Source organism: Akebia trifoliata, chromosome 3 (genome assembly GCF_017979445.1).
Source record: "Akebia trifoliata isolate Shusen 1 chromosome 3, ASM1797944v1, whole genome shotgun sequence".
Taxonomy (NCBI): domain Eukaryota; kingdom Viridiplantae; phylum Streptophyta; class Magnoliopsida; order Ranunculales; family Lardizabalaceae; genus Akebia; species Akebia trifoliata.
In genome coordinates this window covers 52,024,085-52,095,476 of record NC_141377.1, presented here as the reverse complement: position 1 = coordinate 52,095,476, position 71,392 = coordinate 52,024,085, and the positions used below count along the sequence as shown (strand labels likewise).

General features: G+C 35.3%; 6 protein-coding genes across 14 annotated transcripts in view; 4 read left to right on the top strand and 2 right to left on the bottom strand.

Moving 5' to 3' along the window:
• Positions 1-15,313: 15,313 nt before the first annotated feature.
• Positions 15,314-16,901, top strand: LOC147407855 (transcription factor MYC2-like). The gene has a single exon (XM_086436621.1). The coding sequence runs from the start codon at positions 15,404-15,406 to the stop codon at positions 16,775-16,777; it is 1,374 nt and encodes a 457-aa protein (XP_086292747.1). The 5' UTR covers positions 15,314-15,403; the 3' UTR covers positions 16,778-16,901.
• Positions 16,902-24,704: 7,803 nt separating this feature from the next.
• LOC147407854 (uncharacterized) lies at positions 24,705-36,409 on the top strand. Of its 6 annotated transcripts, none has more exons than XM_086436615.1 (17): positions 24,705-24,838; positions 25,004-25,204; positions 25,292-25,342; positions 25,432-25,668; positions 26,678-26,776; positions 26,866-26,921; positions 27,234-27,345; positions 28,107-28,265; positions 28,465-28,731; positions 32,832-33,032; positions 33,117-33,323; positions 33,419-33,544; positions 33,633-33,932; positions 34,036-34,134; positions 34,225-34,682; positions 34,776-34,808; positions 36,159-36,409. In XM_086436615.1, coding segments are annotated over exons 2-17 (2,526 nt in total). In that variant the 5' UTR covers positions 24,705-24,838; positions 25,004-25,084; the 3' UTR covers positions 36,160-36,409. The 6 variants fall into 6 exon arrangements, 4 of the variants coding, with proteins under 4 accessions (XP_086292741.1, XP_086292743.1, XP_086292742.1 ...); XR_015176919.1 differs by adding an exon at positions 35,015-35,094 and having other exon boundaries at positions 24,754-25,204; XR_015176920.1 differs by adding an exon at positions 35,015-35,094 and having other exon boundaries at positions 24,754-25,204; positions 36,135-36,409.
• A 964-nt stretch (positions 36,410-37,373) lies between these two features.
• On the bottom strand, positions 37,374-38,516 carry LOC147407853 (S-adenosyl-L-methionine-dependent methyltransferases superfamily protein). Its single transcript, XM_086436620.1, has one exon. It carries the CDS (start codon positions 38,479-38,481, stop codon positions 37,525-37,527), a length of 957 nt encoding a protein of 318 aa, XP_086292746.1. The 5' UTR covers positions 38,482-38,516; the 3' UTR covers positions 37,374-37,524.
• Positions 38,517-42,574: 4,058 nt separating this feature from the next.
• Positions 42,575-52,292, bottom strand: LOC147407852 (GRF1-interacting factor 3-like). 2 transcript variants are annotated; one of them, XR_015176918.1, is made up of 5 exons: positions 51,902-52,160; positions 49,753-49,829; positions 44,115-44,199; positions 43,478-44,040; positions 42,575-42,794 (listed from the first exon to the last, which is right to left on the bottom strand). XR_015176918.1 is itself a non-coding variant. In XM_086436614.1 (5 exons), exons 2-5 carry the CDS (start codon positions 51,980-51,982, stop codon positions 43,588-43,590), a joined length of 696 nt encoding a protein of 231 aa, XP_086292740.1. In that variant the 5' UTR covers positions 51,983-52,030; positions 52,177-52,292; the 3' UTR covers positions 43,358-43,587. The 2 variants fall into 2 exon arrangements, 1 of the variants encoding a protein (XP_086292740.1); XM_086436614.1 differs by lacking the exon at positions 42,575-42,794 and adding an exon at positions 52,177-52,292 and having other exon boundaries at positions 43,358-44,040; positions 51,902-52,030.
• Positions 52,293-55,403: 3,111 nt separating this feature from the next.
• On the top strand, positions 55,404-62,354 carry LOC147407851 (DHHC-type zinc finger family protein). Of its 2 annotated transcripts, XR_015176917.1 has the most exons (9): positions 55,404-55,552; positions 55,669-56,021; positions 57,952-58,189; positions 58,545-58,636; positions 60,536-60,662; positions 60,764-60,849; positions 61,563-61,628; positions 61,748-61,943; positions 62,058-62,354. XR_015176917.1 is itself a non-coding variant. In XM_086436611.1 (8 exons), exons 2-8 carry the CDS (start codon positions 55,833-55,835, stop codon positions 61,877-61,879), a joined length of 930 nt encoding a protein of 309 aa, XP_086292737.1. In that variant the 5' UTR covers positions 55,404-55,552; positions 55,669-55,832; the 3' UTR covers positions 61,880-62,025. The 2 variants fall into 2 exon arrangements, 1 of the variants encoding a protein (XP_086292737.1); XM_086436611.1 differs by lacking the exon at positions 62,058-62,354 and having other exon boundaries at positions 61,748-62,025.
• Positions 62,355-64,915: 2,561 nt separating this feature from the next.
• LOC147407850 (ABC transporter A family protein) overlaps positions 64,916-71,392 on the top strand; it is a 7,049-nt gene continuing 572 nt past the window's right edge. Inside the window, exons 1-2 of one of the 2 annotated variants that reach the window (XM_086436613.1) lie at positions 64,916-65,079; positions 65,167-65,304. In XM_086436613.1, coding sequence (XP_086292739.1) covers positions 64,996-65,079; positions 65,167-65,304 — 222 coding nt within the window. In that variant the 5' untranslated portion in view covers positions 64,916-64,995. The other variant, XM_086436612.1, reaches the window with a different exon arrangement.

Genomic DNA, 71,392 nt, shown 5'->3' with positions numbered 1-71,392 from the left:
GGAACAAAAATATATAGAATAAAATACATTCTAGCAGTAACATTGAAGTTATTTTAGTACATGGCCATGTAGTTTACGAAGAACGAACGACATCATATAATACGATGATGAAAGGAAGCAATACATGCATCTATGTAACCAAACCACATTTCTCGCCAACGGGTATTGAAGTAGAGAAGTGCAAAGTATCCCAGCAACCCAACAATATATGATATTGCAAAACTCATATAGAAATTGCTGCTTGTGTCATTTTCTCCTGCTTTTGAAGGTGTTGGCACCAATGATTGTGTTCCAGTAGAGTTGCAACTTTTTTGTAATGGAGGTCCACAAAGAAGAGAGTTTCCTTCGTAGCTAGTTTCGTTAAATGTCCCAAACTGATTCTTTGTCCCTGGTGTCATACCAGATAAATTGTTGTGAGCCACTGTGAAGACTGACAAAAAAGTTAGATCTGTCAACTGTGGAGGGATTGTCCCACTCAATCTGTTGTGAGAAAGATCTAGGCTCTCTACTTGCTTCAGGTTGGAAAATGATTCTGGAATTGACCCTGTTAAATAATTGTGGGATAGATTCAACGAATGAATCTCACTTAAATTTCCAATTTCTGATGGAATATGACCTGTTAGTCTATTCCATGATAGGTCCATGCCTGACATGAAGTAAAGAATGTTACCATGGTAAGATTCAGGCCTACTTTTTGTTATAAACTCCACATCTTCTTGTACGCCAGAATATGAAACTTCATTAGTGAGTCGTATAATAGTGTCAAGTATGTGAAACGTCAGTTGTGCTGAATATAATGTTTCTATATAGTTATCCGGACTAAAAACATCATCTATACTCCGTGCTTTACCGAATGATACGTTGCTCAAGCAAGAAGGTATTGATCCAGAAAGTTTGTTTTGAGAAAGGTCCATAATACCTAACTTGACTAGTTGACATAACTCAACTGGAATGGGACCTTGAAGAAGATTTCCTCTCAAGAGAAGAATTCTCAAATTTGAAAGAGTATTGATCCAATTTGGAATGCTACCAAACAAATTGTTCTCTCTCATATCTATTGACAACATGGAGGAATTTAGGGTCCAAACATTTGATAGTGGTCCGGTAAAACCGTTCTTTTGCAAATGTAAGTATTTCAAAGATGATAAATTGGTGAAAGAAGGTATGGTCCCATCAAGATTATTTTGAGAAAGGTCAAGGAAGTGAAGTTTGTTCAGTTTGCAAAAACCAATTGGAATATGACCTTCAAAATAATTTTTAGGCATGACAAGTGACCTCAAGTTCGACAAATTTCCAATCCAATTTGGAACTTTACCTGACAATTTATTTTTCGATAGATCCAATGCTAACAAGCATCTCATGTCACCAAGTGACTGAGGTAGACTACCTTGCAAAGAATTTTCAGCCAGGTTTAAGAAATGCAAATTTGGAAGGATTTCACCAATGTTCAAAGGAAGTTTTGTGTGAATTTGGTTGGAGGAAATGTCGAGTACACGCAAGTTAGTGTTGTTGGAATTGGATGGCAAATCAAGAGGACCTATGAAGGAGTTATAGCTGAGATCTAAAGCTTCCAACCTTGTATTGTTCTCCAATATCCATGATGGGAACTTTCCTTTCAAGTTATTCCAGGATAGAGTAACTTGTCTCAAATCGTATTGGTTGTACAAAAAGCTGCGACTGGAACCAATTGGATTTCTTAGGTTACAATTTGATAACACAAGAAGTTTAAGTTGAAATTGAGGGATCCAAGGTGGATTGTCAGTTTCCACCTCAAGTTGGTTATTTCTATTACCAAGACTGAAGAACTCGAGCTTAGAGTTGTTGGCAAATAAACTAAATGATAGTAGACCCTCAAATCGATTTTGAGAAAGATCAAGATACTGAAGCGATGTGAGACTAGGGATCAGAGATGAAGGAATCTCTCCTTCCAATTGGTTATGAGAGACATCCATGTAACGAAGGGATGTCAAGTTGCTGAGACAAGTTGGAAGATTTCCCTCGAGTCCATTGTGACCGAGTTTTAACACTTGGAAGGCTTTTCAATTTGCACAAACCTAGAGCAATAAATGAAGAAAGTGTTAGTTGAATATATATATATATAAACAGTAAACACTAGTGAAGGGGGCTAGTGTGATGCACACACTGTATGATAAAGATGCAGTTAAAGTAATTGAGAAACCCTGATCTCATATCTAATATCATGGATAGCACGACACATAATAAATCTCCTTCTCGATTTTGTGGTCATTGGTGGACTTAGGTTAAACTAGGACCTCCTTGTCCTTGATCTACCATTTTTTGATCTTCCTAATGGTCCATAAACTTGATCCCATTATATACGTAATTCATTCAAGATCAGGTAAATCATGAAAAATGACTCAATGGGTTCAACCCATTTTCGAAGTAGCATGTTACAAGGTCCTATTGATTTTCTATTGTAAAAATGGTTTAACAACAATTCCAACCTCATAATAAGGTTTGTGAAGGCTGTTATACAAAAATTTAGTACATTTCTACGTTCTTAAACTATTATAAGTTGACTTAAATTTGAAATATTAGAGTCATCCTAATGAATTATAAGTTTAATTCAACATTCTTCAATTTGTGATTTGATTATACAGCTAGCATGATCTTCTTGTGAATCCCAGCATTGGGTGTAATTTGTAAGAAATTAAGTTCGCAACTCATATAAGGCCCACATGTTTCACTATTCTAGTGTAATATCATAGTTTAATTCATTTTTTTGTATTTTTTTTTTTTTTGAGTTTTCATGATATTAGAAAAGAGTCGTGCTAGATTGACCACCTATCGCATTTCTTGACGTGAAAGTGTATATGAACCATCGATGTTTTTTCACTCTTATCTCGATGAAAGGTATCTATGGTTCTCATACACTTCCAAGTCAAGAAGTGCGATGTGAGGTTCTAGCATGAGGTCACTTCAGCATTATTCGTTAGAAAAATATTATTGCAGAATGACAATAAAGTATCTGTTTTATACCATAAGATAAAATAGAAATATACTTTTAGCTATATTTATAATATAAAAAAGTAGTCTAGAGATCACTAACATAACATTATGGAATGTATATAAGGTCCCATTCGAAAGAGAGCCAGCATGTTTGTCCTATATTGGTTAGAAGTTTTGGAATGAGCTGATTTTTTGTGAGGACGATTTCTGTGGTGAAGAGATCATCCTCATAAAAAATCAACCGAATATGAAACTTCTAATCCCATCAAATGTGGATTAGAATTGTAGACTATCAATTTCTACTATTAATTTATAAATCACTTTTGATGGGGTTAGAAGTTTTAGATTGGGCTGAAACATTAAAAAAATGTTTGGCTCTCTTTAGGACCTCCTAACGCCACCCTTACATATATATTTGGGAAGCGTTTGGAGGCCCTAAAGAGAGTCAAACATTTTTCAAAATAAGGGTTAGAAGTTCTAGAATGAGCTAATTTTTGGTGAAGATGATCTCTAAAAGTCAGCCCATTTCAAAATTTCTAACGCTAATTACAAGTTGAAGAATCGTGGGCCATCCGATTTTTGTAAATTACTTTTGATGGGATTAGAAGTTTTGGAATGAGTTGATTTTAGGTGAGGCTGATCTCCTTATTATAAAGATCATTCGAATGTTTGACTCTCTTTAGGGCCTCCGAACATCACCCTATTTATATATATATGTGGCGGTTTAGCAATCCTAAAGTTTGCCAAGTTTGGTGCCAAACATTTTTTCAAAATATGGGTTAGAAGCTTTGGAATGAGCTTATTTTTTGTGTGGATGATCTCTATGATGAGGAGATCATCCTCACCAAAAATCAGCATATTCCAAAACTTCTAATCCCATCAAAAGTAATTTACAAAAATTGGACGGTCCACGATTCTTCAACTTGTAAACTAGGGTTAGAAGTTTCAAAATGAGCTGATTTTTTGTGAGGATGATCTCTACGGTCTTTTTTGTGAGGATGATCTCTTCACCGTAGAGATCATCCTCACAAAAAATCAGCCTATTCCAAAACTTCTAATCCCATCAAAAGTGATTTACAAAAAATGTTTGGCATCAAACTTGGTAAACTTTAGGGCTGTCGAACCGCTCCCTATATATATGTGGGTGTTGTACAACATTCTAGACAAAGCATTTTGTCTTATATGGGCTAATTTTTTATACTGGGCTGATTTTTTGTGAGGATGATCTCTATGGTGAGAAAATCCAAAAAATCAGTAAATTCTAAAATTTCTAACCTTAGTTTATAAGATAAAGAATCGTGAATCGTCAATTTGTACCGTTAGTTTCTAAGCACTTTTCATGGGTTAGAAGTTTTAGAATTTGCTAATTTTTCGTGAGGATGATCTTCTGACTATAGAGATCATCATCATAAAAAATCAGTCCATTCCGAGAGAGAGAGAGAGAGAGAGATATACCTTGGGTTGGTAGGAAGCCATTGAGTTTGTTGTGTGACAAATATAATGTCTGAAGAGAAGTCAGATTCCCAATAAATGAAGGAACACTCCCACTGAAATTATTATGACTTAGCTCCAAGATTCCCAATTTGTTCAAAGTAGTGAACTCTACAAAAAGGAAGGAAAAATAGATAAATTAATTGTTTAGAAAAAAATACATAAATAAAAGCTCACGTCATCTTAGGAAACCTTCTTTACCTTTCATTGGTAGGGAGCCATTGAAATTATTATATTTCAGATCCAAAACCTCCAATTTCCTCAATGAATTGAACTCTACAAAAGAAAATTAAAATGGTACTATCTAATCCAAATTGAGAGATAAAACTACAAACAAATGTTTTTAGGGCATCAAGACCTAAACATACCTTGAATTGGAATTGCCCCTCCTAATTCATTATTCTTGAGACTCAGAGACTTAAGAGATGAAAGTTCACCCAAAGATGTTAGACTCGTAAAGAAGTTACCACTCAGCCCAAGGACTTGTAATTTGTTGACTTTCGATAATTTACCGAAACCTTAGTATACAAACAGGAGAGAATGGACAAAGATCAGATACATGTTTTTGTCAATGTTAATGTACTATTCCAATGTATATATCATAGACTTTAATCCATATTCCATTGGTTATATAATTTTTGCAAACTTAAAAATCACATGTCTTTCAATTATAGTAGTAGTATTATTTGTCATTTTCTAATGATATTCTTTTAAAAGAAAAAAGAAAAAAGAGAGAGATTCTATTTCCACACCAAATTTTGCTAATGCCACCCCAATTCACAAGTAAATTAATCATGAAAGATTTAGTACATATCTTGGGGGTGGCGTTAGTAAAAGTTGGTGTGGAAATATAATCTCTCTTCTTCAAAATATCGTCAAATCTTGATAATCTATCTAAAATTCTTTATAAAAATAGAGTGCTGATAATGTAACACCTTATTTAGTGCACGCCCCCTGACGTGTTTGCTCGCAGTCCAACAGACGTTTGACATGTGGCATGAATAACATTAGCAATAGAGAGAATTCTTCTTTCTCTTGCTCGCACGTACTCTGCCCACATATTTATTTTTTTAGATTTCAAATCTTAAAAAACGTCATTGAGCCTACATTGACAATCCAACAACACAACCTTTTAGATTTAATGAAAATATTCATATTCATATTCATAAAAAATTATTTTAAAAAAATTATTTTTCTAGCACAATCCAAGGAGTTGAAAATGGATGGTTACCGAGCACTCAAATTTAAAAATAAAATTCAACGATGTAAATAACTGTTTTTTTTAATTATTATTTTTAAAGTTTATATAATTTTGTCCTCTACAACTCCATTGCATTGAATAATTATTTTTAATGTTTTTGAATAATGATCATAATTTTTTTTTAAGTTCATGTAAATAACTGTTTCTTTTACTCAATATGAGCAGGAGAGAGAGAAAGGGGTGTGCATGAAAAAGGGTGTCATATTATCAAAATCCATAAAAATATCATTACACACGAATTGCAAAACCTCAAGGTTTAAACCATGTTCAAGAATTTAAAAGTAGATAATGGTAAAAACATTTTTTTTTAAATAAAAAAATTAGTGATAGAATGACATTATTATTTTTTAAATAATAGTCTTTTTGAATTGTAAAACAACCCAATAATACGGTTATTTTTAAAACACTAGAAAAATGAGGGAAAGATAGAGAGAGAGACAGTGCCTTCGTTTTCAATCCAACCAAGTAGCGAATTGTTTGATAAGTCGAGTCTAATGAGTTCTTCAAAGGGAAGAAATAAGGAGGCATTCAGATACCAGCCTGGTAACTGATAGCCCCTAATATTCCTAAGAGAAAGACTGATGACTCTCCTCATGCTGTTGTTGTTACACTCAACTCTGTCCCACACACAACAATCACTCTCTTTCTCCCATGAAGTAAAATAAGAACCATTTGGGTTATTGAATGCGGCTTTGATATTTAGTAAAGCGATCCTCTCTTTTTCTAAGCATCCAAAACCCTCAAACTGAGCCAATGCCCCCAAAACCCACAAACAACACAATATGAGAGAAGACCTCCTCCTCCACTCCATGATGATAGATAGATGCTAAAATTTAACTTGAAATCTAACTAAACCCAACTTCCCTTTTTATAGTGTTTTTGAGGAGGAAACTTGCCTGTGTTTTAGAAGATGGATATTGCTATAGAATCGTGATAAAATGACTCTCCCACCTGGCATACTCAATTGATGCTCCTTGACATGACGTGCTAGAATAGTAGATATGTACTCTTTGGGATGCACAACTACACTTTTTATGGGGTAGTGCAGTTTTGTATCCCAAAGAGTACTATCTACGATTCTAGTACATGTCACATTAGGGGAGTTGATTGAATATGCCACATGAGGGAATCATTTTATCCTTACTCAAAAGGGGTAATGATTTTCTGACTCCCCCACGTGGCGTGTGCTAGAACCATACATTTTAAGTCTCGAGATACACATTTGCACATCCCCATAAAATCTATGCAGATGTGTATCTTAAGGTGTAAATTCTAGAAAAACATTTGCTCGCAGAGGTCACACAAATCTAGAATCCACCAATCACATGTACCCACGTGTATTGAATGGCATTCATAATTTTTCAAAGTACCCTTGTTGGTTACAAAACTACCCTTGCATTCTTGACGTGGCAAGCACTAAAGAGTTTGTGAGCAAAAAACGATTCTAAAATTTATGGTTCTAGAACATGCCACGTCAGGAGAGTGTTTTGAGTGTGTAACGTGGGGGTGTTAGATTATCATGACTCAAAGAAAAGTCGTGAGACACGACTAACTAAATAGAGTCATGATAATGTGAGCCCCCCACGTGGCATACTCAAAATATTCTCATGACGTGGCATGTGTCAAAACCATTGACTTTATGCCTCGGGATATACACAATCGCACATCCCCATAGATATGTGCAGTTATGTATCCCGATGAAAGAAAATCTATGGTTCTGGCACATGTCATGTCAGGAGAGTATTTTTAGTATGCCACGTGGAGCTTTTAGATTATCGATACTCAATTAAATAACAAGGTTTGCAAGTTGACTAAACAAAGTAGAATCTTACTGGAGTGACCTCAATACACACTTTGTTGATGTAGATGTGCCCACAAAACCATAGATCCTTTTCAGTCTTGCATCTCGATGAAAAGGAAATTACCGAATAAAAAACTCTCAAGTCATCGTCATCCGTGAGTCACGATACCTTTCAAAAGAAAAGTTGTGAGAAACAACTAACTAAATAACAAGTTGTGTGACTTTACTAAACAAAGTAGACTTGATGGAACGACCTCAATACACACTTTGTTGACGTGGAGGTGCACACAGAATCATAGATGCTTTTCAGTCGTGTATCTCAATGAAAAGCAAATTGTTGAAACTCTCAAGTCATCGTCACCCGTGAGTCATGGTGCCTTTCAAAAGAAAAATTGTGAGACACGACTAATTAAATAACAAGTTGTGTGACTTGACTAACAAAATAACAAATTGCGTGACTTGACTAAACAAAGTAGAGACTTTCTAGAATGACCTCAACACGCACTTTGCTAATGTGGAGGTACACACAGAACCATAGATGCTTTTCAGTCATGTATCTCGATGAAAAGGAAATTGCTGTATCAGAAACTCTCAAGTCATCGTTACTCGTGAGTCATGATGCCTTTCAAAAGAAGAGTCTTGAGACATGACTAACAAAACAACAAGTTGTGTGAGTTGACTAAATAAAGTAGAGACTTGCTGGATTGACCTCAATACACACTTCTACAAGAGAGTCTGACTTTGAAACGGGCAGCCTGCTTCAAAATTTGATGGAACCCTAGTGTTAGAAGACCTGTTGCGTTTTGAATTTATTTCACACACCTATATTTCCACCAAAAATTGAAATACTTCCTTAGGAATATCACGTGTAATCTAATAAAGAGGATTCCTTCAGAATTTTGAAGCGGGCTGCCCACTTCAAAGTTTTTTCCTCTACGAGTGTAGCGAGTAAGAGTAAATTATTGCACAATGATCACAAATATAATCTTAAAGATTTGAACTGAATATTAGATCAGCAATGTTTATGTTTCTTTTAAAGTGCATTTTTAATTTTGAGCATACCCATGTACATGGAGAAAACTTTGAAGCGGGCAGCGCACTTCAAAATTTTGAAGAAACCCACTCCATTGCTTTACATGATTTTATCTCCTCTCTTCTATTGCATAACCTTGGTGCCTATAGGAACAAACTCCTCTCTGTTGCACAACCTCCCTATTTGTTTAGTAAGTGTACTCTGACTGATCGCCATCGCTTCCATTAGGTGAGGAGAAAGGGTTGGTCGAGCTAGCTCTATTTCACATCCTCTGATTGAGCAAGCAATGGGGCAACGTCAAAGCCTACTACGGTCATTCCGTGTCTATCCCTCTTCGTTAGGTGGTGTTGGGCATTTCCAAGGATATATTTCAAATTTTTGCAAAAATGTACGGTGTGAAATAAATTTAATTTGCCATGTGTCTAATAACGACGAGGGTTCCTTCAAATTTTGAAGCTGGCTGCCCGCTTCAAAGTTGGAATTCCACAAACATACTGCAGTGTAGTAAAGGTATTTTTGTAAAAAAAAAAACTTTTAAGGGCACTTTTGGTACAAAATCCAATTGCCATAGTATATTTATTGCACTTTAATATACCTTTTACATAATAATTGGATGATGGGTTTCGTTATCTGAGGGTATTTTGATAAATAAATAAATAAATAAGAAGTAATTTTTAAGAACATTTTCGATACAAAATTCAATTTCCAAAGTATATAGCACTCATTAAAAATAGGCTTACTCATCTAATAATAATAATTGGACAGATTCTCAAAATTAAGGAGCTATAAGTTTCTCTAATGTTATCTAGTAAGTATTATTATAATTAGGGACCACGACCACCTTATTGAAAATTTATATGAGCCAAAATACTAATAAATTATATCACAAAAATCATCTTTGTTGTGAACATAGCTAAGCTTAGCACTAGCCTAATCGTTGAAAGAGGCCCATAAATTGAAAGCGGAAGGCCCAAGTCCATGATGACAGAAAAAAAAGGAGCTAGAAACGTATGGTTAGCAATCACTCATCAAACTTGAATTTCATAAGGGACCAAAACTTTGGGGTAGAGTTTACATAGAATGTACCGTGTTAGAAGAGACACTACTAACTAAAGCAAAAGCAAGTCTTGTAGAGATGTATAATCTATCTATATATAAAATAAAGAAAAGCCCTTTCCTTACCAAGATAGTGAGGAAAAAAGACTTTACTAAGCCTCATCCACCATCAAAGAGACCTTGAGACATGTAAAACAAGACCTTCAAAAGTGATTCAACTTGACTTATTAAAAGTAACTAGAGTTCGCTTGTGCATATGGACATCCTCTCTCGGGTTAAGAAAGTAAAAGCGTAAAAGTTGAAGGGGTATTATTGAAATTTTGTAAGATTAAAATGGTAAAAGATGAAAAATAATAAAATAAGTTAAAGAGGTAAAAGAAATTATATATAAAAAAATTTATTGAGGATGAAGTGTAAAGAAAATCAAGTGGATCCCACAAAATTATAGTTTGATAGGAAGGTTAAAGAGATAAAAGTGAAAAATAAATAAATTAAAAGGATATTATTAAAAAATTTAGAGGTTAATAGGGTAAAAGATAAATAACAATAAACTAGGTTAAAAGGGGGTAAAAGAGGAAATATCTAACAATCGAAGATGATGTAGAATATATTAAAAGTAATTTACTTTAGAGGTTAATAATTTGAAGATGATGGATATCTAAGTTAAATCCGTCTTCAATCTTTGGATTTCATCTTTTTCAACCTTCAAAGATCAAGAATAAGATATGACTTTTAGAAAAGTAAAATAATGGATAATAGCATGCCAATTTATATGATACCACCAAACAATTATCACACGTATTGGGGTGCTCATAAATATTGATTTGCCAATAGAAACTCTCCTTTTATTAGATATTGGATTGACTATGATTAATTGAAGACAAGATTGAATGGGTTAAAAAAAGGGTTTAGCCCAGAGGTGGAAGATGAGGGCATTTAGGTTATTTTTTATTAGTTTATTTTATAAAACTTAGGTCAAGGGAGACACATCATAAGTGAGGAATACTCTAATATTGATCAAAATGTGGAGTGTAGAGGGATATCATGTCTAAATCACCTTAAAATAAAGAGTGTGGCTAGCCTTACTAAGTAAGGATTTCACGTTAACTAAGGGTCCTTAGACTGACCTTGTGGCATCCAAAAACATAATCAGATGCTTCAAGATTGTAGAGGATAACATTCTATTGACTTTGAACTTTTTTATGAATAAAATTATTTTTCACCATTGAATTTTAATTTTAAGTTTGGGACTTCAGTGACCGTCCATTTAAAAAAATTTAGATCAATTTTTTTTTTTTTTTTTTGAGAAACCGTTTCCTTACTAACTTAGTGAAATTTTCAGCCTTACTAAAGGGTGTTTTGCTCAAATAAATTACTACATTAGCAATCCAACACCATAACCTTCTAAGTTTCTTAGAAAAATTTAGATAAAAAAAACAATTTTTTTTCTTCTTTTGAGGTTGATACAAGGTTTTGAAAATGGACTACTACTGAACTTTCATATAACTCCTAAACTTAAAATTGAAATTCAATCGTAAAAAATAACTTTCCTTTTTAAAGTTTATAAAATTTTTTCCCCTAATCTTGAAGCATCAGATTGTGTTTTTGGATACCACAAGGTGAGCCCAAGGACCCTTAGTGAGGGTGAAATCCTAACTAACATGGTAAGGTTGGACTCTGTTTTTATTTTGTGTTTGACTTTTTCAATGAATTTAGATGGTTTTGGTGTTGGATTGTTGACGTGGTAATCCATCTAAGGAAAATGACCCTTAGTAAGGCCGGAGTAGATCCGTTGTGTAGTTCTGTGTAGTAATCTCTCAATAATGAAGAGGCTATATAATTAGAAATAAAATTTAATACATCATTCATGTGATGATCATGATTTAGATCATATTTGACAAAAACAATCATTTTAACCCTGATCAATGACTTCAAAAATTAACAATCACTGAAACCCTAAAGTTTCAAAAGGTTTTTTAAGTCTGTAACATGTGCCAGTTGTTTTGTTGAGTTCAATCCCAGGTCGACACAAATTGCCTTGTCACTCTTCTTCTAAGCTATCAATTGATTTTGAGTTGGACCCCCAAATTCATCACTTTTCAACTGTCTGATTGCATTACAAGGAGTAGATGATCCGCTCTCCCGTAAGGCCCAAAAAAAAAAAATGAAAAAAATGAAAAAAAAAAAAAAAAAACAATGTTGTTGAGGTACTGAGTATGGGTGTTAATTGTCTGGCCAATATCAAAATGTTAAAAATGGAATCTTTTACGTACAACAGTTTCCATCTCCATTAGTTGTCGTTTGTGATTTCAAAGAAAAAAAAAAAAAAGAATCCTGAATTTGGACGAATAGGGTTTGCTTTCTGTCACCTATTAGGTACCTAACATTAAAGAGTCACAGATTGACTAGGTTCTTGGGCAAATAGAAATTTGGTTAAAAGACTATTATAGCCTTATCGTTTTGGCCACTACAAGAGTTCTTGTTTTTGTACTCAAATATGTGGATCCTTAGTTAAGAAAACCTATTCTAAATATTTATTTATTGAGAGCTTCTATTGCCACAAAAACTTTTACTTAAACAACCCCTAGATATATCTGTTAATTCTTGATTGGTGTCAAGTGAATTGGAGTGCTATAAGTTAAAGTTGCTGTGGAAATAGAAAGTCCTATTTTTCTCATTCTTCTTAAAATTATGATTGGCACTTATTTGCGTTGTTATTTTACTAGTAAAACTTGTTTTTTTTTTTTTGTTTTTCTTTTCTTCGTTGATTTATTCTTTGTATAGGTGAGTAAATCATTTCCAAACCTCCATGAAATTAAAAAATTCATCCTGTAATGGATGACAAACTAAACCTTCCATGATAAGAAATGAATTTCTAAGAATCTGTGCTATTGCCATTTTGCATTTTTTCTGACTTTTCAACTCGTCACCCCATTGTGTCAAGTCTCAGTAATGGGTAGTGTTGCAGAACTTCCATTAAAATGATTAAATCTTCTTTTGAGCTCTTAGAAGCTGTTCTACAATTAGGAAAATACATTCCAAACCAGAAATCTTCCCTTTTAGGTTCAAAACACACATCTCTCAAAAATAGTTAACTTTTCAAAATGATCAAAATACCCTAACCAATTATGGCCCCATTTCATGTAAATACATCCTCAAAAAGACTAGGAATTATATATTTCTTTGAAACTCAAGTCGGGGAACATACTCGACACCCCCAAAATAGGTATGTGATCTTCTCTTTTAATATTTTTATCTATAAATGTTTAATTCTTTATATTTATTAACTTGCAACCACCACATTGGAATGAAGAAAGTCCAAAAAATAGAGGTTTGCTCTCCAAGTAAAGAAATTTACTAGGATTTGTAGGGTCTCCTCCATGACCCATAATAGATAGGATTTGATATGTGGTCACACTCGTGACCTTGTGGTCACCGTGATGGTTACCTCAATGAACAAGGTCCGATTATTAAGACCACAAACGTCCAAAGTACATGTCGAGAAACCTGAAATTTCATTGTTTTGAGTCTTTTCTTCAACAAAACCCCTTTTTTTCTCTCTCCAGAAATCATGATTTTGTGGTGAATGTTTCACTGACTCAAGTTTGTTTATCCATTTATGGTCATTCTAGGATTTTTAAGATTATAAATCCATGCATGCATTTGTTAACTCAATTCACATTTCCCAATGAATTACCACTTCGTGAGCTGAAAATGAGTTATTTAAAATTTTGGCTATCTATTCATTTTAATTACCAAAACACATGAATGATCGCGTTTTGATCTTAAAATATATATATATATATATATATAATAGTAACGAATTTAGTGGTTTTAAAAGTGATTATTTTCAATTAGTCACTTCAAACCTGCAAAATTGTCACATTAAACATGCTAAATAGTCACTTAAAAAACCCCTGAATTCATCATCATTCACATTTTAGTAATTAAAATGAACAATGAGCCAGAATCATAAATTTGTCAAAAGTTGATCACTTTTTTGTAAATATCCTTTTCCCTTATTTTATGATACTAAAATTTGACTAGTAGAAGAGAAAGGCAATAAAGTTGGAAGCGTGTCCTTGGTAATAGAGCTAAAAGAGTAAAGAAACTAAAATTAGAATAACATTTTTTGAACGGAAAAGAAGAGGAAAGACAATAAAATTAAAAGTTATCTTTAATGATTCTTAGCGAGATTAAATCCCAAGCCTTATTTATGTCCGGGGGCAAAGAGAGTGAGGTCCACAATTGTGTTTTATTATATAAACACGTTTTACTTTAAAATCACGTGATCATGCTGGTCTTGAATTGTCCTAAATCTCCTGCAATCAAGCCCTATACCAAAAATATCCAATTCTCAAGTAACCCAATCAAGGGACCATATGCAAGGATAAAAATAGGATCTTTCACAACATGGTCACTTTAGTGACCAAGCATTCAATTCGGGTGATCCCATAAATTTCAACATGATTTAAGAAACCCAAGATTCAGCTTTTTTTTTAATGTTTTAGGCCATGCGTTAGTATGTTATTGTTGTTTTTGTTTATTAGGTTAAATCCATGAATTAATATAATGTATCATCCATCATATTTTGCCATGCTTTTGCATCATCATGTATCATCATCAAGCATGCATTATATCCTAATATGGAGGTGGGAACCATGTTCCAATTTCGCTAATGGCATACTAGAAACTAGTTGATTTCTGGCCTGTATTACTAATAGCACACCAAAATCTGATACTAATTATTTTTGCTATTAGTAACAAATCAGAAACTGTTGGAAATATATCTAGTAGGACGGCAATGATTTTTGGAACATTCAAATCAATCCGACCATCGGGCCTAAGCTCACTAACATAAGCTCAACCCAAGCTATATCTTCTAAAATTGGGTTGAGTTCGGATTAGCCCGAGTTAAGTAATTTTGGACAATTTATCCCAATCCAATCATCTTGACAGTGTTTTGTGGCTCTAAGCACAAGTAGTATTGATGGTACTTTGAAAGAGAAAAAACACTAAAATGATTCCAAAGTGAAATACTTCAATTTTGGAGTTATTTATCCAAACACTCTTGGAAGTGCTTATGACTCCCTACAGGAGTGTCAGAAGCACTTAAAAAAATCAATTTAAATAAAACGTAAATCACCTAATTCATTTTTCGAGTTATAAAATTGACTCCAATCAATTGACATTCATGAGAAGGAGATTACTTACTTGAGTTCTTGTTCTTTGTTTTTATGAGAAATGGGAAATAGCTCATCTCGTCCAAGATGTACCAAGAAGATGATTGATGGGGGAACAAAAAATATAAAATATAAAAAAATTGAAAACTATGATTTGAGATCATTTGTCTCAAATAGTTTTGACTCAAGATAGAACAAGAATTATTGAATGGGGTTGGTTTCGTTTTCCTTAAGGTACAGTGAGACAAAAACTATTCCAGAATCTATATGTACGGTAAAGCCTGTTCTTCATTTTTTGGGCCACGTGAAACAGCCCCTAATCACACTCAAATATATACTTTTAGCAACTTAAGTCCGGTAAAACCTCACTTTCAATCACGTGGTATTGGTGTCCAATACTGCTAAATGTGGGGACTCACGTGGGCCTGAAATTTAATGTTGGTTCTCATCAAATATCTTTCCTCTTATTCTACCAACCACACCCACCCGTACATTCTATGGTCTCTTTTTTTTTCTCCAAACTCTCTCTGTTCTTCTTTGCTTCAAATATATTGTGTTCACTTATATAATACCAGTTTGCTAGCTAGACCTACTAATTAACAAAAGCCATGGAACAACATTTGATCTCATCTTCATCTTCACCATCTCCATTCTTCTCAATTTGTCAAGAAACATCACCAACAATCCAACAAAGACTCCAATTTCTCCTCCAAAGCCAATCCGAATGGTGGGCTTACGCCATTTTTTGGCAAAAATCAAAGGATGACAATGGTGGTCCAATTCTAGCTTGGGGTGATGGTCATCTCCGGGGCACAAAACAACCCAATAACAAACACCAACAAAAATTTGGGTTTGGATCTGATGCAAAGAAGACAATGAAGGGAATTCAAGTATTAGTTAATGAGAATACGGATAATGGAGATGTCACTGATGCCGAATGGTTTTATATGGTGTCGCTAACGCGATCTTTCGCTGCAAATGATGGGGTACCCGGCCAGGCTTATAGTACAGGAAATTACATTTGGTTAATTGGAAGTCAAGAGCTTTTGAAGTACAATTGTGAGAGAGCAAAAGAAGCTCAAATTCATGGAATTGAGACATTGGTTTGTATGCCTACTTCAAGTGGTGTTATTGAATTCGGTTCTTCTGATTTGATCAAAGAAAATTGGGGCCTAATTCAACAAACTCAATCTTTATTTGGGTTCGATGTCGATGGGTTAGTCTCTAAACAGGTTAATCATAATCAATGTGATTTTGATCAAAATATTTCTTTCTCGGATATTGGTATAATCTTCGAAGAAAAACAACAACAATCAATGAAGGAAGGGGGAACAATGGAACAAACATCTTCGGTAGACTCAGAGCACTCTGACTCAGAATTCCTACACATAGATAAGAGAATGCCAAAGAAGAGAGGAAGGAAGCTGAGGAATGGGCGCGATATGCCATTGAACCGTGTCGAAGCGGAGAGGCAGCGGCGCGAGAACCTTAACCATCGGTTCTACACATTACGAGCCGTGGTCCCTAATGTGTCAAGGATGGACAAGGCGTCTCTACTAGCCGATGCTGTGTCTTACATCAATGAACTCAAGGCCAAAATTGAGGAATTAGAGGCACAAGGCGAAGTCGAGATTGCATCGAAGAATCGAAAAATTGAGAAAAATAGTACTAGTAGTGATCATCAAAATGCCACCATTGTTGATCACATTCAAAGGGTTGATTCTAGTCCTAATGGGGTTGTGGGGATGGAAGTAGAGGTGAAGATTCATGGGGAGGATGCAATGATTAGAGTTCAATCAGAGAATCTGAACCATCCATCAGCAAGACTGATGGATGCATTACGAGATCTTGAATTTCAAGTCCATCATGCAAGTGTGTCAAGTGTGAAGGAGTTGATGCTGCAAGATGTTGTGGTTAGGATTCCTGATGGATTTAAGAATGAGGAGAGCTTGAAAACTGCTATTGTTGGAAGATTAGAGTAGTTTTTAGTTCTCTTGGAATTTTAATTTTGTAATAAAGATTAAAGACCAGTTGTGTGTGTGTGCGTGTGAACTTTTGTGTATTTTGCTTGAGATGCATAGAGTAAAAGGGTCAAACACTTGGATGAATTATTTGCTCTGGTCCTCCAATTTAAAGGTAATCTGCTTAGATTATTCTTAAAATAGTTAGAACCATAATTTTAAAATTTATCCAGACGGCTCGTCTCAATTGGATTTTTGGGTGATTCGGACCGAAAATACGATAGAACCAACTTATTGAGTCAACTCGGTAATGCACCAAGTTGATCAGAAACTTAATTAGAGTTGTTCATATTTTTTGTGAAGGACAAGAGTCACCAAGACTGGTTCGATACAAGTTGAGACTTAAGACGAAAATTCTAAATGTGATTTTTTGTAATATTTAGTATATTAATATAAATAAAAATCATTAAATTTTGTTTGATCAAAACTTTTTTAAAAATTTAACTCTAGAACCTACTTGGACTTGTACAAAGGCTTTTTCTTAATTGGGTTTGCCTTAAGGTGGAGTGAGTAAGGTCATGTTCATCATTAAGTTTTGGAATTGAATCCAAACATATGGTATCATCATTCATGGATTTAACAATCAAATCTCAGTTATATTTTTTAAATTTAACATATCAAATTAATCCTTCCTTCACGCCTACATCAGGTAATTTCTTGGATACATTGTTGAGGGTGGCGTCGCGATTCGAACTCAAAACCTCTACTCCCTGAAGCATGATCCTGGTCAACTCACTGTTGAAAATATGTAAGAGACTCAGGGCAACTCGTCCTCGACGTTATTTAGTTAGGTTTGAAATGGACCCAAGCCTCGATAAAGGAAGATTAGGATTGTGGTACGGGAGACAGCCACCATAAAGCTTGTGTCAAATCTTTACACATGGGCTGTAATCATAGTTTTTAATGGGTTATCTTGTCTTGTCTGGACAATCATTTGGCTTCAAAACTTTTGAATTTAAATATATGTTTAAAATAGAGTTTAAAAGTATATACTTGAATTTAAATAAAGGGAACCGTTCGGGTGCCAAACTATTTGTTTTGACGTTCATGAATAAATAATTTTGGAATGAACTGATTTTTGGTAAAGATGAATGTTATGATGAGAAAACTATCTTCATAAAAAATTAGCTCTTTTTGAAATTTCTATTCCCATATTTATGAGTTGAAGAATCGTAAATCATCCATTTTTTATAAAAATCAGTTCAGTCAAAAACTTCTAACTCATGTAAGACAAAAAATATTGGCCAGATAATTGGCACATGAGCAGAACCCTTAAATAAAATGTTTACTTTTTTAGAGTATAAATTAGGACTGGTAACGGATCGGTTCTGTATCGAATCAGTGCTACTCCAATACCGATTTGAAATTTTTTAAAGGTATACCCGATATGATCCTATTCAAACGGATAAATGCAAATGTGAACTGAATCCAATCCGTTTCATTTCATTCTTAATTTGAAACTGATCTAGTTTGATCCGAACACACACCTTATTTTCAAATTATCAATATTCAAAATTGAAAAAAATATATATAAAAATAAAAAAAATTTACTTTCCTACAACAAATATAGAGGGAAATTAAAAAGATTAAAACATTTTATTTATATGTATTTATATAATATTAAGAATAATAAAAAAAATTTTGAAATATGTTCGAATCAGATTGGGGCACATCCAATTTTTCTATTTTTTTTTTTCAGATCGAATCAAACTGGTTTAGACATCGGATATATTTCAAATTATCGTCAATCCTAGGTGGATTAGTGTCTTGATTCGTATAAGAGTCACTACAATGTCAAAACGATATATATATATATATTTTTTATTTTTTATTTTTTTTTTTTTTGAAAAATACTTTTTGGGTAATCATTCACATCATTTTACAAAAAAAAAATGGTGACGACTCTAAATCTTCGTAGTAATGATCTTCGAATTCGAAAATCACGTATCTACACTATTTGTATAAGATATCAAACTCACAACCTACGAACTCTCACCACTTATTGGATTCAAAATTGCCATTGAGCCACACCTTAAGGGTTAATGGTCTTAATATTTGAATTGACTGACGATTACAAAGTTAACTGCTCAATAATGTGAGTGATTTTTTGCTCACAGTGCCCATTAACTCCCTGGTGTGCCGGGTCAAGCAAAGCAAAGGTAATTTTGTAACTAACAAGGGAAATTTTCTAACTAGGGGACGCCATTCAATACACAGATACTCATGTGATTGGTAGATCTTGGATTCTGAGAGCAATATGAGTAAATATTTCCCCGAACAAATTATAATAAATATGAATGATAATTGTAAAGTAATATTGAGAAAGCGGAAAGCTGCCATGAAAGTTCCACTTATAGAAAATATCACGTTTCTTTTCAAAAAGTATGATTAGCTTTTCCTTTCAAGATAAAAAGTAAAAGTTTCATTATCATTTCTCAATAGTATTTGGGTAAATATCTTTTTTATTGGAGCTAGTGATATAGGCCAAATTACCATTTAGCATTGTATTAAAATATGAATCCTTACTTCAGGTTAAATGGTAAAATAAAAACACTTTTTAAGATACCCCCACCTATTAAAATTGGCACGTGTCTCCTCGAGATATGAGTGGACTCTGAATGATGTTGCTAGGGAATCCAACTCATAAATCTCGAGGAAGATTGCAAGATATTAATACCTATATTATTCATGGCAGAAACATAGTTGTGGAGGATGCCAAGGTCCTAATTCTCGATGAAAGTTTCAACGTTAACATTCCCCTATTTTAAAATTTAGACTTATATTTATTTTATTTTCCAAAAATGTTTTGTTTTCAAAACTAGTCCTCATTTCCACAATGCCTTGGTCGAGTTTCCCAGTTGACTTGGCAAGCTGATTGCAATGAATATTAAAAACGAGTCAACTCGAAATTCAATCAAGTTGAATGGACTTGATAAGTAGAAATGAACTAAAGAATAAAAAAAATAACATAAACACGATTGATATTGGGCAGAAATAGTAAAAGACAATTGAATTTGCACATTTTCTATGAGACTAAGAGCCCGTTTAGATACACATGAAAAGGTAACTTTCTCACTTTTGAAAGTTAAAAAGTTAAAAAGTCTGTTTGGATTTATTTTAGAAAAATTACTTTAAAAAAATAGAAAAACCCAACTTTTTAAAAAGCAAAAGAAAATTACTTTTTACTTTCTAAAAATTACTTTTTCTGCAAGCTACTTTCTTTCCAAACGGCAAACAAGATTTACAAAACAATTTTTTGGAGATTTATGTTGCTCTCATACTCAACTTACATTCATTGAAAGTTCTCAGAAAACACCACATTTTCTTTGTCGCTGATGGCAAGCATCAGTTGCTTCGGTGCATCGACCTGACACATCTTTCCATTCATCCCTCTTTCATAGAATAGCGGTGTTGAAATTAACTCAATTGATTAATTTATTATTCTATAGCCATTAATAATCGTGACGATCCCTCTTTAAGTCTTTATACCATTTTTATTTACACTGCTGGTCATGTTTCTTCCATTTTATTTTTAAAGAAAAATGCCGTCAGTTCAAATTCTATAATTTTCTAACTTTTAATTTTTTTGTGATCAAATTAGAAATCATCAATAATTAAGTTTGGTGGCACCGAGTTTTCAAATTTTCTAATGAGATTATACTATCTTAAGAGTTATTTTCCTATACATGTTGATCTTGACTCACTTACGTTGTCAAATCAAGCTATCTTGACTATTAGAGACAATCATCCAAGTTTTATTTCATTCAAACATCGAATTGGGATAGTGAGATCATGTTCCTTTCACTCGTTAATCAGTTCTAGTTAAAATCTCTCCATGCATTTTTCAAGTTCACTATCCTTTAACACTAAGACTACTTACGAAAGCAAAAGGAAACCTCACCTTCCCCAAAGTCCCATGTTTCTTTACTATTATAATGAGAGAACGTAGAGTAGAAGTGGTTCGACATCAAATTTTGAATTTAACAAATGCCTGCACTTTTACATTTAAACTTAAATATAATGAAAGTCATTTTGATAAAAAATAAATAAAGAAAATTGCAGCCGACGACCCTAGAATCCATGGGTTAGTTTTCAAAATACAAAAATGTGCAAAGAACTCTTTATTCAACATTTAGAATACAGATAAGCCCTTCTGATTAGGACTGTTGATGTGCCGGATTTTGGCCTGATCCGGCCCGCCCAGCAATGGACCAGATTTGGATTAGTAATTTAATTCATTTTGTTACCGGGCCTAGCTAAGCCCGTTTTATTATAGGGTCCGGTTTGGGTTTTGAATCTAAGCCCATTTTCCATCTCGCTATACTATATTAAAATATATTACATAATATTTTTTTTTTAAATTAATAATGGTACCCATAAAATATTATCGTATAGAATGCAATTACCTTTGTCAAATCTAAGAATAAAATATTATTTTGATCAATTTATTGTTATTTGGTATGCTTTTGATACAATAAAATAGTTAAAAACGAGTTTAGCCCCGGCCCACAAAAGACCCGAACATAGGTGGACTGGGATTGTACTAATATTTTATTTCTTAAGTCCGACCCAAACCCAGTCCATTATTGACAGCCCTACATGTGTGTTTCCACATGCCACCTAGTTTTAGTTTATAAAAAGTTTTGATGTGTTATAGCTCTTTATCTTAAATGAATTGAACTAAAAGAAAAACCTAATATTTTTGACTTGTTTTTGAGGTTGGGAAGATTTCACTAAGGGTATGTTTGATTGCACATGGAAAATAAGGTGGAAAATCAATTTCCATGGAAAATGACATTTTTCAAGTGTTTGATTGCACATGGAAATGGAATTCATTTTCCACCCCATTCAAAAAGTCCACTAAATCATGGATTTCACTTTCCCACCCATATGGGTGGGAAAATGAAATCCACCCATGTTTTCCATCATCAATTATTCCCTACCACCACCACTACCACCACCACCACCACCATTACACTAACCTTGCCGTCGTCGTCATCGCCGTCGTCACCATTGTCGTCGCCGCCAGCTCCGTCTCCGACCACCTTCTCTCTCTCTCTTCTTATTTTTCTTCTTCTCCATCCCTCACCTCCTCCGTCACCACCACCACCAAGTTCTCCCCCCATTTTCCTCACTTACCTTCATCGTCGCCGCCGCCACCGTCGTCATCGCCGTCGTCGTCGCCACCGCCTCCAACATCGTCGTCGTAGCAGCCACCACCATCGTCGCCGTCGTCGTCGCCACATCCTCCTTCTCCTCTTCTTATTTTTTCTCATATTTTTTCCATGATTTTATCCAAGTGAAATCAAACAATGGAATTTGATTTTCCAACCCTACCTATTTTCCACAACTAATTTTTCATGGATTTCGAATTCCATGGAAAGTGACTTTCCATGCAATCAAACATACCCTAAAGGTGCCTTTGCGTAAAGAACACTACATGAACGAATATTTTACTTGGGCTCTATATTGGAATGAGGACTACACCATTGATTGTTCCTTTCCCTTTCGATTCTTTTGATGTTTCCTCCGGAAAAATATTCCAAAAATCAAGTTATTGACAAAATCTTCTAACCAAAACTTTGCCGATTTTTTACTGATTTGATTGTCGGAGTATTTTTATGAGTAGGCAACAAAAGAATCCACAATTTAATAGTGGTGGGGGCAAAAAGTAAATTAGAATTTTAGAAACTTCAATATGATAAATAATTACTCTGATTTACATGTGGATCAAACCTTGTCCCTGACCTTCTACAGCCTAAGCTTAGTCTTGGAAAATGTCCAAAGGCCCAAGTACAATATACACAATCACTTGATTTATGAATAAAACCAATTAAAATTGAGTTTGGGTATTGGTGTCAACAGGCCCGCCCACAGGCCTACATTGAAATGTATGATTGGGCTGGGTTTCGAATGATAAACCCAGTCCAGGCCCTTTGAATATTTTGATCAATCCAGATCTAATCAGACAAATATTGGATTGGGTCGTTATCGGATCTCAAACTACAGCAATTGGATCGGATCTGGATTGAGTCAAAATAATTTTATTTATTTTTTAAATATAAATATTGATTATATATAGAATTGAAATATATAATATAGCTATATGTTTTCTATAAGATAAGTCCATATTGGGTCATGGTTGATCCAAAACCAAATCAATAAGTTATCAAATTAGATTTTTATTGGACCAGGTTCTTATTGAAACCGAAATCCTCAATTTTAGACCCACAGATATTAGATTGCATAAAGATCTGATTCGTTCCAATTACAGTTCTTATCCACTTTGAAGTACTATTTTAAATGTAAACTAGAACAGGTTACCTTATTCATTTCACGAGTAATTAAAATTCATTTACCAAACATCCATCAACATCATCATCACCAAATTAATGGCTTGCTCTAATCATTTAAGACCTGCAAATAAGGTTATATATTCATCCTTCCTCAAAACTAACAAAATATATCCATTCTATATTTGGGTAATTTTGAGATACTCTCCACTGTTTTGGGAAAAAGTAAAGATACTCATACGAGTTTTCAAATTGATGGCATGCCTCCCTTGATTCAGTCTTTCATGAGAGATTAATACACAATGACCAAAATGCCCTTATTTTCAACTTCTAAGGTAAATTTTTTTTTTTTTTTTTTTTTAAAATCTTGGTGGAGGATTATTTGAGGGGGAAAATCAACATTTTTTTTGGCAAAAAGTTGAAAAGATTGTGAAAATTATATTATATGTTGCAGATGAGAGGGTATTTCAGTCATTTTACATTAATCTATATTGGAAGATCAAAGTCAAGCAGCATATATCAATTTGAAAACCCATTTTCAACAAAATAGGGAGATATCTCAAAATTACCCTTAAATCTTTGCCTCGGAAGTACAATTTATGAGCCAGAGATGCCAAGAAAATAAAAAGTCCTGATTTTTTATTTTTTTAAAAAAAGAAAAGAAAAGAAAATTATCAAAACATAGCATGAAAATTTAAATTTTCTCATTTTTATAAATATTTTTTTTACCAAAACTGTTAAGAATAAAATAAACAGTAATTTCTATATTTTTATCATCAAGATTGTAACATCAATTCCTAAAATCGAGTTATGAAAAATAATTGAACTATAAGAATTGAGGGAAACAATACCTACTCTTAGAACAACTCCAATAGATCTCTAAAACTCTAAATGTAGAGATACAGACATTTATACTTAATTTCAACCGGTCTTTATTATAAGGAAACCCCCTCCAAATTAATGTTCACATTGCTTAATCACCATTCACCTTTTTTGAATACTTGTTTTATCTCTCTTTTTCATAAATGTTATTTTTAATTTTTTTTATCATGAAATATGTTTGAAACACCATTTTTGTCTCCTTCACTTTTCAACTCTTTAATCAAAAGATGCCTCCACCTTAATATTTAAACTTAATATAATCATAATTACTTTTTAATAATAATAATAAAAAAAATGCAATTGCACCTTCTTAAAATCATGTTAGTTTTAAAATTATAAAAATATCTCTTTTATTATCTAATCTTCAAAATCATCCTATATTTAATATTTTAAAGAATAAAAAGTCTACACTCAGCTGATGTGTTATGATACCATAAATTATTTTATCGGGACACACATATACAAATTGTCATAAAAGTGCATATGTGTATCACGAGGAAACAGATCCATGATTCCGTGTCCGTAACAAGTCAGCCGAGTATTGACCAAGTGAAGACTTTCTACGTCGGTACTCTACTGTAAATGACAAATAAGCTTTAACCAGGAAGATGACATAGGTCTTAACCAGGGTCATATTCCCTAACTCCAGTACATGCATGATATAAATGGCGGGAACCGTCAATTTTCACCTCTTTCTCTCTCTATATCCCTATCGCTTTTTCTCCTTTTTACTATCTGATCCTCTGAAAATGCCATAATCATAAACATATCCTTTATAAGTCCCAAGTCCCAACCTGAAGAAATAATCCAAAAAGGGAATCTTCTTCCTAAGCCAGCCAATATTAGGTTCTTCGCTCTTTAATCTCAAAATCTGCATTTGGTATCATTCGAATCATTTTAATATCGTAGTCGTCTTAGTAATAGTAGTAAATTTTACAGTTCTCTTCGTTGGTTTTCTAGGGCTTATCATTTTTTTTTTCTGAAAAAAAAATTTAGGGTTTCGATTTACGGGAAGAAATCCAACATTGATTCTATATTGATCTTAAATTCAAGATTCATCTGAGAAATCTGGAAAGTAGGATCTTTTGATTCCATGGAGGCTGGTCGCGGCGGATTGCTGCCTCTGCCTTCTTCATCTTCATCTTCTTTTCAACCTGCAAGGAAGGAATGGCGAGCAGTTGCAGAGCAATCAGTTCGAAACAGACCTAATGAGGTATAATCTCGAAGAGATTTACTTTGATGAATTGAAATAGGGTTTAATTGTCCGGATTGTTGATGGAATGGTATTCTTGTTGGACAGGAGTTGGAGCGATCGAAGTTGGTGCAGTCGGATGAGAGAACGATATATGAGGTAAAAATTCTTTCAGAGAATTAGGTCTTTTTTAGTTTATAAAAAAGAAACTTTTGTTGGGGCCTGAGGTTGATTGTGTGCTATGGAAGGTGCAGCAAGAATCTGGGCCTTTCGATGTTGACTTCTGTTCGATTACGATTGGTCAGAGCGTGGATGATGACTTGTTGCAGCAGCGGCTGCGCAGTGTGTCTGGGCAGAGAGAGGAGTTGCAACAGATGGAGGTTGAACTTAGAGCTCAGATTATGGCTAGGTCAGAAATAATGGAAATGCGGAACAACATTGATGCCCAGGTCAAAGAGCATGGCAATGCTGTTGCCGAGCTAGAGGTTTGGTTTTTTCTCTGTGTTTTCTTCATTAAGTTCAAGAATTAGTAAAACCCTTTTATTAGTAGAGTAGGAATTAGCTGCATTACTCTCTTGTTCTAACTGGATTATTGATTTTGGATTTAGATAACAGTTGCAACCCATCAAAACATTGTTTAAACAATATATATTGATATATACAAACATTTATACAAAGGAGTGCTCGCACTAGCCCCTTTTTGTCATTCATGCAGATCATTAACTATCTCCTATCCTCACAAACCTCTAATCGGGTAAGATTAAGAATCTCCTAGATCGACATTGTCTATTTTTGTTGAGTGGAATCACACTATTTTCTCTAGTAGGAAGAGATATCTCTGGGTTATCATTCCCTTTTCCATTGCTTGGGGTATTTGGAAGAAAAAAAACAAGCAGATCTTTCAAGGAAAAGAGCAGTCGACAAGAGAAGTGATTTTGGAGATTCTGGGGCTTATCTTCTATTGGTGCAAATTGAGTAAAGATTTTGAAGGGGTGTTCTTTGAGGACTTCGTTTTTGGATGGCCTGAGCTTTGCACCTTGTAGTCACCTTTTGTGTTGTGTTGTGTTTTGTTTTGTTTTGGTCTTGTTTTTGTTTTCCTTTTTGGTTCTTCTCATTGTATCTGGGAGGACCTCTCATCCTTCTATTATTTTTATTAATAAAATTTATACTTGTAAAAAAAAAAAGAGGAATTTCTTGAATGAATGTTTGAACCTGCAACTTAGATGCTATTATGGCATTGCTTTTACAGGCAATTCCAACGCTGTTTCCATTGTTCGAACAACTTAGTTGCATTTTCTCTTTGTAACCTCACGAATGACTGATGCTCTCTACATCATTGGTTGTGATCCTTTCGATATTTCATATTTTTTGGCATGGTATCAAAGCATTTAGAATGACAGAGTAACATAATTGTGATGCACTGGTATAATGATAAAACCCAAAGACTTTCATTTCTTATTCCTTTGCTCTAAGATGAATTATTTGGTTGAACAGGAGAAATTACAAGAAAGGGAACAGACCATACATGAGTTAGAATTAAAACTGGAAGAGAAGGATAGAGAGCTCCGTGCAATTAAAATTGACAATGAAGCGGTTTGTTGAGCATTCTTCATATGGAACTCCCTTCTGTTATGTATTATTGAATAATAATTTATACCCACCTTTTTTTTCCATTGTGGCAGGCTTGGGCTAAGGATGACCTTCTTAGGGAACAAAACAAGGAGTTGGTGACATTCCGGTGTGTGCTAGTGCCTTTAAGGAACCCTGTTTATGCATAGTTATATTATTGGTATTGTTATAGTTATCTAATTTTAAAGTTGGTTTACTTACATAGATATTTCAATTTTCAATTATCCATAATTTTAAATTATAAGGAACTTGTTTTCAGTATATATATGATGTACCCAATAAAGTTTTATCAGTACATCAAGGTCTCAGTACGAAGTAGATTTTTTTCTTTCAACGAATAGTTATTATTAACATGCAGTTTCAGTATTATGGTGGTCGGGGTTATTTTATGATTGAAAGGGAGGTATACCTTTTTTTGCAGAAGAGAGCGTGATAACTCTGAAGCTGAAAGAGCACAATATCTTAAACAAATACATGACCTTGATGAACATATTCAAGAAAAAGAAAGGCAGTTTCTTGATTTGGAGGAACAGGTTTGTTTATTACATTATTATGAACATTGCTCTTTTTCTTTCAAGTGGAAGTTGTCAAATCAATTGCTTAAAAGTGCATTTAACTAAGATCTCAGTTATAAAGCCATCCTGTTTAGGCTTTCTTTGCATTACCAGCTTTGTGTCAAGTTTTTTTTTCGATAACCCAAGAAATTTATTAGAGGGAGGACAAGGAGTCCTCAAAAGGGAAACAAAACAAGGGCAAAAAAACAACAAAAGAGAAAAAAGACAGAAGGGGAAAAACACAAAAAATAACAGGACAGCCCATGAAAAAGGATCACCCGCTGCAAACAATCTCTCACCTAACCAAGAAATCCTCAAACTGGAACCCCTTAAGGTCAAGAAATTGCTTACACCAACAAAACAACAAACCCACAATACTAAAAATGATCTCCTGCAAAGAAATCTCTTTCCCTTCGAAGATTCGCCCATTCCTTTCTTTCCACAATCTCCAATATATTGTGGTTGGTATAGACTTATTTTCAGTTTTTACCACCTCAAGTACTTGTTTGTAAGCAAAGTAATCATGCCTCTGTTCTTTAAGACATTTTTATATGCTCAGAATTTGGAATAATTCAGTTTTTTTGCTTATTGCTCAGCTTGCTTTACCTCTCTTCTAATAAAAATATAAAATTTTGCAATCATTTTGCATTTCATGGTTTTTGGCATACTAATTTGTGGACCTCAGAACTATTTGGTTTTAGCTCATGAGGTACATTGCCTAACGATGACATGCCTTTCAGCATAGGGTTGCTCAAGAAACTATTCTATTTAAGGATGAACAATTAAGAGATGCCCATACTTGGGTTGCACGTGTTCAGGAAATGGACCATTCAATACAAGCAGAGTTTCGAGAGCGTACAGAACATTTTAACCAGTTTTATCTTGTCTGGCAAAGACAGGTTAGGTTACTTTTTTCTTCTTCTCATTTCTGCATTTTTTAATTACCTTTTGTAGTATTGTGTTATTTGGTCAAGTGTTCTATTGTTATATTCGTCTATATTTCTGTCAGGTCTGTTATGTTGTGCTAAGCCTTGATCAGTTCTAGTTGAATGTTAGTTTAACTTGTAGGTATTGACTTGTTTGTATTAGTAATTTTAGTTTGCAGATGTGGAGAGGCATCATTTACAAGTCATACAACAGCTTCAAGTAGAGTTGGCCGAGACAAGGGAAAGGAGTGGAATGTATACTGACGAGTCACACATGGTGCATGCAGATTCAAAGGTCGCATCTTCATTTGAACACAATAAGGGAGGGCAATTTAATGTAAATGAAGGTGGCACATTGAGTGGTATCTCCGAAATCCTGCCAAATGGGAATATGGAAAATGTTTCATCTTATGTTTCAGCTGGCAATTCATCATCCAAGGTAGGATTCAGGTCTATTTTGGTCAGTAAATTTCATAAATTGTGTTCTATCCTGTCTTTAATTTCAGTTAGCTATAAACATATGCTTATGTTGGCAATTCCTTTAATCCTGAAACCCATCTTCTTTACATTTATGGTGGAAAAACAAATTGAACACCCTCTAGTGTATTAGTAAGGTTGTCGGGGATTAAACCCTCCCCTAATGTTTTGAATAAACCATTACATTTTATAGAAATACAGTACAAACAACTACAGGAGTGCAACCAGTAGTTGATCCCTCTGACGAGCAAGAGCCCTACCTAAAGTGAGGTATCCACTACTGTTTGCTTGTTGAGGAACACCTTATGGAACACATTCAAATGTTTGTAGCTTCTTATGCCGGTCAACACTTGGTCAGTCAGACTCACGGCCGTATGAGCCCCTTGTTTCCTCCCCTTCCTTTTAGGAGTCCGGGGAGGCGAGGCTCTATGGCCGTGAGCAGACCTCCATCTAAAGAGCTACTTCAAGCTTACACTTTTATTCCTATTTCTTTTCCTACTACAATTTCCCTTAGTTGTGTTGCGGGTGCACCTCCTCACATCACGACACGCTCTCGTTGAAACTCTCCTAAGGGCATAAACTCAAGTTCTTACTTTAACTTTTAATCTAAATTTCAATTAACTAGTTTTATGATTCTAATGATCAAACACTGTAATTCCTTTCATTTGAGTACTTGAAACACCACCAAACCTCTATTGCTTATGTTTGGAAGGCTTATACTGGGTCTTGTTTGATGTATTGATTATGTCTACTGTGATTTTTTATTTTGCTCAATTGATTATATAGTCCTTGGGTCAAGTGTTCAAAAACGAAGAAATGAATTCCTTAGGGCCACCCTCCAGGGTTCGGTTGACCCTCAACTCAAGCAATTGGTTGTAGGACTTTCTGAGGGGGCGGTGCATGTGACCGTGGGATTAGTCTCACCCGGAGGGTGGGGATACCCACGATAAGCCAAAAAAATATTCCCATAGCCATAATAAAGGTTCAAATTTGAAAAAAATCACATCTTATAAGCTCCTTCATTATGGCTCTTTTTCTCCAATTTGTTAGTGTAGCCTCTCCTATGATTTGTTGTTTCCTTTATGATGCAGGACAATTTTATTTTCAAGTGGATGCTTTTTTTTTTTTTTTTTTGTAATTCTAACTTTAGTGTAGAGATTTTATTCACCATCCATAACATCATAAGTTGATAGCTGAGAGGCTTTTATGAAAAAACCTTAACCATTTTCGTTTTCTCATTATCCAAGACATTTTCATCATCCTTCCCATCATATCCCTAACCATAGCCAACATTTAATTTAAGTTCCAATCCTCTTCCAAACTTTCCTTACCAAATACAAGTCTAAAGAGGAGCAAATGTAATGTTAGCAAGATTAGAAACAAAATCAACTATTGGCCCTGAGATAGGAGAATCAGAGACTCATCTAGGCTGGAAGGTTTTGTATCAGTACAATCCATTGACGCTTCTGATGTTCCTCCTTGCCTATGAAAAAATGCCCCTTTTTATCAATTTGATCCGTGTGAAAGAGAATCATTCATAGGAACTATCCCAAACAATGAAAGAGTTGGCAAGGAACTCAATACCATGATGACTTTTGGTGAAGAAGGTTGACAAAGCAGCTCGTCCACCTAGGGGTTAGACACTTGGAAGATTCTCCTTTTAATGCAGTTATCATGTTGAAATGTCGAGAAAGTATGCTAAATTGAACTTGTACAATGAAACGTCTAACCCAATGGAGCACCTATACCACATAGGCAGGCAATGACTCTAGAGAAAGGAAGATATGCGGTCCTCTGCCGATTTTTTTGCGTCAGTCTCTATGAAGCAACACTCATCTGGTTCCATTGACCCCTATCAGAATTGAATGATGAATTTTTCGGTCTCTATGCATGGCATTTTTAACACAATTCATGTGTAGTCGAATTTAGTAGGGCATCGATTCCCTATAATAATTCCTTTTTTTCCAACGAGATTGATAATTTTTGTTTGTCTTCTCTACTGGGATTGGTTATTTCTAGTTGTCTTCTTCAACAAGGTTGGTAATCTTTTATTGTCTTCTTCAACGTAATATGTTGAATGTATATTTTTCTCCACTCTCGGGTGTGTCATATCCTAGTTAAGCCTCATGGCCCTCTTATATTCATAGTTCTCCCCCCCTCCAATAGATCGGTCTTTTGGAGTAGTTGGTTGGCTAACATGGTATCAGAGCACTAGGTTCATATTAGTCACGGGTTCGATTCCTTCCATCCTTATGAGTTAGGGGGAGTGTGGAGTGTATATTTTCCTCCACTCTCGAGTGTGTTATACGCCAGTTAAGCCCTGTGACCCTCTTATATTCATAGCCCCCCCCCCCCTAACAGATCGGTCTTTTGGAGTAGTTGGTTGGTTAACATAATAGACTAGACTATCTTCAATGGGATACAAGTGTAATGCTTGCCAATGAGGCTTCGACAATCAAATTGGAGTAGAAAAAGTTGCAGGAAAAAATATGTGGAGAGAAGGAGAATGAGAGAATTTGGGTCCTTTGAAGATGAGAGGTCTGTGCTCTTTTATATGATAGGGCGGGTAATTAGGGATCTGGGCTTCTAGTTCTTGATTTGTAACTCCCTCCAACTTCCCATTAGCCTATCAATGTTCTAACTCCTCATTAATTTTATTAATGTTAATTATTTTTACTTTGTAACTACTACTTGTAGTGGTCTTGATGATATGATCAGCGTGTTAGGCGGCGATTCAATTATCCGATTTGACTTAGTCAAGTCATGCTTTTGCAAATTGATCAGCGAGTAAGTACTCTTTGTATTCATCAGAATCTCAAACTACCGAATTTCATAACTCATTCCTAAGCCTTAGACTAGTCTTTTTTTTACTGGTCTCCTTTTCTATCGGTCTAAACACCTAACTCAACCAGAGGAACGAGAACAAGTTCCCCTAAGCTACTTGTTTTCTTTGAACAACATTCATTTTCAATCGATTGTCAATACCAAAGAAAGTAGCCTAGTCAGAGCAAGTAGTCCAACCAGAAGAACTGGCCTTGACGGAATGGAATTCAACTTAAGAGGATAATAGGGGTATTTTTGTCATTTTAATGTCCAAATGAATAGCTTAAAGTAAATTGACTAATTATGTAAGAGCATTTTAATTGATCAGTCAATAGATTATCTTAATTTAACTAATAAGAAATTAATTTATTAAATCAGAATAAGATTAAACCATCCACAACCAAGTTTGGACTCATATTGATGCTAGTGGTTTTGATACTTCATGTTTGATCCAATTTGGGATCCACATCCTCAATGTTCACATGGATGTTGAGGATTAAATAACGGTTGGACCTCGAAGGAAGCTTTTACCACCTGCAATATCCATTGCAGTTATTTTCTTAATTTTATTGTCTTGGAATAGAATTAGTGTATCTGAGGTGAAGATGTTGTGATAGATGAGTGTTAATAAAGAAGATTTGTGTGAGATGATTTGGTCATGTGCAGTGGAGGCCACCAGTGAAAATGGAACTCACTTTTTAGGTTGAAGGGTTTTATAAAACGCGGCCGGGGGGAGGGGGGGATGATAGTTGGTGTATGCTTTGCATGGGCGAGGGGGAGGTATGATTACGGATAAAATGAGATCGCAAAAAAGGATTCATCTTACCAATCTTAGACAGTTTTTGAAGGCTCTAACGAAGAAGATCTTGTGTTCTCGAAGCAAAAGTTCACCTTTGTCAAGGAGGATTAATCCACACAGGAAAAACCCTGCAAGCCAAAAATGAGAAGCTCTTGTGGTGCTCTAATAGTGTTATTATTACAATCTAGTAGCAGTGATCTGTGGTTCCTGTTGTTTGTAATTTCTTATCTTTCCAAATGGTTCAATATTTCTGTTTGCCTGTTAATGCTTGTGTATTTCTCATGAAAGTAATTGTGGAATTGTCATTATTTAGTGAAAATTTTAAAATTATTTTGCCAATTACTGAGATATTTAGTATGTTTGAATCATTTGTGTCATGTGGTTGATATTCAATTAGAATTCATATTCTGAGTTTTCAAGTTTTTTCTCTCTTTCATTAGACCGAACATACCCCTGTAGTTCCAGTTGTTCCATCGCCCCTACTTGGGATGGGTGCCTACCTTCCACCTGGGCAGGTGACCACACTGCATCCTTTCGTTATGCATCAACAAGGTGTTCCACATTCTGTTTCTCAGTCTCAAGTGGGCCACTTTCAGCCCATCCCTGCAATTTCATCCCACGAACTTTGGCAGAACCAACAGGTAATATTAAGAAACCTTCCAGGTGGAATCCATTCCTTTAGCCATGATTTTTGAATAGTAGTTTTACGTTTTTCTTTCCTTTAGGCTCTATCGGAGAGTTTGCAGATACCAAATCAGAACCAATATCTACCTTCCCAAACTGAGCAGAACCTTCTGAACTCAAGGACTCAGTATGACTACGAGCTTTCAGAAAATGTACAAGTTATCCGTTCCGACTATGTGGATGTTCATATCAACCCAAATCAGGAACAACCCGGTCCAGTAATCACCACATCTAGTGAGGAAGCAAAGGTTATACAATTGAAAATGTTATTGCTTGTAAATCTATTTCTGCTTTTCACTATGTTTGGAAATTGCCTCCCAATCACTGATCTCTTTGGCATCAGATTCTTGAGACAAATGATAAAAGGTACTTGGTCACACAGCAACTACAGCCACATTTACAAGAAAGTTCTTCCAAGTTTCATGAAGCTTTGAAAATGGATTCTCTTGAACGTATCAGTGAGAGCAAGGTTTGTTTATTATACTTGAATGAAACAACTCCTTGTCTTTAACAATTAATATGTCTGGAAGAGTTATACCTAACTCGGATTCTTGCAGGGACAAGATGGGAACATAGTCAACGTGACTAATCATTTACAAGAGGGGCAGGGTTTGACAATGGAACAATCATCACTATCTGCTACTCTTACAAATCAAGTTGATTTCAGTGAACCCACTGATGTCATTGCTAGTGGCATGCTTTTGCCTGAATTGTCCGTCTCAACTAGACGGATATCAAATTCACCAACACCCGGAAAGATTCTGGAACCTACTCTTCTGGATGAAAGATCTCTGTTGTCCTGCATTGTTCGTGCCATTCCAGCTGGATCTGGTGGTCGAATTAGAATTAGTTCAACCGTGAGTCCGTAAACAGACATGATAAACAATTTTCACTACTACTGCATTTTATTTCTGTCAAAAACTGATCTGATTGATGGTTTGCTATCCCTGTCAAATACAGCTTTCAAATAGACTTGGAAAAATGCTCTCACCCCTTCATTGGCATGATTACAAGAAAACATATGGAAAGCTTGATGACTTTGTGGCTGGTCATCCTGAAGTAAGTTCATGTAACCCATTTTTGTACATTTTGATATGAATAAATCTTTTCATGTAAGGTTACCTCACTTATGTCTCACTTTGCAATCAGTTGTTCATAATTGAGGGGGACTTAATTCAGCTTCGTGAAGGAGCACAAGAAATCATTTCAGCTAGTTCAGCTATGGCAAAAGTTGTGGCTGCAGCTGCAGTTTCTGCTCCTTATTCATCGTTGTTGCCCTCCGTAGCTGTCACTCCCATGGCACAGAATCATCGGCTGAAGAAGGTTCCATCCATCGATTCCAAATCTATGAAGATTGGTGTCACAGAACCCAATGGTGTCTGTTATAACATTGTTGAGGGCCTTTCAAATGTAAAAATTCTGAGCAAACCTAAAGATTCACTGGAACCCAATGGCTTGCAGTCAGACATCAGATCTAGCCGTTCTTCTTTAGATATGGCTGTTGGAAATGGAGCAAATCCTGATAGAACTGGGTTGGCCGCTTTCCAAAACAAAGGATCAAGTAACGGAAGACATGGTGCTAGTTTTGGAGGGAAACAGCAGGGAAGGTATATGGATTCTTACATTTTGAACGGTTGCATTTTTTTACTTTTTGTCTTACTTTTATCTAATTATTTACTCCTTATGTATTCCTTTGACAGGGCTACTGGGGCTGTGTTAACGTCTAGAAGATAGTAAGTATGCTTCTTTTTGTACTAGAGTATTTACCTTATATTCTTTTTGCATTTGCCTTTTCAAACTTGCAATAATTATGACCTTTGTTGGTAAGCGTGCATCTATGATGTCCTTAATGTTTCACTCCTATAATTAGATGGTTCCCCGTTATTGTTGAATAACTGAGTGTAATGCATGTCCTCTGTTTTCTACTTTAATGTTTCAGAGACATAATTGAGTTTCAAATTATCTTTAAACCATATAAGGACTTACATGAGAAAAAGAGTTCGACAACCTATGTACAAGGTGAGAATACTCCTGGGAGATTTCTAATCCTCCACTATTCAAATATATGTTTTAAACCCCAAGTCCTCCTGGCTTAGTAGGTTTAGGACAAAAATATTTACATGATATGCGTTCACCACGATGTGTTCCTTGTAACCAAGGCCAAGATACATTGAAACTGTTCAAAGAGAAGCTTGCCTTTATACAATTATTTCCATTGTTATAAACTTCATGCAGCCGTAGGAGCCACCTTAGCTAAGTTGGTAAAGGCTTGAGGAATGTTGATCCTATGAAATAGGTTTAATTCCCATTGAACCCACCTATACCTCTCCATTGACCACTAACTAAACCCCTTGCTTTCAGGTTTAATTCCCATTAAACCCACCTATACCTCTCCATTGACCACTAACTAAACCCCTTGCTTTCCTAGCAAAAAAAAAAAAACTTCTTGCAACTGGTCCCATTTTTTTATTTAAAGTAACTGGGTCCAATTTTTGTTTTTTGTTTTTTTGGTATAAGGTTTTGATTTGGAAGCAATCATCATGCCAAATCATCATTTACCTGATCATTTTAACTGTTACGATGCATGCTTCTTTATTTTTTAAAACATTTTTTTACATCGTGTAGTTGTTTGATATCCAGTAATTCTTTTGACTTGATAAAGGATATGCATGTCCCCGAGCATTGACACTACTGAAAATCTTTCTATTCTTTTTTTTTTATATATATAAGGTTTGTGCATAAAGATCTAATATTTATTTTTACTATTATATATCATTTATACAACATAGCCACGAGTTTCTGGGTTATAAGAGATTTCCTTTAATTGCTTGATATTGTCAGGCTTAATTTCACATGGTCAGCATTTATGTTTGGTTAATTGACCATCTATATTTCATTCTTATTCATATTTTAGAGTTATTGATAAAATTCCATATCCACTTCTGCAATATTCTTGTGCCCTTAGATTACATGCTTTTAAGTTCCAAAAATGATTCCTTGTGAAAAAAATACACCCTTTTATGCAACCCGATTCTGATTTGTGTTTTTTAATTTCTCAGATGGGGTTTGTTTTGGTTCCACAGGGACTTGGCTTGGGAATCAAAGATCATTTTTTCTGAAAATGAATTTTGCTTTGACAGCAGCTGCTTTTATGGATGACAAAGTGATTGTGTTTGGGGAGGAGAGATTATCTCAGGTCTTAATCTCCCATAACCTTTCCCATTATAGAATTATTCTATCAGAATATCTTTTCTTCCGAAGATGCTTTTGTTTCATTTGCATACTTGAACTTCGATTGAATGCTCAATTTCAAAAAGAGTGACATTTTGATGCACTTACTTGGCACCTGTGCATGTGATTGCTTATATGTTTAGTGTTTTTTTTATGATGTCTCGCTAAAACAGACCCAAAATTTTCTTGGATTTCTTTTGTTCTATTTTGGTGGATGATTGTTATGTGCAGATGAGAAAATTGTTCTTAACCAAAAATTTAAGTGGTGAATGTGGTTTACCAAGGCATTGATGACCATTTTTTGTTTTGTTGCATCTCAATCATACTTTCATCCAGGGTGGGTGTGTAATCCAAAGCTGTGTGATCTACTTGTCTGGGCTCATTAACTTCAGTCTCATTTCTAGTGGGATCTAAGTCCTAATATGATTCTTCAAAACAAAAAGTAAAATAAAATATTAAAATCCAATGACTAGAAATGGATGCCAAGGCTAATATGGGTACACAGGTTCATCAAAGGGTGGGCTAAGTGGACCCAAATAAATTCCCCCGTCACATTTTTTTTGGCCACGTGGATCACAAAAAAGGTACAGCTATGTTGGGCAGAGTAAATGCACAAATTGGTCATATAAAAGCCCAATTTTACTCAAATCTGTACCCATTGACGCACTTCATTGTAACTTTATGTAAGAATCTAGTGGCAGTATATGATTATAAATAAATAAATATGTATAAGCTCTTCTTCTTCATAAATATAATATATATATATATATATATATATTTAAGTCTGACGGTAATTTCGGCAAAATCTTGAGCTCATTGTGGTAAAAGACCCTTAAAACCTTATGCACAATATAGTAAGTAATAAATAAATAATTATGATATTATAGTATGTTTTGCGCTCGCACAGATGCGTAATCATGATGAGCAAGTTACAAATTATATCATTCTTTATATATTTTAAAACAAATTACATAACAAATAACAATTATTAACAATAAAAACGAAAAACAAAAACAAAAAAAATCCTCCGGTGGGCCCTTTAAGGACCCTAAAGTCCTAAACCAGAAAACCAAAGAGAATTGTATCATTTTATTCCCGTTATACCCATAACCCATTACATGTATTGAAATTTAACGTATCGGATTCGTACAGTATACACTTAGAGAAAGAAATTGTATAAAATATACAGACGAAGAACAAAAGCGATCACTCACTGAGTTATGCCGAGTCAATTACCCAGTGTTGTCCATCGAGTTGGATACGAAGACCCTTGACTCGGGCAAAAAGATTCACAGCCCTGCGAACCCCTCGTTCATCTGCCGCAGTAAAGTAATCGTGACCGAACATCACACCACCTGGTCTCAAGATCTTGTAGGCCCGGTTTATATCTGACCAGGCCGAATGAAAATCGTGACCCGCGTCAACCTCAATCAGGTCCCCCATCACCCCCCACTCACACAGCTTCTCCAGAATGGACCCGCTCGAAAACGGAATCGGTAACACTGACTCGGTCGCGTTAAAGTGAATCACGTTCTGCATGAACTGATACAAAAGCATCACGTCCCCATTAACCATCCGAATATCTCGGAATCGGTCTCGAAACCCAGGCCACCCACGAAAATCGTCAACACAGAGGATCTGAGTCTTAAAACCGAGTCTACTCTCTAACTCGGCCATGTGAATCGCCGAAGCTCCCAAGAAAGTACCGACTTCGATAATTGTTCTGGGTTTCACTCTACGGATCAGGTTCTCGAATACCGCTCCAGTGGAGCCCCAACCTTTGATTCGTTTTGGACGAAGGAGAGTGCTAACGTGCGCAGGGGGGAAATTGGTATAAGGGGAGGTTCCATTGAAGACCCGATCAAGAATTGTTTGACGGATGAGCTCTGAAGAAATCGGGTCAGCGCAACGGGTCAAGAAACGAAAAGGGTCGGGTTCGAATTGTAAGGAAGCAGTGGTAGTGGTGGTGGTGGAGATGGTGGTTTTGGTTGCTTTGTTTAATTGGGTTTGGAGGGTTGATGAAGGTTGTCTGGTGGTGGATGAAGAGGATAAGTAACCTAAGGTGTAGGATAGCACGAGGAGGAGGAGATACGCCGTGGGTCGGGTGAATTTCTTGCCTGAAAACATGGCGACCGGTTTCAGCTTATTATGGTTGCTCTGCTTCTCTTCTTTCATTTTTTTTCTTTTTGTCTTTGTCTCTTTATCTGGTTGGTCTCGACAGGACAAAGGTTGGGTGAGTCAAGAGAGAACTTTATCGAGGGGTTTTTTTAAATTTCCTCCTTTATTATTGTAGCAATTATAAATACCTACCTAAGTAAAAAAAAAACCCACTAGTAAGATTTCACATGGATCGTGGAGCCCACGTAGGCTGCCGTATTGCCTCCGCCCTCAGGATTTCATGAAGTATTACAGATTCCAAAATATGGAATACCTTACAAAGATTGAAATGATCTTCTTTTAAAACTCTAATAAAGTTTATATAGAAAATAATACATGCAAATCTTAATTAAATATAAATTGCATTCATTATTTTCAATATTTATAAAAATTGTTCATTTTTACAATGTTTCATATTTAATATTGTAACACTCTTCATCAAACTTATTGTGATCAATGATCAACGTCAATTTCTTGAAATCAATCGTTGCCAATAATGTTTTTGTTGATGAAGAGTCACTAATAGTCAAATTCACACTATTGAAAAAGACATCCCTAATGAAAAAGTTGAGTTGTGCTGGATTGACCTTAGATTAGGATCTCATATCACACTTCTTGACGTGAAAGTGGATAGGAACCATAGATTTTTCACTTGTATCTTGATGAAAAACATCTATGATTCCCATACATAAGAGTGAAAAAGAATCTATGGTTCCTATCCACTTTCATGTCTACAAGTGCGATATGAGGTTTCGACCTGAGATCACTTTAGCATTATTCAAAGAAGTTTGATCATTTTCCCATTTGTGTCTTCTTAAGAAACAAATGAGGAAAACAAATTCGAATCATTATGTTTCTTTTAAAAAATATAATATATAATCTGCAAAATTATCAACTTAATCACAATTTGTTCTACTAAATGTAGGAGTTAATGATTTTTTTTTTTCAAAAATTAAAATTTGAGTCATGATAATTCATAATTGACTCCCCCACGTGGCATACTCAAAATACTCTCATGACATGGAATGTGCTAAAACCATAGATTTTATGTCTCGGGATACACTTTTGCATGGATTTAATGGAGATGTGCAGATGTGTATCTCAAGAGAGAAAATCTATGATTCTAGCATATGTCAAATCAAGAGAGTATTTTGAGTATGCCACATGGAGAGTCAAAAAACCATTACTCTTAAAATTTATCTTCTTGCAAGTAAACTTTTGGAAGAGGAGACCTACTTTAAACTTGAATACATAATTTATAAGGAAAGTTGAAGAATTTTCAAGCAAAATGTATTAATTTTAGAATATTTCAAATCGTATGTAATATAAAAATAAATGATAAAATAAATCAGTTTCGAGTATCCATCGGATAGAACCAAGCTTCTGTTGTTATTGTATGTTTGATTCCATTTTAGATCTAAGTCTAATTGGTCCCAATGACATGGTAGTTGAAATCAAGATTTCCAATTCCGATTAAATGGGTACCCATTGACACCGCTTATGACTACATTAGTTTTTGTGGTGTAACAAGAACTTTTTTGTTTCACTATGTCATCGGTTCAAAAATCTAAAGTCAAGGTCAAACGGCAAATGAGAGGTAATTCTAATTTCCAATACTTCACGGAGGCATTTTTAATATAAGCTATTCTAGAAGGATTTAAGTCAACAAACCCTTATAAAATCTATAACGTATGGTGTCGTTAGTTGCTTGTTTAATTCTCAGCTGCCACTGAAAACGACCGCTGAACTCGTGGGACTCTTTTCTAGTTAGGAGCTGGGCTCGTGAGCTCCAAGGAGTTAGGTTTCAATTGGGCTTCCAGCCTCCTTCGAGATCCACGTGGCACACTCTTCGGGTTAGTAGACCATATATCTGTAAATAAATTAAAATTGGCACGTGGAGGGCAACGGAAAGAAGTAGTTGCTTTGCAACCCAAGTCCTGGGTGTATAGCACAAGAACTCATGGTAAAAAACGGGTAGTTTAGCGGTTAGTTTTGTGGGATTAATTTTGTCTAATTAATTATTGGATTTTGGGTCTCTACTGAGGGTAGTTTCGTCTCTACAGATAGTTGACTTTTAGAAGTAGTTAACTTTTCAACTTTTGAATATATTCTCGTGGGAAAAGAAGATATATAATGGGCCTTGTACTCCCGGGAGTTGATTTGCAATCAGTCCTTGTGTCCTTTGTGCGCCACATAGCACTCTGTTTTGGCAAACTGATGCTACGAGCACCCGAAACTCTCGGTGAACCTCAGTCTTTGCCATGGTTTTAAAACTCATTTTGATGTCTTGTCCATGGACGAGACCGAGTTGTCTCGGATGAGTTTTCTGGTATGTTTGAGTCGTCTCGTTCAAAAATGAGAAATAATGAACTGTGATTTTAAATCTCATCTTATACGTGGATAATACTGAGACATATCGGACGAGTCATCTTGATCTCAGACGAGATTTAAAACCTTGGTCCTTGCTGATTTCTATTAGTTTCGATTCATGTATTTTCTTATTATGAGCTTTTATAATTAAGCTCATGATGGACTCAAATGCCCAACATGGTTAATGTGGGGGATTTCTCCACCCCCTCGAGATTCACAACACCACTAATTCAAACCTATAAGAAATAACTTCAACGGATATTAGTGTGATACTTGCTAAAGAACCTCTAATTCTTAAGTCAGTCAAAATCATGCAGGTACCAAGTAGCTTAATTGGTAAAAAATTTTAGTGATGATACGGAGACTTGGGTTCAAATGCAACTAACACTGAGTTACTGAACTCATTAAAAGCATGTTTACCAATAAAAAAAATGAGTAAAAACCATGCATCCAGTCAACCATAGTTCAATTAATTCATAATAAGCAATTTTACTTTCATTTATCCGGTTAGGGTTTCCTCTTTGCAATGGACTTCTTTCATCTTTTGTCTTCGTTTCCTTATCAACTCTTTGCATTCCCATAAGGTCACACCCAATCCCATGATTTTCTCCAAGATCTTAGGGATCTAAGCTCAATTGGTAAATTTACTACTATTCCTAAACGTGTTCATGAGGGGGAATGGCTTCCTCCATCATTGATCGTTCAATCGAGAACCATAGCATTGACATGGGGTCTTTCCATTGGTTTGCTTCCCTAGACTATTCCCCAAGTCTCACCTTCATGCAAGCATTTTGAGCAGTTTTCTCGAGATGTTCTTAGTTCCTTCCGTCGTTCATGACTAACATATCTCTAAAGATGATATACAATCTCATACAAATACCAAATTTTGCCCACACAGTTAATGCCATAATGGAATGACGATCTAATTCTTTGATCTTAAGAATGTTGATTTTAAGAATGAGTGATTGTCCCATCACAATGAGCAAGAATCAGGGTAAAATAGCATAAAAATCCCGACACACATTAGGATGATGATCATGAGCCATGGGGACATTCGTAAATCCTCATTTTGAAAGTACAATTAAAAAAAAGATGAGATATTAATCTGAAATATCATGTTGGCGAGATTTCGATGATTGGAATCAATTAGAACGTTATGAATGCACTCTTTAACAGAAAAAGAATATAAATGAAACTTCTTAAAAGAGAGGATGACTCGACCGCATAAAAACTTGAAAAAGAGAAGCTAAGCAGTAAAAAGATAAAAGTAGTACCCTTATCAGAATCAAGGGGGCGGTTCAAGGGCCATATGAGAAAACATATGAAAAAACTTTCGTTTTTCAAAATAAGAGTTAGAGGTTTTGGATTGAGCTGATTTTTTGCAAGGATAGTCACTATGATGAAAAGATCATCCTCACAAAAAATCAGCTCAATCAGAAACTTCTAAATCAATCAAAGTGATTTACAAATTACTGATAAAAATTGGTAAAAAATCGACGGTCCACATTCTAAATCACTTTTAATGGGGTTAGAAGTCTCAGATTGGGCTGATTTTTTTTTTTTTTTTGGATGATCTTCCCATCATAGAGATCATCCTCACAAAAAATCACCTCAATCCAAAATTTCTAACCCATATTTTAAAATTTTATAAAAAATGAAGGTTTTTACATATGTTTTCTCATATGGCCCTTGAACCTGACCCCAGAATCAATTATTTACTTATATCCATTTTTATTAATAGATAGATATATATACAACCCTATTGATATTAGATCACATCAATGGTGTGGGACACACAATCAAGAAGGGTAATAGCTTTTGTAATAACTCCAGTTGACTTAATGTGATCTTCTCTGATTTCACAGGTTTCTTGTAAAGTAGATCTTCTCTAGGTGACGCTCAACAAACATGGATTAATATCCCATAACCGTACGCCCATCACTTTCAAACCGTTGTGGAATCTGGATAGGGGGCAAGCATGTCGGTTAAGAAGCTGATTCATGTTCTTGTTTGATAAATTAGGGTTTGATAAGGACTTGGGACTAGAAATTTAAACCATTAATGAAGGTTCCTTGTTCCAAGCCCACCACCACTAAAGCAATTACTTCTTTCACTTTTTTTCCCAAAATCTAACCTTTTAGGTTTCCGTTTGGTGAAAATATGAAGATGCCCCCTGATTTCTAAATTGACAACACACACCCTTTGCCTTTGATCTTCAATGTGATTCTAATAAAAATGACTAAAATAACCCCATCTTCATCCTCTTGCCAAAAACAAGTGAAAAAACAAAAAACCAACCTGAAAACCCTCATCTTACAATCATCAAGGTTGAAGATGATAAGAAAAATCAATGGTTTTTTTGCAAAGAGGTTCAAGATGAAGGCCATTTCAATCATTTTTTTTGTTGTTGGTTTCATTCAAGAGTGATGTCAAGGGGTATATATCATCAATTTGAAAACCTAGGAGGATCTCCAATTTTCACCATAACCGGAAAGGATACCAGAAAATGACAGTTACATCTGGGTAGTCAAGCCAAACCATCACGCCAGCTTGCCCCAGTGCTGTGTGAGTCCAGCTATATGCATTGCATCTTATGCATGCTGATTGTACAAATAAACTAAGGAAGAGAGATCCATATCCTTACATTAAGTCAAGAATCCGGTTTTGCCTACGCTTTGTATCCTCCGTGTCTGTTCATCACAACCACCAATTATGTTAAAAAGGGGAAACAAAGAAACCCTAGTTATAACCATACTACTTAGCTTCCTCAGATGCTTTTAGGTAAGATGGTTCTCCATTGCCACTATTAGGTCCAGCTGCTGAGTTTCCTTGTCCATCACCCGAACCTCCCTCCATGCCATCTTGCTTACTTCCTCGTGCATCCAATGAAGTACTAGAAGCACCACCACCACCATGTGAAAATTCAGTTGGGGCTGCAGTCGATGGTGGGCCACAACTACCGCCACCTCCAAGAGTGGTCTCAGTGTGCATTGCATGCCTACCATTGTTGACTCCGGATCTCAGGCCCATATGAGCTTGGATGGCTTGTTGTTGTTGTAGTTGTTGCTGTTGTTCCTGCATTTGTTGTGGGCTAAACTGCATGGGTGGCATCTTGGGTGGGAAACCGATGGATTGCTGAGCCATAGCTGCTGCCTGAGGATGTTGCATATAATGCCCTCCCTGTTGCATTGCTGGATGTGGGGGCATCTGCCATTAAATGTTGACATGGATAAGTAGTAAGGAGTGTGAAATTGATGACATATGCAATCCATCTAACCGACCTGAGGAGGCATTGTTGGTGCTTGGGGTTGGGCATCGGCAATTGCAGCAAGATACATCAAGTTCTTTTGAAGCTGGACTTGGTACCTGAATCAGTCAAAACTACGCATTGATTTAACGTAATGTGCTACTAATGTATAAACTAGAAGGTGGCATGTGTAAACACTAATGTATCAAAAGGGATTATTTGTAATTTAAAATATTGATTAAATGGTTTTTGAAGATTCCATAGTAAAAATGATGCTTTTGAAATTTTGAAAACTAAGCAATGTGATTATACGGTCATGGGTTGTAATTTTCTTGGTCTTTTACCAAGACCTTTGATTATATTAGATTTAAATATAAAAGTAGGGGCATTTATGTACACATGTGCATGTATGTAGGCATTAACACATCAAGCCAACTTATCATGACACCAACTTATTGAAATAATTCCCACCTACTACATCCTTTAATTTCATTACATATTGTAGCCATCTTTCAACGCATCATTCATCTCAAAAGGCTTCGATTCATAAGGGTATGTATTGTCACATATGAAACAATTGGTTTCATTAATTGAACATTAACGATTGAAAGCAGTATGACTTCACAATAGAAAGTAATAGTATCTCCTAAAAATCATTTTTTTTAACTAAACAATTTATCATGAACTATATCCATTCTTTGAATATTGAACGTCATCATTTGTTCACTGTGCAGATGCATGGAAGAAAATCACAGATATTGTTGTTAATGAAGTTGGCTACAAGAATATCATCTGAAGATAACAATCCTTATAACATTAGTTATCTCAAATATCTACAACCCTTTCTTAATAAAAGTCTACCACTAGCAAAAAAAAACCTGAGAAGTGCCAACTTAGCTAAGTTGGTAAGACGTGTGGAGTGTTGTTCCCACATCCTAGGTTCAAACCCTCTTGAACCCAACTTCACTTGCTAATCATTAACCCTTTCTGACTCAAGAGAAATACTGTTGACCAAATAATGTTATTCATGTTTGGTGGAGAGATTCCCTGGGACAGCTGCCAAGTGATAATCCTATGAATACGACAAGCAATTTTTGGAACACACTGGGCTTAGACTAATAGCTCAGTTTGTTTGACACATTGCAAATTAAATTTGAGGTCATGGGTTCAAGTCCAGCTTACCAATTAAAAAACAATTATAGGAACAGACTAGGTAATTTTCAACTTTCTGTGGACCAAACAGGAATGAACGGGTTTTGAAAATTTTGATGTCAGATTCAGTCTACCAAAACTACTGGAAATGTTTTTAAAAAAAAAAAGGAGGCATACAACATACAAAAAGCTCACGCACTTCTTTATCTCTCGGGATAGGGTGTCCTAGCCATCCAAGTATCCAACAACTATTCCATCCCTGTTGTCCATTGAGCCCATTATGAATAATCCCCTCGTCTTTTTACATTTTAAACATGTTTTTTAACAAATAAAAAGAAGGCTTTTAATTTTTTCAACAGTGTGTTATTTCTTTTAATGGATATGTTAATGGTTAGACTTTTCTTAGCATCATAACATGTATAATTATGCATGGAAACATGTTAACATGCTTTAATATTTAATGGTATTTTTTTTTTTTTGTTTTATTTTTGCTAAAGAATTTATTGAAAACATAAAAATCAATGTCTAATATGTGTGTATACAATCTTTATCCTTTTCATTATTTTTATTTTATCATTCTTTTTTCCCTTTTTTTTCTCGTTTCTTACCTTATTTTCCAAAACTTTTCCTTGCCGTTTTAAACCCGTGTTTTGACTTGGTGACTATGATTTATAGACAACTCATCAAGTATATAGTGAGGTTCTTTCCAATTTCCCAACAATCAAATCAGACATTTCTTATCCCACACGGTTCGTGATACTGATACATGCTTACTACAGGGACAGCATTATAGTTTTTTTTATAAGTATTAGAATGAAAAGATGAAAAAGAGGCCAAGGCGCCCCCAAAGGTACAAAGAGAAAGAAGGAAAAAGGAGAACTAAAAGCCCAATAAGTAACAAAAAGAAACCCAGCCTCTTACCACATTATAAAGAACACAACTCTTCCCACTTGAAGACAAAATCCTCCAAAAAAAAAAAAAAAAACTCCTTTCCCAAAATATCATAGATCACTTCATAGGATGATTTCTCCACTCCTTGGAAGACCATTTTGTTTCTCTCCTTCCAAGGCCCCCAACAAATTGCAAAGGAGAGGATGGACCAAAATTAACTTTTCATGCTAGAAATTACCTTAAAGCTCCAAGGAACGAGATGAGACCAATTGATTGCCTCTGAAAGAACAAATTCAAAAGGAGGCAAAAGGGCTTTGTAAAAGGAATTCACTGAGAATATTCATTCCTTATTTCACTCTCTTTTTATTTTCCTCAGTACTCACAGAAGGGATAGAATTGATAACGTCAAGAAAGGATGCCACCTTGTTTACTTCTGAATGATTGAAGTTCCTCTAATCCCAAGCATGAACACTCCCATTGCGAGTCAGACAATCTTCCACAGTTCTGTTTTTGTTCAAGGACATAGCATTAAAGGAAGGGAATTGATTTGATGAAGACGAGTCTCCACACCACCAATCCTCCCAAAAACAAACCTGGTCACCTTTTCTTACTCTGAATTTGATCCTCCAATTAAATTGATAAGACTAGTTCAAGATTCTTTTCCAAACACTACACCCATAAGACTCCCTTAACTTCCATGCTTTCCTACTCAAATCTCTTCTCCCCATACTTCGCTTTAATTATACTTCTCCACAAGCTTCCCCTTTCTTCCACAAAATGCCATAACCACTTCCCTAACAAAACCTTGTTTGTTTTTTTTAATCCTCAAACCTTTGTTCCTTTTTGGCACACAAACGATCTTCCACTTGAGTAAATGATACTTTCTTTTTTCCATCTTTATCATGCAACAAAAAATCCTTCATTAGTTTCTCAATGGTATCTTCCGCGCTCTTGGGTATGGAGAATCATAAGATGGCATAAATCAAGATCCTTGTGAGAGTGCTTTTGATTAAAGTTACCTTTCCACCTTTGGAAAGATAACAATATTTCCAAGCATGCAATCTTTTCCCTATCCTTTCTATCACTTGATCCAAAATTCTTTTGTTGCTATAGGGAGTCCCAAAGGGAAGACCTAAGTAAGAAGACGGGAGATTTTCCAACTGACAATCCAACATGACCGTTAAAGGAAGGAGATGATGAACCTCACCAACTCCAAACATCTTACTTTTTTGGAGATTGATATGTAATCCGGAGATTGCCTCAAAGCAACACAGCAAAACCCTCAAAAACTTCACTTGATCCTTTGAGTTATCTAAGAACACAATCGTATCATCTGCAAATCGTAGATGGAAAAACTAAAAAACCATTCCCACTAAGCTTTAACCTTGACAAGGCACCAATGTTGACTGCCCTAAATAACAGTCTACTCAAAGCCTCAGCTACTAAGACAAACAAGAAAGGCGATAAATGATTTTCTTTGTCTCAAGCCTCTCGAACTCTGAAGATATCTGCTGGACTACCATTAACTAGAATTGAAAAGGAGGCCATTGAGAGACACTTCATTATCCAGCCAATCTATCTCTCCCCAAACCTCATCCTTCCCATCAAGTACTACAAGAAATCTCAACTCACATGATCGTAAGCTTTCTGAATGTCAATCTTGCCTACTAACCTTGGTTTTTTCTTACTTCAACCTAAAGTCAATGCACTCATTACCAATTAAAACCCGATTCATAATTTTTCTACCTTTGATGAATACCCCTTGCTCTGATCCTATATTGTTTGGCAACACTTCTTTCAACGTCGAAGAAAGGACTTTGGTAATGATTTTGGTACGTGGAGCCCACCAAGCTAATAGGTCTCAAATCACCAACATCCTCAGCCCCCACATTCTTTGACACCTACAATTATGGGATGCGGCTCCATTCAGGTGGATCACATGTCTACTTGTGTTTAACTCCAGATTGGACACATCAGGAGTGTAACTCATTTTAGCACATCCTTAAAACAAAAAAAGGAAAAGTAGAAATTGCAACGATCTGTTCAAATTACAGTTATTGTTTACAAAGCAACAGTCGTGTAATTTCGACATTGAGAGATGAGGTTTGATTTTGGTTTCTTGAAATCAAATATTCTCAAATTAAAACCAAAGTCTTCTGCCTTCTGCACAGCTAGCTGCCTTTACCACTATCATAGAAAGGAGATAATCATGATAGCAATTCACAACAGTATACCTAATTGAAATGATGCAGGACAATGAGGGAAGAAGATAAAAATAAGGAGGGTTAGGGGAATCTGGTTTGGGATTTGGGATTGGGATAAGGATTAGGGCGATAATAGGAGAAGGGTTTCCAAAATCCTAATTGGTTATATGTTATAAAACACAAAATTTTGCAAATTACGATATTTTGATTGGGGTTGGATCCGTTAAAGGAAAGGTGAAAGGATTAAGGGTTGAGGCTAGTAGGTCTCAAGAATTTAAGAATTTAAGAACTCAAGCAAGTTAAAAGAAAAAGAAATGGGACAGAAGGATAGAAACATAGAATCACACCAAGAATGGTGGAGAACTTAAACAACGTGAAAGAAAAGCATTCTTTATTCATCAAATTCTTCGTTAAAAAAATCATAATACAATCTATATATAAATAAAATAAATCTAAGAATCCTAATCAAATTATACCAAATAAATAACCTAATTTCGTAACTTTTTCTCCTGATTTTTCAATCATTGTAAACTTAAATAAAAGACAAACTAAATTTACCAAACTACACCTAAATATTATACTAAGACCATGGACCAATAAAACACCTAAAATAAAAAAAACTAAATAAAAACTAAAATCTAGTCTTCAAGCTTTGATGTCCCCATCATGAAGTTTTAATTCTTTAATAGAAACAACTTATACATCCCACTAGACTCCACTCAAATGCCTATCCAAAAAGGAGGGGGGTCAGGAGAGATTCACTTCACATTAAAACAAACTTTCCAAGATAAATGGTGTCTAGAAACACAGCTAACTTTTATCAGAAAAATCATCTCTCCTTCAAAAAAAAAATTGATAAGTGAATTTATTGATAAGAGGACAAGAAGTCCACAAAACAAGAGCAAACTACAATCTCCTAGTACTAACAACATCCCACCCAAACAAAATATCTTCAAAAAAACAACCCTCTAAAGTTTTTAAACTGCTTACACCAAAAAAAAAAAAAAAGAACATTGAAAATTAACTCCAGCACGGAGCTTTCTTTCCCATCAAAAGTGCAGCCATTCCTTTCTTTCCACAAGCCCCAACAAATTGCAAAGGGCAAATAAGATTTCTTCATCAAGTGATTATTAGTCCTAGGAACAGCAGAGAAGGTGAAAGATGCATCAAAAACCAACAGTGCCTTGAAAGATAAGCAGAAAAACATAAACCAATGTATTTCCAAGACAAAATGTTGCATGTAGGAAACATAATTGACAACATAGAACATAGCATTGGTCTCTAAATACAATCATTCATTTTAACGTTACATTGTGATGAAATTCAAAGCAAGCACGACAGAAGCAGAAGACATGGTGGTACTGGTGGTGCCACAAAGACTATAAATGCATATTAAGAAAATTTTCCAAGTAATAAGTCACTTACTGGGCACATTCAGCTAGTTTTCCAAGGTTTTGGTTGTCCAATATTGCCATAATCAACTTTTTGTTCTCATCCAGGTACTGCAGAAAACATCAAATAAAAATGGTATTATATAATACAACTTCTTTCTCCCAGTCCCAATAGATAATCTAATATGGATGATTGAGAAAATCGAGTATTACAACTCACATCAATGAATCCACAGTGCAAAGAAGGCAATTTTAACATGTAATGAAAATATGAAACATGCATGCCTCATTGAAAGTTGCACAAGTAGGAAAACCCAATGCTTCTAAAAGCGACTGTCACCATAATAATGAGCTATGTCAGAACAGACATTAGCACATCAAGATAAAGAGAATTATCGAGAAATGATAGCATAAACAGAGTCCGGTGTACATAACATGCAAATAAATAAATTTTCTGGTAACAAAGATTTAAAATGCCCAAAATTTATTCAAACATAAATAATAATAATAATAATAAAGAGTGTCCCTAACTTTCACAACAAAACCTATACATAATCACACATGCAGCATCCTAAATATTGGGTTAGCAAAAGGAAGCATTGATGCCAATAGCATCCGTTAGAGAAGTTAGTACCATGCTGTATATAAGGATGCCTAAGCTCATACATCCAACTTTTTGGCCATCGTGTTTTGTCCTACATGGGTCAGAAGTTTCGAAATGGGCTGATTTTGGTGAGGGTGATCTCTATGGAGAGGAGATTATCCTCACCGAAAATAAGCTCATTCCGAAACTTCTAACCCCATGTTTACAAGTTGAAGAATCGTGGACCATCCATTTTTTGTATACTACTTTTGCTGGGGTTAGAAGTTTTAGAATGGGCTGATTTTTGGTGAGGATGATCTCCTCACCATACAGATCATTCTCACAAAAAAAATCAGCCCATTCCGAAACTTCTAACCCATGTAGGACAAAACAAGTTGGCCAAATAGTTGGCTGCCAAACTTGACCCATATGTAACACATATATGGAAGCTCAACTCGAGACAAGCTTAAAAACCCACTTAAATTTCATCGGCAATACATTGATTGAAACTAGGAATGTCAATGGATCAGGCCCTGATCAAATTGGGATTGATTTGGTACCGATCGGTACTGATCCGTAAGTGTCGGATTGAACCTCTATCGGATCGGATTTTATCAAAACTCAATATTAAGATCCAGATCCGATTCATCACCAATCGTTTTGGTTATGGATCAGGTCGAATCCGGTTTTATATACAAAATCTAAATAAACTTCATACATCAACAAATATGTAATATAATTTATATACTTTCAAACATATTATCGGATCAAGACATGATTGACCCAGATCCGATCCAACAAGATATCAGATCAAATCCTTATTGGAATCCAAAACATCGATCCAGACCTGAAGTTATCAGATTGGATTTCGAGTTTGATCCAATCCATTGACAGCCCTAATTGCAGGGGCGGATTTACAGTGGGGCAATGGGGGCACTTGCCCCCACAAGATTTTCAATGTCTTTTAGGATTTATGAGTTATTGCGACAAATAACAGTGACGGATAAAAAAAATCCGCCACTATTGCTCCCACAAAAAAAAAAATCGCTCTTTGTTAACCCCACATGGCCACGATCCTGGCTCTGCCCTGCCTAGTTGAAACTACATAAGAGTTGTTTCGGAAACCTATGGATCAACAACTTATCAAAATCTTTTACTCAAAAAATTGAGATAGCATTGGTAACTTAATTCATAATGTGAAAGCTTGGGTTCATATGTTTCCAAATTTGGATGGTTCCATTAAAATGCATCCATGTGACGGCAACTAAGCTTTCAGTAGGTATTAAAAAACTCAATATATTGAACTAAGCAGTGAGCACTCAACCAAGTTCCAATTTTTTACCCAGAAAACATATTTACTTAAGATTAAGTTTCAAAATTCCATGTTTTTGTTTTCAATCTAAGTGACGCACACTACACTAAAAAATTCCAAACCAAGATTTCTGTACTACTAATAAGATCTGAAAGCATCGCAAGAGCAAACACACTCAATCTAGAATCCCTAAACATGAAAAATAACACAAACAGAACAAATTCAAGAAGATATGTCCGAAATCTGAATAATTGATATTTGAGAACAATAAAACCCTAAAAATGTTACCTTTTGAATTTGTTCGGTGGTGATATTTGTAGGGGGGAATGGTGGCATCATGTTCATCATTGGTGGTGGTGGCTGCTGCATCTTGTTCTTCCTTTGTGCAATTCAACTCGATAAACCCTAAGCCCTAATCTGCGAGATCAAAGAGAGTCTTTCAACGTGCGTCGGGTCGCGCCAAGTTCGATGCGAGTTCCACACCTAAGAAGTTATGCAAGTCCCGCAGAAATTGACACGTCGTCGGAGTGACAAACTTTTTTTGTATTATATGCGCAACAAACCTTATTCTTGCTTTGTGAGACTTGATTGCATCGTGAATTTCACTATTTTGAAAGTTTGATTTCTTTCCATATTTACAAGGTATTGAATTTCGATATCCATTACGATGATCCTGAAAATGAAAATATTTCGATCAATGTAAAAATCAATATAATTTTTAAGAAAATAATAAAAATATTATGAAAAAATTGTAAAAGTTTTCACGAAAATGAGAAAACAAACATTAAAAGACACTCATAAATCGTCAAACAAGAATAAACAATCGCACAAATTGTGAAAATGAGGATCTTTGTGGTTTTACTACCCCTAAGTATCTTATAGTTTGAAATCTAAAACAACAATATCCTTTCATGAAAATGAAAATAATGATGTGAAATGCAATAAATACACTTTGAAATTTGAAGTTTGAGAGTATTTTGGTACAAAATTTAATTTTCAAAGTGTATTTATTGCACTTTAACGTGTGTATGACCCAAAAAATATAAATATTTTAGTGCAATAAATACATTTTGAAAATTGGATTTGAGGTTTTGAGACTGTTTTGAAAAGAGAGATTTATTAAATAAATTATTTTGATAATTCGTAAAGGTCAATCAACGAATAAATTGAAAGAAAAGTCAATGCGGAAGATTATTAAATGATTTTCCCTAAATTTAACTAGAGGAACATGATTCATGTAGTCAGGCCTTGGGATAATCCTTTGATGACGAAGATGAATTACTATTTATTTTCTTGAGTGTGTTTTTTTTTTCCAAATTAATTTTGAAAAAACATCTCAATGATTTAAAGCTAAAAGGACCAAAGTGCGGCCATCATATTAAGCCCATACATGTGGCATGCGTGCCAATGTCTAATGCATGACTCTGTCCCCTCTTCTTATACCTGTAATCACAAACCCTAATTTTTTATTCTCAAAATGAGACATCTTCAAACTCTTCAACCTCTACATAGAATCATGTTTAATCTAATTTAACCTCATCCTCAATCCACATTTTGAATCTCTCATTTAACCTTAAAAAAAATAGTCCTTAATTTTTTTCATCTAAAATCCCATCATTTTTTTCCTTCAAAAATCTTTTCTTGCTCTTCTCTTAAGATTTAAAAGATTGGAGTATATAAATTCTAAAGCTAGGAGGAGGGTAAAAATAATTCACCCAATAGGTCGAAGAAAGTTCCAAGGTAATTTTTGTTAGAATCGGATTTAGGTAGTATTGTGTCCCGTTCTTATAAAATACAAAGAGGGTGTCCCCGTTTTATAGAATATGAAGAATATCTATGTGGCTTGTTTTGGTTGAAGTTTAAAGCACATCAGATTTCTAACTAAGTTGTTTTCTACATGGCAGTTGGCACACTTTCCAATGTGTTTAATATCCAACCAAAATGTGCCACGTATATACCACATGTTATTATAGGAATGGGTCACCATTATGGACTCTTTTTTGTTAGAGTTGAAGACAAAAGCATTTTTAGGTCATTTTCAATCCAATGTTTTCTGGTTGCAAATTGTAAAGACAAAAAGGCCTTTAGGACATTTTTATTATTATTAGTCTATTAGAGAATATTGCTGTCAAGGAAAATATCGTGGTATTGAAAATGTGGGGAATAACTCAAAGAGTCGTGATTCAGAACGTTGTCATGTTCCTATAGTAACATATAGTGTCTACGTGACACGTTTTGGTTGGAGATTCATACCATCAGGCTCTGTGCAATGTAGAAAACTACTTGGTCAGGAGCTCAATGTGTTTTAACATCTAAATTCCAACAAAAACGTGTCACGAAGATACCATGCCTATTCTATAGGAACCAAGCATCTCACCTAATCCTAATTCTAACTCAACTATTAAACAAAACATGGAGGAGCCTGTCCAAATCATTATCTATTTATTTATTCGCTCATTGATTCAAGGAGACCTACACTATGTAGTATGGAGTTACTAAAAAATTATAGAAAGAGATATTGGTCATCTTATTACCAAAATCCACCATTCAAGTTTTTTGGTAAATATCTAGAGTTTTGGGCAAGAAGTCGAAGATGAGGGTAGTTTGGCCATTTTCCATTAGTTTCTCATAGAAGACCATGAGTAGTAGGAAAAAAACTTTGAAGCGACCATCCCACTTTAGAATTTCAATAGAACCCTCTCCTTTGTATTCCAAATATCAATGAAAAAGTAAGGATGTAAAATAAATAAATAAAAACCATTGTCTTGTAAGGAGAACTTTGAGTGGTATCCCATTGGTTTGAAAACAAAGGGGTACAAAAAATATTCAAGAAACACATGAAGGGTATATCTAAACCAGTTTTTTTTAAATTAGACCAGATCGAGGATCGGACCAAGTTTGATCAGATTTTTAGCTATTATCAATACAATTCCTTAAGAACCATAATTAAAATTAGCAAGTGTCGATTTTTATGAAAAATTGGTTCAACCAATAAAGTTGGGATTGGATAAGGACTGTCATTCTTCAAAATGGAAGAAAACTCTAGCACATAAGGAAAAATCAAATAATGTGTTTTTTTTAAAAGAACACTTTGCTTACTAACTTAGTAAGTTATAAAATCTTACTAAGAGTCATTGAACCCAAATGAATTGTCAAATTGGCCATCCAACATCACATTCCTCTAAATTTCCTAAAAAATCTTAGATCAGAAAAAAGAGAATGAAAAAAAAAATACACTTTACTCTTTTTAATACAGGTGACATGTGGATTTGGAACAATTCGAAAACTATTAATTTGATTTCATAGAAATCTTAAATCAAAATTAAATAATTTATATCTTTCAATATCAAGTTAAATTATGTATCATATTAAAGTTATACATTGTAAAAAAAAACAGGTCTTTGTTTTATATTTTAACTTAGGTAAGATTATGAATATTTTGCGAATAGAAATTGGTCCAACCAAATTGAATTCCCGTCAAACTCCGATCCAATTAATTGAGAGAAATTTCGGTTGGATCATCGATTCAATTTTTAAAACATTGATCCAAAGTGCCCGGGTCCTACATGTTGGATCATTTATTTACGCCTTTGTTTTGTTTCGAGACGTAAAAGGACATCGAACACGAGACACCCCTAGCTTTACTTTTGTACCGAGGAAGGTAATCCGCATCTGCTGTTAACAAATGAGGACAAGCATCAAATCCATAGCCACGTGTCTAGAGATAAGCGTTCTGAATGTTAATAAAGAGGACAGGTGGCAGTTTTTAATCAATTTAATAGCTTTATATACTCATTCGTCAATATCAAATCCCTACTCGCAATGGAACCTATCTCACGAGTCGGGTTTACCCATCGCAACCCAGTTGGGGACGTCGTCCGGGTTAGGGTGAGTTGAAGAGGAAATTCGATTACTCACTGAAGTTGCCATGCTGAGAAGGTAACAATTAAACTCGTTATACCCTAATTTTGGCCCAAAACTCCAAATTGACTCTACGCAATCTTTAGTAGTTAAAAATGAACAATTTTTTAATACCTTCGATTCGATCTACGCAGACGAAGAACTCTGAAATTTGTGCAAAAACCCTAAATAATTTGAGTTTGATCGATTGGATCGGTTAAACCTGGCTTCGGATATCTTGAAACGGTTGTTCCCGCGACGAAGTAGGTCAGCTGGAATCGTACCTTACGTCGCATTTGATCGAGGAAGTAATTCTGGAATGGCTTTAAATCTGTTCAAGTTGTGTTCTGGTCTTAGGGTTCTTGGTTACTTCATGATTCTCCTTGTTGTGGCGATAATCACGGTGTCTTATTATGCTGTGGTGGTCGTCACTTGGGGTCCTAAGCTGTTTCATGGAGGTCTTCAGTCGTTTCTCTCCTTTTCCATCATCACTGTATTTCATGTCCTGGTAATTCTGAAATTTGTAATTTTTATTTCATATTATTTGTTTATTTTATTATTATTATTATTATTATTATTATTAATTTACAAGACAACATTAAGATAAAATATGGTTTATGGAGGTGAATGTTGGGCATTCAAGAAACGATGTGTTTGTCTAATTAAAGTAGAAGAGATGAGGATGTTACACGAAGGAAAGTTGTTTGAGATGGTTTAGGATTGTACAACAAAAATCAATGGCACCGATTAGTGTTTTGGTGCAGTTGAAGGATCAAAAATCGAAAAAGGAAATATTAAAAGTTGACATGGATTGAGTTAGAAAAGAAATTTGAAGGCACCTACGGTGGCTAAAGATATGGCTATAGATAGAGTTGAATGGTGAAATGAGGATTTATGTTATCGAAGGTGCCAACTTAGCTAAGTTTTTAAAGTTTGTGAAGTGTCCACACTTGATATCCTGACTTCAAAACATGTAGAACCTAGTACCTTCACATTGACCACTAACCTCTTGCTTGCCTAGTGAAAAAAAAAAAGATTCATGTTAGTGACCTCAATATTTGGGATAAGGATAAGGGATAAAGGTGGTGATCTTTGAAAATGTGTGCTCGTGAGTTGTGAGGTTTGCATCCTGCACTCAAGCCTTGTGCCTCCATCTTTATGCCATTGAAGCCCTCCACATATATATATGCATTTAAAAACATTGATCAAGACATACTTATTTTACATTAATTCCATTATTGTGTTAGTGTATGGTACAATATAGAAAGAATGTTTAAATATGCTAGGAGACTCTAAACTCATCTTAACAATGCAACACTCGGGGATACATAACAGAAGGATTGGATCAATTTCCAAACGTGACCTTCAACTGCCGTGGGTTTATTTCCATAATATTTTCTTTCTATCACAATCATAATACATTCAAGATTTATTTAAAATAGAGTGTTAATATGTGTTTAACGCTCGAGTGCAACTTGGTTTCCAACACAACAAAATTTCATAATACAGTGTATTCTTTTTATATAGCTTAAAAATATTGGCTAGTTCACGTTCTCAATTGTATTTATGAGGTCTTGATTGATTACGTCCTTTCCCTCAATTGTGTGGTCACTCTCTCCTCATTGCATGCTCTTAAACTTAACAAGTTCCAATTAGACTTAGTAAAGAAGAACTTGATTACATTGAATAGTTGGATTACCTAGAAGTAGTTGACATTAACATTACTAACCTTTGCATCTAATTAGGGATAGTGCTGGTATCTCTCTTATAGTCTTGTCTAATAGGCTGGATTCTCTCCTGTAATGGGTCCATTCAACAGTTTGAAAAATAATAATTTGACAAAAGAATCAATTAAAAGGGATCCCCTACTTCCAATTATGAATTTGTTGGGTCCTTAAGGGAATTGTGTCCTAAAAATTGTGAGTTTTTACTCATTTTACCATTTAATATCTCATATCAAGATGAGGATTTGATGTCATGTTCTATATATACCTTCCTTATGCGTATAGATTCAATTAGTGTGGGTTTCTATGTGTAGTCAGGAATCTAGAGCGGGCTTTTTTTACTATGTCTTTCTTTCTTGTTGTGTTTATCATGTTCCATCAGAGGATGGGGTACTTGACCTCCTACTCTACATGTTTTTCTCATTCTTTAGTGAAATCTCTTTACCTACCCAAATATATATATATATATATTATGTCTTTGTGACTTTCTCATTTTGTCTCTTGTTGAGTGAAGGTGGTCTTATTCTTTGTTGTGATTCAAAGTCTTTATGTGAAATTTCTTATCATGCTGCATTCGAGGTCCCAAAATCTATTCCTTGAGCAGGTTTTACATGATTTATTCTTTCCCATGGAAAATAAACAATATCAAATTTTGCTTGTTCTAATCATTTTCGCATATTCTTACTAACAAATATCTGTATATTCTTTAAACAGCTTATATTATTAGCTTGGAGCTATTTTATGGTAGTCTTTCGGGATCCTGGTTTTGTTCCCGAAAATTGGAGACCTACATTGGAGGCAGATAGTTCTTTGTCATTACCAGAATATGCTGCCCCTGAAACTAGGGATTCTACATGTGCTCCCGCAGAAGAGATGGAAAGAAGACCAGATGTAGGCTATTGTAGTCGCTGCCAAAATAGCAAGCCTCCACGTTGCCATCATTGCTCTGTTTGTTAGTTTCTCTTTATCTTTATATTTAGTGGGCATCGTTCATTCAATTTTATCTTCTTGGAGTTGTTTTATTTTATTTCATCATTCTGTAGTTTGTATCTCAAAGGTGGGGAATGAGTTAAAGGGAAGACCCCGACCAGTTTATTCGATAAATTACACAAAGTTACAAAACCTGGAAAATGAACCAACCGCTCACAATACTGAGTCCAAAACTCTGAAATTTGTCCTAGTGTTTTATCTGATTCAAGAGGTTTTCGTGATTTGTTATTTTAAGGGATCAAAGTTGTTCTTATGATCATTTGTTTTGTTTGTGTGCATTTTAGGGTAACTGGTTCATGTGATCTTATTTCTTGTAGGCCAAAGATGTGTTCTTAAGATGGACCACCATTGTGTATGGGTTGTGAACTGTGTTGGGGCACGCAATTACAAATTCTTTATTCTTTTCCTGGTAAGTCCAGAATTTAATCTTCTTTACTCATACTCAATAAATAAACATATTTGATTGATCCAAAAAAAAAACTTATGTAACAAGATTGTTGGTAGTACAAGTATGATAAATGAATCTAGTTGGTAGAAATTGATTTTGGCTTTATGCCGCCCAGATGTTTTGCTATGACCAGTGTACACCCGTATCTAGACAATGCAATACCGATATTGAGTAGGACATGGATAATTTACATTACTTTTTCTCATTTCCTATTGTACTATTGGTTATTTTCTCAACTCAACAGTTTTCTTGATTGAGTTGTTAACAAAAACGTTTATATAATTGATTATAACCAGTCTTAGTCTGTATATATATATATATATATATTTTGTGATGTTAAAAGTTACATTTACATTTGACATAATGTAAAAATAAAAATGATACTTAGCTTAAGAAAAGCTAAAAAATAAAGCATGATATCATGATACTGGATAGGATCCTCGTGTCCATATCCTAGGGTTTGAGAGCATGAGTTGTATCCTTGTTTCCCATAAGTCTGTAGCGGAAAGTGTTAATATCCTAGAGTATTTCATCCTCTCTTTTTCTTGGAAATAAATTTTACTACTAGTTTAGTGATTTATAATATTTTATTGTAGTTCCTAACATGACTGCACTAAAGTATGCCTAAAGAGCACTTGGTGAGATAATTGCGATTGTTAAGCCTAGCAGCTGTTCCTTTCTTTTAGAGATCTTCTGTATATTATTTTTTTACATTTAAAGACATACATATAGAATTATAGACAAGGATCTGTATTTGTTTACAAACACATCCAAAATAAATATATGGACAGCCCTTTTTGTTTTCTATGCATATGCAAGTAACAAGAAAATTACTTCCCCGAAAGCTAAGATGCACAACTGGTGTATTTAAAGTAAAAAAGATGGTTAGTTCTTTTTTCTTCATGAGATCCACAACCGGTGAATGTGTGAAGTACATTTGCTTCTCTAAACAGCTTTCATGTTCTTGCTGTGAACATGTAAAGTCCATTTGCTTCTTCAAAATTGCTGTCATGCAGGTGCATAGGTTACTAGATCATCATTATCATCAAAGCCTTATCCAAAGATTTGAGCTCGGCTAATTGAATCCTATTCCTCCATTCCACTTTGTTCAAAGCCACGGCTATTGTTATTGAAAATATGTTCGTATTTGCTTTCATTATCTCTATCCAGGTTCTTTTAGGTCTTCCTCTTCCTCTTTTAGAACCGTCAACTTGAATATTTTTCTAATGGGCCACAATCTACCTCATTGAACATGCCCAAACCATCTCAATCGACTCTCTCTTAGTTTATCCCCTATTGGAGCTAGTACTACATTTTCTCAACTGCTTTCATTTCTAATTTTACTTTTCCTAGTCTTTCAACTCATCCATCGCAACATCCTCATCTATGCTATGTTCAAATTATTAACACGATGGTTGTTGAATGCCCAATATTCAGCTCCATAAAGCATATCTGGTCTTAGTTGTTTTATAAAAAATTTCTTCTAGGTGTTTGGTATGCATTTTTTTACATTAACACTTCAGAAGTGCATCTCGACTTTAACCATCCAGCTCGGATTCTATGAGAAACATCTTCCTCAAACTCATGGACGGAGAGATTGAGGAAGATGTTCATGACGGAATCAAAGCAAGATTGCTAAAGTGGAGGTGTGCTTCTGGGACATTTTTTGGCTAGCTAAATGTTTTCCTTCCCATTTTACCTTCTTTTTCCAAGCTTCTCATGGGAAACAGGGATCAAAGTTGAGCTGAATTTTCATGGTTCCAAAATGTAACTCAGGAAAGGGAACTTGGAATATTTTCCTAGCCGTTTCAAGCTTGCAGAAGTTCTCATGTAATGCTTTTTGTTTTTGTTTTTGCACAGCTGTATACATTTCTGGAGACAACATTGGATACTGTAGTCTTGTTGCCACATTTCATTAAATTATTTGGAGAAGGCAAGAATCATTCTGCCTCGCCAGGCAATCTTGCTATCACCGTTTTGGCTTTTGGTACATCTTCTTATGCCTACATCAATTATAGTCATTTCTGATTACGAAATTTACAGTCCCTATTTTTTAGTTCTTGACATAAGGTGTGTTTCTTGATGCAGTTATCAATTTGGCCTTTTCCCTTAGCCTTCTTTGTTTCTTGGTCATGCATGCTTCACTTCTATCGAGCAACACCACAACAGTAGAGGTACATAGGCATTAGTTTACTTCTGAGATCCATATTTGTGTTTAATCTTTAACTATGATACTTTGCATGTCTTCAATATGGCATAAATTGAAACCCATTTGGGTACTTCCACCTATATAAAAGGGTAATTTTGAGATAAGTCCTACTAGTTTTTTACTGTGTATCTGAGATAACCCCTCCACCCAATGCACGGCGGGGCTTTTCAAATTAAAAATTGATAACATGCCACGCTCCCCACCCCTGACCACTATTGTTTATTAGAGACTACAGAGAATGACATATATATATTTTTTTTGCCTCAAAAAAAAAAAAACCCCTCTGTAGTCTTCAAATCATCAGTTCAGCCTTTAGGTTAAAAACTTTGATATATTTAGCAACCCTTGGTCCCCCCAACACCAAAAAAAAACTCCTGATTTTTCGGCCAGAAACCCATCTTCAACCCCTGGTTTATTTGACAGAGTCCTTCAGGTTAAAAACTTATTTTTTTTCTCATTGGTATTTTTTATAACCCTAATCCTTGCTTGAAATCTCAGAACTGTAGGGATGTTGAAGAAGACACCTCGTCTTCAACCTCTAGGTTGTCAACATAGTTCCTGGACCGTGCTCATTGCAGAGACAAATCATATTAATGAAAATCATGCTTTACTATTGTTGTAGATGGATTAGTTAAAGTTGATTCACCTCATCTAAAAACATCTGGAAACAAATTTCAGGTTTATGAGAAGAAGAGAGCTGTCAGGTGGAAGTACGACTTGGGCCGGAAGAAGAATTTCGAGCAGGTGAAACCTCACTCGACAAGCTCACCCCAGTCTTTTCGGTCTTGCTTCTATGTCTTGTGTTTATTTATTTATTATTATTATTATTATTTATAATTCTTCTGTTTTTACCTTTATTGAAGGTTTTTGGCACAAAAAAGGCCTTATGGTTTTTACCATTGTTCTCCGAGAAGGATTTAGAGAACATTCCTGCACTTCGAGGCCTAGAATTCCCGACACGTTCAGATGTCGAGGCAGGAGGTGTGCTGAGTTAACATCTACCATTATCAGCTGGCATTGTATCATTATATGGTTAAATTGTTGAAGATCGAGGTCAAGGTAAAGATGTATACACAACTTTTGGACAAAAAAGATGAATGAAATTTGTCTACATCATTACAGTGGATGACTTTGGACACCATACTCGCTCACTTACCTCGGTCCAATTAACAGGTCATTTCATTGTTCCTCACAATCCAATCCAATTGAGGGTCCAACTCTTGCATTTTCAAATTCAAGATTGCACCATTAGATGATGTAATCATCCAGGTGACAAGGTTTATCAAGTTATAACCAATCCAAGGGGCTACATTGAAGAGATGGCCCACCAAATAGATTGACTGATGACAGGCAGTATGCTATATTCTATGTTGTAATATTAAGTTTAATTTTTCAACATAAGCTTTCTTTCCCTTTTAATCAGGAACTAACCATTCTCCATGACAAAATTAGAGTTTATGATACATTTAACACAGGTGTCATAATCATCTTAGTCTCATCCCAATAATGTGGGTTCGGCTAAAATAAAGTTTCAAACTTAGAGCTTCAGTGTGCTAGTGTACCTGCCACCAAAACACATTCTAGACTTGTAGAGGTTAGAAAATTTCCACACATTTCTATGTTGTTTGATCAGGTAATTTAGTTCACCTTCTTAGGTCTATATAAGGAAGAGTTCCTTCATCACTAAGCTTAGAGAGAACGAAGTTTTAATACTTAGAAAAGTCTAGGGGGTGTGTTTACTGTGTGAGAGTATAAGCCACGCAAGTTACTCATTTGCAAGTGTTTGAAAGACGCAATTAGCAAGAGTTGCCAACTACCTAAAGATAAAACTTTTTTAATTTTCACCCTAGGAGGTGAAAGATCCCAACCACAGCTCTCAACCTAAAAAGTTAGGTCTTCTTTTTCTTGTTGGAGGAGCAGAATCGGTGTGTGAAGTGGGATTTGATCTTGATTTTGGGGGTTTGATCTTTGATTATCTTGAATTGGTGGATCTTTTCCTCCTCTTGATTACACATTGTTTTTTGAACAAGGTATGAGTACACAAATTCTTTCAACTATTTGTTCTGAATGAATTTTCAGCAACCAAACATCAAAGTTATTCTTAACTCTCACAATAGACTTTCAAAAGTCAAACTTTTAAAAGTTGAACTCTCGAAAGTCACTCTCACAATCAACCTGCGTTTTCCTTGCACTCTAGCGGTATAATTAATACAAGCTTACAAATATTCTCAAGTTGTGGAATGCCTTAAAAGAGTTTAATTGAGTTAGGCGGCATTTGAAAATTACTTTTGAGTGTTGTGAAAAAGCCAGGTCCATGATAATAAAAAAAAAAAAGGAGGGAGTTGTTCCTTGTAATATCGTTGGCCTTCCGTGAGATACTATTAGAAAATCATTGAAACACCCTCATCTTCAACCTTTATGTTGAAAATCTTATTTCTTTTGGCAACACATGTAATATATATCTTAAACACACACACACACGCATATTGAATTTTTGTCAAAAAATTCTCCTATGTTTGGATTGAGAGAAGAGAAACTCATTAAGAGAAGAGAAACACAATTTCTCTCCACCATGTTTGAATTGACTAGAGTGAACTTGGGACACCTTTAAAATTTTAAAATATCTTAAAAGAGATTTAAGGGCAAAGTTAGAATTATAAAATATTTTAAAAGGGTTTTTCTCCATTTCTCTCTATTTTGGGAGAGAAAGAAAACTCACATTTTTTTTCGTTTCTCTCCCTCACTTAACAATCCAAACAAGAGAAATGAAGAGAGACTCATTTATTTTCTCTTCTCTTCTCTTCATTTCCTTCAATCCAAACACAGAGTAAATTACATTTTTCTTTTAATCTGAGCAAAATAAATAATTTCAACTTACAATTCAGAGTAATTTTTGATGGCCAATCATTTGTCACTAACACTTTCCTAACTAAGAGTGAGGAAAAAGGTTTTGCTAAACCTCATCCATCATCAAAAAGAGCTCAAGATGTGTAAGACAAGACCTCGATATTTGTTATAGATATCGAGGACTTGTTTTATGAATCTCGTGATTGACGGTGGATGATACTTTATAAGGTCATTTTTCCTCACTATGGTTTTTTTTTTAGCCAAGGGGGTATACCATCATCACTCTCGTATAAGGGTGACAAACTAATCTCCCTTGGGCCCACATGACCAACCCCACAGGAGTTTTAAGGGACGAACCCAAATCCATTTAGGGTATGTTTGATTGCACATGGAAAATAGGGTGGAAAATCAATTTCCATGGAAAATGACATTTTTCAAGTGTTTGATTGCACATGGAAATGGAATTCATTTTCCACCCCATTCAAAAAGTCCACTAAATCATGGATTTCACTTCCCACCCATATGGGTGGGAAAATGAAATCCACCCATATTTTCCATCATCAATTCTTCCCTACCACCACCACACCACTACCACCACCACCATCACCATTACACTAACTCGTCGTCGTCGTCGTCACCATCGCCGTCGCCATCGGCTCCGTCTCCGACCACCTTCTATCTCTTTTCTTCTTTTTCTTCTTCTCCTTCTTCTCCATCCCTCACCTCATCCACCACCACTACCACCACGTTCTCCCCCCATCTTCCTCACTTACCTCCGTCGCCACCGTCACCGTCGTCGTTGTCGTGGCCGCCACCGTCGTCGTCGTCGTGGCCGCCACCGTCGTCGTCGTCACCGCCACCGTTGCCGCCGTCGTGGCAGCCACCGTTGTCGCCACATCCTCCCCCCTCCCTCTTCCTCGTCATCTTCTTCTTCCTCTCCCCCTCCTATCATCTTCTTCCTCCTTCTCCTCTTCTTCTTTTTTCTCATATTTTTTCATGATTTTATCCATGTGAAATCAAACAATGGAATTTGATTTTCCAACCCTACCTATTTTCCACAACTAATTTTCCATGGATTTCAAATTCCATGGAAAGTGACTTTCCATGCAATCAAACATACCCTTAAGTATTTCCTCACTATGTTAGTAAGGCTTATCGGACTCATCATTTATATAACGCTGGACAATAAAGATTGTCTCACGTGGTTCAGAACAAGACCCGGAGACATATTGTAAGTAAACTACAAGGAGTACAAGATCTGCTGATGATGAGGTGGATAAAAAGACGTGGGCCGTGGCACATTTCTCTATCGCCACCTACGCATCTTGTTCGCTGCTTTACTAAAGAGGTATTGGTATTTAGATTTGCGAGAATAGTTTTTCATTTAAGACTTTTAACAAACACATTTGATCTGATTCTGATATTGGTGGAACAGGAGGAAGAAGAAGAGATGGGTTACGTTTTGAGAGTAAGATTGGCATCGTTCTTCGCTGGTGCTGCAAGTGCTTCGGCTGTGGGTCTTTATTTCCTTCACAAAGATTACAAGGTTGCTCATGAAGCCATCTCTCAACAGGTTCGTTTGATTATATTTTAATTTCATTCTTCGATTTCCCTTTCTGAGTTTCTTCTGATTTTTTATTTGGGTATCTTTATAAATGTCTAAATACCGACATTTGCATTTGCTATTGTAGAGTAGTGATTTATAATTGGTAACAAACCCATCTAAGAGATGATGAGAAATGGGTGTGTAGTTAAGGACTTTTGGAGGGCACCACCCTTTGATTTGGTTCAATGGATCTTTTCAATGTTCTTCTGGGTTTCTTTTAATTACTATTGTTTTTTTTCCCCAAATTTCTCTCCTTTAATTTGGGGGAACCACCCCAAAAAGGGAATTAATTATGTAGAGACTATAGAGAGGTTCATGTAGAATTGTTGATAAAACCCATCTCAAGATTTGGAGGAGACGATAAAAAAGCTAGTTTTATGTTGAGCCTATAGAACAACTTTAATACTAATAATGGAACTTTTATTTTGGGCTCCATATACTCGTATAGCTTATAGCTCTTTTATAGAGAACAGCCTTGTTTGATCTTTTGAGATAACAATTTACCTCCTAATGAGACATTCTTTCCTTCTAATCCACACTCTTACTAGAATTGATTCTCAAATTGTACTGCATGTTACAGTGGGATACTTATCGAGTCTTGGTCTCCTAAAGTTCTTCAGTTCTTTATCATTGACACGAGGGCACACATTAGTCTTGTGAGAGAGTTTATTTATCTGACAAGGATGTGGCAATTTCAGAATATAGAAACCTCATGAAGTGGTTGAACGGTTAATCATTCAACAAATTTTGTGATGCTAAAGAATTTTTGTGGAGGATCATTCCTTTGGCAATTTGTTGGGGGATTTGGTTGGAGCACAATAACTGCACTTTTGAGGGAAGATGTGACTCGGAGGACAACATTGTAATGTCCAACTTGGGCTTGCTATTCTTATGGTGCAAGGTCTTTAAGGAGTTTAGGGTTGTGTCCTTTGAAGACTTTGTTGTTAGATGGGACCAAGTTTGTAGTATCAAGAATATTTGACTTTAGCTTCTCTTGTATTGTTTCTTTTCGTCAGTCTTCTCGACTGCCTTAATGAAATGACTTTTACCGATAAAAAAAAAAAATTCATCTGACCCAACCAACGTGAAACCATGAATCACAAGGGGGGTGGGGTTGGCTCTATTGAACATAAAAGGAATTGGAGACAACATCCCACCGATGTCAAAGTCATGGACCGGTTCCTCCAACCCCACCCTTTTCCTGTGTGTTGTTGTACTATATGACTGACATAAGATTGATTTGATAGATATGATGGGTGATTAGTGAACACCATGCTGAAACTCTATATGATTTCCTTCTCATTGACTTTGGCCCGTATGAGTTCACCTAGTACTACCAGTTTTATCGGGGAATTTTGCCATCTCAGTTGGAGCTTTCTAGAGAACTAACTTAGTAGCCACGTTAGCAATTCTTGGGATGATTTTAGGTGTGGTCTATTCTCTTTGGCTATATAATCATATGATTTTTGGAATGATCTGTATTTCATCGTAAGATGATTGAGAGACTTGACAACAAGGTAGATCGCCTTGTTCTACTCTACTTGTCTACGTTTTCACTCGTGAAATTGGTTCTTCACAAGGATCAATACCCAGTCATGAAGATAGCAAAGCAAGTAGCAGTTGGTGAACTTTTAATTCGACTCCTTCCCCTCCTTTTTGATAATTTTTTGCTCTCTCATTTTCCATCCTTTTGGCAAGACATGCTCTATGCCTTTCCGTTTATCTGATCTTGGAAAATCATAAATCGTGAATCGATCTTCTTTTTTATTCTTGGGTTGAGTTGCAACAACTCTAACCTACCCAAATCCTTCTTGATCCAAGGGCTCTAATAAATAGGAGAAAATTAACCAGATAAGGAAGAAGTTGGGGAGGAAGATAATTGGGTGAGAAGAGGAAGATAATTGAGTGAGGGGCCTCCACCACTCCCATCATTGAAGAGAAGAGGTTGAGCATTGGTTTTCCCTTTTCTTATAGTTCTTGTTACCATTCGGATGGGTGTGCGCCATTAATCTGTCATCTCAAGTAAAAACTTGTTGTCTAGGAGTTACCCGAAAGATTATACCGCGTGGCTCAAAACAGGACCAAGAGCCATATTGTAACTAAACTACAAGGAGTACAAGATCTGCACTGTTATGATGACATGTGGGTGGTTGGCTGTGGCACATTTTTTATTGCCACCTATGCATCTTGTTTGCTTCTTTACTAAATCAGTTTTCCATTTAAGACTTTTAACAAACACATTTGATTTGATAATGGGGAGCACAAGAGAAGAGGCGATGGGTTACGTATTGAGAATAAGGTTGGCGTTGTTCTTTGCTGGTGCTGCAACTGCTTTGGCTGTGGGTCTTTATGTCCTTCACAAGGATTACAAAGTTGCCCATGAAGCCATCTCTCAACAGGTTCCTTTCATTTTCTTTCCATGTCAAAATCATATTAATTTCATTATCTATCTATCAATATATATATATATATACATGGGACATGTTTGGCAGCCCACATTAGGGAGAACATGTTGGGAGCCAAAATTTGTCCTATAGGGTTAAAAGTTTCGGATTGGGCTGATTTTTTTGTGAGGATGATCTCTATGGTGAGGAGATCATCCTCACAAAAAATCAGCACAATCTGAAACTTCTAACCCCATCAAAAGTGGTTTACAAAGTTGAAGAATTGTGGACCGTCGATTTTTTCCATTAATTTGTAAACCACTTTTGATGGGGTTAGAAGTTTCAGAATGTGCTGATTTTAACCCCATCAAAAGTGGTTTACAAAGTTAAGAATTGTGGACTGTCCATTTTTACCGTTAATTTGTAAACCACTTTTGATGGGGTTAGAAGTTTTAGAATGTGCTGATTTTTCTGAGGATGATCTCCTCACCATAGAGATCATCCTCACAAAAAATAGTCCAATCCAAAACTTTTAACCCATATAAGACAAATTTTGGCTACCAACATGGTTTCCCTTTTTGAGTTTCCTATTGATTTGTTATTTGGGTATTTTTAAAATTGTCTAAATCAATTCGGGTTGAGGGTTCAAGCAACTCAACTCAACCCGAACCTGATGCTATCTATATAATAAAACACAACTGAGTTGCTACAATTGTTGTTTTTGAGTTAGCGATAAATACTCCTCAGCTACAGTTTTGTGATTGGAAAAATGTCTCATCCACCTACACCCCACTTTTTTGTCTTTCCTCTTTACTCCCTCTAACTTTATTATATCTTCTCTTTGACCCTGTTTGACCTACTTTATCGTTTTCATCTTTTATCCTTTTAACCTCAAAATTCTTTAATAATACTCTTCCAACTTTATTTTTTTCACTTTTACCCCCTTAACCCTCCCATCAAGTTATAGTTTTGTGGGATCCACTTTATTTTCTTTACACTTCACCTCTATAACTTTCTTATATTTTCTCTTTTACCCTTTTAATCCACTTTATTATTTTTTATTTTTACCTTTTTGCCTCTTTACCCTTAAATATTTCAATAATACCCCTCCAAATTTATTATTTTCACTTTTACCCTTAATCCAAGAGAGGATGTCTGTGCCGTTGGCACGGGCAAACTCTACACACGGACGGATTTACAGTGGGGGCACTTGCCCCCACAATTATTTTTTTCCACTCTTAGCTACCCCCACAAATATTATTTTTCACTCTTAGTTGTCCCACCAAAAAAAATTCTACTCTTGGTTGCCCCCACATGGGCAAAATCCTGGCTTCACCCATGTATACACACACACACACAACACATACACAAATATATAAATATTTTCATATTAATTATATATTTTTCTTTATTTCTTCCTATAACTAGGGAAGAAATTTTGTCTGTTTTTTTCTTCCTTCTATTTGAATCCATTAATGTATATGTTCATATATAGTATGCACAAATTTCTTGAAGATGAAGAGTTATTTCATTAATGATATTTACATTAAGGACTAGTAAGTGAAGGGAAGCGTCATCGAAAATTTTTCAATTTAGTTTTTTGATTTTATATTATTATTATGTCTTGTGGACATTTCAATATTATTAATGTGGGTTTTGTTTAGTATTCAATGATGTATATGTGTTTAAAATATACAATATATTTGTTGATCAAAATGAATTTAAGGTTGTTCAATGAGCTTGGGCTAATCCGAGCTCAACCCGCTTTTAGAAAGTTATGCTTAGATTGAGCTTGGGTTAATGAGCTCAAGCCCGATGGTCGGGTTGAGTTGAGCTCAGGTTGAGCCTGTGTTTAGCATACCCCCACGTTTCAAGGCCGACACCCGTTGGTCCACTTTATGGTGAGCCCCTTTGCTTTCTTTCCAAATACCAGGTACCCCTCCTTTTTTTTTCTCCATTAGTTTCCCCTTCCCAAACTCATCATGGTGGCCTACTATGGCGGACCCCTTCCATATCCCATACTATGACAAGCCCCTATCTTCTTCTTCTTTTTTAAAGAACCCCTTCCATATCCTATACTATAGAGGAGCCCTTTTTTTTTTTTTTTTTCTAACTCCTTTGATATCCCATACTATAGAGGACCCCCCCCTCCTTCCCTTTTTTCCATAATCACCCCCATGATTTGAGCCCTGGACGTGGGGTTGGCTTTGATACAAAATGTTAAGGCCCGAACCAATGCTCCAAAAATACCCAGGTGTTGATGGAGTGTAAAGTTTAAGTCTTAACCTAAGGATCGTGACAAAATTCTAAAACTTATAAGATATGCTACTACAATTGATTACAGTGGCGGAAAAATAAATCCGTCGTTATTGCCCCCACTAGAATTTTAAAAATTTGTAAGGGTCTTAGTTTCCCCCACAGATAAGATCCTAGCTCCGTTGCTGTTCCAGCTTCTAGTAACTAAGGGTTGTATGAGTGGATGTGGATATCTGTGTTCCAGGGATTCATTGAAATTCCAAAAGAATTGTGTGTCCATGCATATGGAGTCGGACTTGGTACCTTCATGAGTGATTATTCGGAATATATTTAATGTATTTTTTTTAAACATGGTTACACTTGATAATTTTTAAAGCATCGGTAATTGAAACACACTTTCAATAACAGAAGACGTTTATCTGTATATAATTGAATGGAGGAACAAGATTCATTCAGCTGGCCCCAAATATTTGGGATGAGGCTTTGATGATGATGATGATTCATTTTTTTTCTTTATAAATTTCGATGATGGCATTTTTTTTTTCTTTTTGGATTTGCCGTGTCCATCACCTTGCAAAATGTTGGACTCCCAACACTCATACCTGTACTTGAGCAATAAGTTGACTAATATTACCTCCAAACGTCATGAATCTTGCAAATTTTTGGGAAAATAAATAAATAAAAGTGAAGTATTATTGTTTTGCCAGGATGAAACTTGAAACTACTAAAAAAGATTAATTGTTTAGATCCTGTCAGCAGACACTAAATTATGACAACAATTTTTTTTGCTTATCGTGGGTATCCCCACCCTTCAGGTGAGACTAATCCCATTATCACAATCACCGTCCCCTCGGAAAGTCCTACATGCAACTGGTTGAGTTGAGGGTCAACCAAACCTGACCCCAAGGAATTCATTACTTCATGGGGTTTCGAACACTTGACCTACCCTTCCTGAGGAGCTTATCAATGCTTGGCTTGGCACTACGCCAACCCCTTGGGGTTAAATTATGACAACATTAAGAAAATCTGAAGAAACAGAAAATAAGATAAATTTCAAATGAACCATGGTTGCTACCAAAGAACCATTAATAACTCATGTGCAGGCATGAACCTTTTGCTGACATCAACTTATGCATCTTCACGAGGTGCAAAGGTCTGAGCCTTTCTCTAAAATTGGTCGCATACCCTCCTTTTGAAGGATTTCCCTTCGATTTGAAGCAATAGATATTTTTGCACCATTCTTGTAAGATCGCTGAAAATTGGAACAAATTCAACTGCAATTCTTGTGCCAGTGATAAAATGAAACCTTGGGAGAGAAGCAGGGATTCACATCTTCTATTATTTAAACTAGAAGGGGGCATGTGCAAACACACATGTATCGGAAAGGTTTATTTGTAACTTAAAATATTAATTAA

Coding starts and splice junctions, on each gene's coding strand:
- LOC147407853 (XM_086436620.1), bottom strand. CDS start 38,481: ATGAAAGAAGAGAAGCAGAGCAACCATAATAAGCTGAAACCGGTCGCC.
- LOC147407852 (XM_086436614.1), bottom strand. CDS start 51,982: ATGCAGCAGCCACCACCACCAATGATGAACATGATGCCACCATTCCCC. Junction 49,830..51,901: donor CCACCGAACAAATTCAAAAG/GTAACATTTTTA, acceptor TGTTTTCTGCAG/TACCTGGATGAGAACAAAAA. Junction 44,200..49,752: donor AAACTAGCTGAATGTGCCCA/GTAAGTGACTTA, acceptor TGACTGATTCAG/GTACCAAGTCCAGCTTCAAA.
- LOC147407855 (XM_086436621.1), top strand. CDS start 15,404: ATGGAACAACATTTGATCTCATCTTCATCTTCACCATCTCCATTCTTC.
- LOC147407851 (XM_086436611.1), top strand. CDS start 55,833: ATGGCTTTAAATCTGTTCAAGTTGTGTTCTGGTCTTAGGGTTCTTGGT. Junction 58,190..58,544: donor TTGCCATCATTGCTCTGTTT/GTTAGTTTCTCT, acceptor TATTTCTTGTAG/GCCAAAGATGTGTTCTTAAG. Junction 58,637..60,535: donor AATTCTTTATTCTTTTCCTG/GTAAGTCCAGAA, acceptor GTTTTTGCACAG/CTGTATACATTTCTGGAGAC.
- LOC147407854 (XM_086436615.1), top strand. CDS start 25,085: ATGGAGGCTGGTCGCGGCGGATTGCTGCCTCTGCCTTCTTCATCTTCA. Junction 25,669..26,677: donor ATGCTGTTGCCGAGCTAGAG/GTTTGGTTTTTT, acceptor TTGGTTGAACAG/GAGAAATTACAAGAAAGGGA. Junction 33,033..33,116: donor AACTTTGGCAGAACCAACAG/GTAATATTAAGA, acceptor TCTTTCCTTTAG/GCTCTATCGGAGAGTTTGCA.